The following is a 72,089-nucleotide window of genomic DNA, read 5'->3' on the forward strand; positions in this document are numbered from 1 at the left end:
CGCCTCCTGAATTGCACCTCTTGGCTCTGCTGACTTGACTGCCACATGCTCTGGATGTTATCTGTCCCACGCCTGTGTCTCGGGAGCAGGATGGCAGCAAGCACACGGGCACAGGTTCCGGGGCTGTGCTTCTGCGTCCGAGTCCTGGTTCTGCTGCTAATGAGCTCTGTGCCCTCCGGCAGGTCCTTTAACCATTTTGTGCCTCAGTCTCCTCATCTACAAAATGGGATGATTGCCACCACCGAAGGGTGTGAGGGATGATGAAGGAATGAGTACCTGTACAGCACTGAGAACAGCATCCAGCACACAGGCAATGATTCTACGTTTGGTGAAGTGAATAAAATATTTTTTTTTTTATTAACACATCGACTTTTCATAAATGTTGTGATGTGTGGGGTATTTTCTGGTTTCCAGAATACAAATATTAAATGAAGAGGTCACACGGTCACAAAGCGTTTTTAAAGAACCAAATTATTTACTTAATGACTACAAACACCAGAAGAGTGGCTTGATGTCAAATTCATTATCCACACAGGAAAAAGCATTCTCCAGGCTTTCTTCATTTCATAAATAATGTATTTTATTGTATTGCATATGGCTATTAAGGAGAGCATCCATGATCATTACAGACTAAATACAATGCACTAGTCTAGTTCCATTGAGTCTGGTTTCCAGCAGTGCCATATAGGCCCTTATATACAGCAAGGACAGTGGAAGACAGCAAGAGAAGGTCAGTCTTTTGTCATATCACAATAGCAAGAAATATATTTAACATCTTGATCTCCAGAAACAATACGTACCCCAAAAGAAAACACTGTTTAATAACTGTTAAAGTTTATATAGCAAAAAATATTTTAAATTTAAGGTAAGTCAGGCAAAATGTACAAAGACCCAATATACATTGTGAAGTTTTAACAAACATAACATTTATACATTTTGGTTCCATTCTGTAAACTAAATTAAAAATGTAAATATTGCATATGCCTTTTTTTTTTTGAAATGTACAGGATAGAAGAAAATTTAGTATATTATCAACTTTTTACTTCGCTTGTTTAAAGTTGCAGGAGGAACATGAACCATGGGAAGGGTGGCAGGACCACGCGAAGGATGGGGAGCTACTTAAATACGAGTCAGACACTGCAATCAGCAGCGCCCATGTTCAGTCCTATCTACGGGGGGTGGGGGGTGGTTTCCATAGCAACTCCATCCATCCTGAGTCCCGAAACTAAACCAAAACTTTAGGACATTCTATACATTTCAATAAAGTCTCTCTATATTACACACTGAAAATGACCATCAAACTAACATTGTATAGTTTATGCACTGTTGTGCTGTGTGATTCTCTAGAAAAGTGAAACTTGGAAAATGCTCAGGGCGATCACTTTACATTCAACTTTGTCTTGCGGTACAATCCTCTGTTCTAAAAGGTCAGCATGGCAGGAGAAAGACTTTTGCATTGCGATTAAATATATGTTTAAGACATTGAATTTTTTGGTCTTCCTCTAGAAAAGCCTCATTTTATGAATGCATTATTCTATAGTGATATCTATCTATATATTTATATATATTTTTCTCCCCCCCCCCCAACAACAACAAAAAAAAAACCCAACTCGTATCTCCAATGAATTCGTGTAACATCTACAGGACTCTCAAAGAGGCACTGGGGACCCAGCCACGGGAGGGAGACTCTAGAGCTCCCCCAAGGTGTCAAGGCAGCAGAGAGATGACGTGACATCCTGCAGGTCAAGGGCAGCAGTTTTCCCTGACACCCGCGATAACTGCCACCACACTGATATTTTCAGCACACTGAAAACATGTAAAATAGGGGTAGCCTTGTCGGGAATTTTTTTCACAAGTGACATGTACTGTAAGATTGTTTTTCTTCTTCTTTGTCTATTAATAACACAGGGGCCAGAATGCCTCTTTTATCAGTTCCTTTCCTTTTTTTTTTTTTTTTTTTGTGTCTGTGTGTGTGTGTGGTGTTGTTGTTCAGGCCAGCCTCATTGCCAGACACGATATCATCATAGTAAAGATAATACATTTTAAAAGAAATCTGCCAAACCCTTGACCAGTCTTGAACCGCTAGCATGCCTACGTGAATTTTTGGTTAGAGAAATGCAAGCTCAAGATTAAGGATAGCAGAGACGTTTGAGCTTGTACATAGGATCAAAGGCGTTTGCAATTTGAAGTACCTACATAAACATCTACAGAGAGAAGATTAAACAAGTCTGTTAAAGGTAAAAAGAGATACTCACCCCCTTCCCAGACCCTGCCCCTCCCACCCGCCATCCCCCAATACAGTTGATGGTTTTCCAAAGTAGGTTGCTTCAGTTACATATAATAATTATTATTTATCCATCCATCTTCAAAGTCCAATCTCCAATTTCATCTCCGTTGGGAAACGTCAGTCCCACACTGGGCTCTGTCTGTGAGTAAACACGCAGGTACCTGGGTTGGAATCTGGCAAGCAGCTGTGTACCGGGCCTGTTTGATAAGGCAGGTGACCGCGCTGGGGACCCAGGGCAGAGGTACCCAGGGGTCCTGCCGGCCCCTGACCACGCCGATCTGGCTTCACCTGGAACTGAGGTAGGACGGTGGTAGTTTTGAGAGGATGCCAGTAAATACCAGATTTTACCACTTTAATGCGAATTGGTAGAATCTCCTAGCATGCCGAGGGATATATCTGCTTTGCCAAAATGAAAGTTAAGGAGAAATTAAGACACTGGCCACAACGGAAAAGGCCGATGAAAACGTCCAATTTTCTTGTGAATCACTCCTTCCGCTAATTTTGTCGAAAAACAAAACACAACACAACCAGCACAAGGATGAATGCCCCCCTGTGGGAACGAGGGATAGAGAGGTGGTTCCACGTCTAATCCAGATGCGTCCACACACGGTAATCGCTCAGATTCAAAAGGAAATTGTGAGCAGCTTCAGATTTAAAAAAAATGCGGAGCATCTTCTTTTCGTGTTTTTCTCTGATGTGTGTCGTCACGGGGATAAAGCCAGACAGATCTTCACTCTGAAAGAGGAAGGAAAGAAGTCAGCGGGACTGCTGGGCTCACAGAGCCATCCTATTGCGGGAGACAAGGTCCCTCTTAACCCACCTTTACCATCTGTGTCACTTTCAGGCAATGATCCACTTTGGGAAGCAAACTTTTACTCATTCCGTTTTCCAGAGACAAGTGCAATGGGTAAACTCCCCTTCGGTTTCCCCAGAAGCAGGGCGACTGGGTTTACAGTGAGTTGTGAGATCCGTAAAGTGAGGTTCACATTTTCAATGCAAGAAAACCATTCACGATTCTACCCTTGGGAGAGAGGCTGAGCGACCTGGCAACGGCCCCTTAAATGCCCAGGTCTCAGTTCTGCGTGTGGACAGAGTGGGGAGAAACCACTGCCTTCCTCACAGGGCTGCGGAGAGGATGAAAACCACGCCACGTGTCACCGTGTGTTCTCAGCTACACGGATAATGCAAATGGGGGTCACGGTAAGAAAGTGGGAGAAGGAATACGTTCACACTTCTGCCCTCGGAAAACTCTTCTCACTGGGTGCTCTATCCTGTTGCTGAAACGACCCAAGATTCAAAAATAAGCCCCCGTTACACACCCCCTTCCTCTGCCCTTGGGCAGAGCCAGGAGGACCCTCAACAGCTTCAACTGCTCCCCTCCTTCTGGGCTGGAAGATCAAACCTCCCTAACTTTTTCCCAGTCCCCAGTGTTTTCAGCATATTTTTACTGGATGTGTTTGTCCCTTTAGAGGACACACCAACTGGAGAGCCTGACATTTCACAGCACACTGCCTTTTTTTTCCTTTTAAACCTCTTGGCTTTTAAACAAAAATGCCAAGTTGTTCATCACTCCCCATGCTGGTGACTACTCGGTCACATGCGTGCCCGGTGGGTCACGCCCCACCGTAAACACCACAGTGTCTTCCTTTGCAGCTGTAGTTCCTTAACCTGCACCTCTGAATATTCCTCTAAAATCACTCAGAATTCTGTGCTCGGCTCTCACCACACTCCTGGATTTGCTTTTTTTGCGTGTCTACTTCTTTTCTGTTCATCCTGAGTTCAGAGGACTAATCCCAGCAGGAGAGAAATTTCCAGTATCCCACAGCCAAGCGTGAGCACCTGCCAGGCAGTACCCAAACAAGAGCCTGTGTAGACACGTGCTGTCTACACACAACGTAAACGCTGTAGCTTTTCATGACTTTCTCCAAAGTTCCCTACAATGTGACATTTTGAGGCAGTGCCACTTTATTATTTTTCAAAAAGCTTACGTCCTTTAAGAAATTTAACAATAAACTGTTCAGCACATGAAACTTAATGGAGAACAGGGTCCCAAAGTTCCTCCGAAGGGAAAATGTGTCTACAGCTATTTTATTCACTATTGTGATTTCTGGTCCTAAGAGACTCCGGTGACAGCCTGAAGGTTCGTGTCCCTTAAATACAGGCATTTGCTAAAATCCACCTGCACCTGACTCTCACCCTAAATGAGTCTGCATTTTGTCACTCAGGCCCTGACTGTGAGAAGAATCTGACGGCCCCCCTAGAGGTAGTACTACCCTGTGGGTCCACTTTCAGAAGGTTTCTATTCAGAGTTCACTGTATTTTTACACTAACGATTAGCTAAATGTACCTAATTGTCTCCTGTTAACGCTAAAACCCCATTACCTTGAAAACAGCTAAGCAAGTAAATTCTTTAATCCCTCAAACTCAAACACACAGAGTTAATTATTGCTGAAAAACTTACATTCCTTTACTGCAAACTCACAGGGCCATGGACATTTTTGCTCTGTTTTTAAGGATGCTTTATTGCTATGAAATAACTATCATTAGACCGTCATGAGCTCTAATCAAGTTGAACGTGTAACTACATTTTTTTGAAGTACAAACAACACAATTGTCAAAACCTTAATTTCTAAGCATTAGCATTGTGAAAGGAAAGAGCTGCTAAGAAGCAAGGAAATAATTCATGCATTTTTTCACACAATGACCTTTCAACATTATTTCCAATTCTGCTCCGGTGCAGGGCCTCTGTGAGGCACATGGGAGAATGATGAGGAAGAGAATGGGAGGAGTCACATGACAGCTGTTTTCTGGGCAGGGAAGGAAGCAACTCTTTCAAAGGTGCGCTGCCCTCTGCAAACGCCTGCTTGTGAAGGATGCCCGACTGCAGTTACCAGCAAAGGGAGAAGAAAGCTCTTCCAAGGGCACAAGAGAGAGTCAGGCTGTCGGCCACCCAGTGATGCAACTCGATGTGGGGACAGTAAGGAACGTGGTTTCCTAAGACGCTGAGCCGTGGGCCGGGCAGCCCCAGGCTTCCACGGAAGGGAAGGGCCAGGGATGTGGTCCCACACGTGGCCAGGGAGAGCCACGGATGACTGGGGAGGGAGGCTGACCACACACGCGCGTGCACGCGCACTCACACACACAGGTGCCATCACAGGGAGAGGGATTCGTTCACGGCACGTGGGAAGGACGTGAGCAGCCTTAGGCCAAGGAGACCAGAAAGAGGACGGCCAGCAGCTCAGAGACAGACGTCTGGGCGAGAGCTGTGCGGTGCTTCAAACACATATCTAAGTGTATAGATGTGCCCTGGAGCCAACATATCGACCCAACGTGGATGCAATCTGTCTCCTACTGGGTCAGATAACAGTGGCCTTGCACGGACGCCTCAAGGCAGAGTGCCTCCGCACGGCCCCGGAAACTTCAGTCCATGCCACCCAAGTCACCTGCCACTGAAACCTCTGGCATTCACCCCCAGCTCACGGGGAGATCCTCCCGCACGCACCCCAGCAAGAATCCTGACCTAGCGTCATCAGGAGGGGACCACTCGGGGAAGGTGCCTGGGATACAGGGCTCAAGGGCGCCAAGCAAGCAGGCTCTCTGAGGCCAGGCGAGCAGCCAGCCAGCAAAGCCAGGCCAGCCAGCCATGAACCGCCTCTCACTGCTGTCACTCCATCCTGCATCCCGCATCCCGGGAAGAAGGGGATGGAGGCAGGAGCGGGGGCCTAGGAATGTGAGCCTACTTTTGCCTTTTATTTAGTTACTTTTCAAGTAAGTTAAATTACCCCTCCCCCTGAAAATTAGTCTGGTTCAGCCAACTAGAAAAAAAAAATCTTCCAACACTACTAGCCCATCACCCTCAACTGTTAAATATGTATGCTTCGTAACGACGAGATTCCAGCAAAATTTTATTTATTTTATGACCTGTGGTAATTCTACTAGAGGCAAAGAACCAATGATTAATTTCACAGTTCCTCCACAGTGAATATCATTAAGATGGGAGACATTCTCTGAACTGTGAGGGTACAGGGGCGACACAAAGAAGAAATAAAGGCCAGAAACACGTGTTGCTGGTGAACACAGTTACAGAGTAACATACACCAGTTCTGAATCTGTTCCTAGACGAAATGCTTCAAAAATAATTTAAATTTATTGATACACATTGCATTTGTGGTATAATTACACACTGTACTGTCTGTAGCTTAGACACTGCTTCGTAAAGAAGCTCATTCATGGAAAGCATCAATCTAGAGTTACTTGATTAAAAGAAGAAAAAAACCTTTCAGCACAAAGATCGACGTTGTTCCATATGGCATGTCAATCCTCTTCCTTTTCGCTCTGCGACAAACGACAGATGACGCTCATATGAGGGGTGCAGTCCCTTATGCAGTTATCGTAACTCCCTGGGGACCAGCGCTAATTCCGCCCTTTCCCTTCCATTTAAAAGACCAATCAGAATGCAAACGAGCACAGGTGTTGTCAGCAAAGGCCCCACCTCCAATTTGCTCTATTTTACAAAAAAAAAAAAGGAAAGAAAGAAAAAGAAAACAATCGCTGAAAAACTCTGTCCTTGAGACCAGTGGGGAAGCTCCCTAGCCACGGAAGGCTCGGACGTCAGAACACGGCCACATCACACCACCGCCGAGCTGGCCTCCAAGATTGCAAACACTTCAGTGGAAAATGCAGGGAGCATCGGGTCAAGAAGGTTTTAGAAATAAATCGGGTAAATGTGCTCTGGCAAATAAACTCAAGCAGCATTCTGGGAGCATGTTCTGACTCACGGCTCTTTTTTTTAACGATTTCTTATGATTATTTGGGTTTGGATGTAGACAGAGTCACGTGGGGCTCCATGGCACATCAGGAGGAAACGGGGCCTCGTCTCATGGGCCTTTGGTGAGCAGCAATGGACAAAACAGACAGCAAACCCATGGAGCAGGTGCAGATGACAATATTTTCAGGCAGATCTGAATGAGAAGCAGTGCAGACACTTATTTGCATGACAAAAATGAAACATTATACTTCCTAAGATTAAAATTTATATTGCTAGTAGCAACTATGATTGAAAAAAAAAATAAACCCTCTGGCGAGCCCAAACATGTCCTTCAGGTCCATTGAGACTTTTTATGTTAAAACACAGAATGACGGGAGAAAATAAACTTTTCTGTTACATGAGAAATTCCTAGAAAAGTCAACCTGATAATTCAGTATCTCCTCACTTTACTAGAAGCAAAAACACTCTTAGAATATACAAAAAAAAAAAAGTAAGGTTGGGTGTGATAACAAACAAGCCAGGGATTCTAAGAAAAACGGTTACTTGAACTTTGCAAGTGGAAAAAAAAAATAACTTAAAAGGAAAATATGGAAGCACAGGGTCCCCAGGACAAACGGGCTCAGTAAGTGAGTGACTTCACCAACCCGACTTGTGAAAGATTTAGAAGCTTCTTGGAGTTGAGCTCGTCATTTCCACTGACAATTAAAATCATTTCATCCTGAATGCTTGTTATTAAAGACATTTCCCAGCATCAAGTTGCAACTTGATGTTAATGACACAACGTGAAACAGGATGAGACAACCAAGTTTTCAGGTGAGGCTGGGGTTAATGAAAGGCTTCTCTCCTTCTTTAGCTCTTGTTTAATCCTTCACATAAGACCTTGTCTTAATCACCAAAGACTAGAGCAATCAGGTGTCCTAGACTGTTACCGCACTTCAAATTTCCCCCCATTGTCCAAGTTTCACCCACAGCAACCAGCAGAAACTTTATAGTGAATAGCCTACACCAACTTTATGTCGTAATACTTAAGTATTCATTCCTTTTCTGTTTGTTATTGAAAAGCCTGGTGTGTGGATCCTATAAGCTACCCTTTTACGGCAAGAGTTTTCTAGCATCATCGGAGAAATATTATCATGCCCTAACGCAAACACCCGAGAGGCAAAAATGTCCCTAAATTGCTGGTGAACCCTTCTCTTAAATTATGAAACATTAGACCTTTTCTAAGTAAAAACCAGATGAGGGAGCCTCGGTGACTTGCCCGCTGCTTTGGAGCTGATCAGCAGGAAAAGCGGATCCTTAACTTCTCCCAGAACTTTCCTCACTGCTGCACTGGGGGCCGACAATGCAGCCCCCATTTTTGCAAATAAAAGACGGGAGGACTCGGGAAGGAGTGAGAGGAGGTCTGGAACTTCCATTTGGGTCCTGGAGTTTAAACCTTTACAAGGTACCATCAGCTGTTTATAAACTCCCCAAAGACACCGAACCCTGCAAACTGTGCGTTTCTGCTTCGTGCACCTATCTCTCCTGCTGGTCAAGGGGCTGGACCACCTCGGTCCCCAGCATACAGCACATGCCTGTTAGGTCCTGCACGAAGCTCTGACGAGCTAACCAGAAATAAAAACCCATGTGGTTTATGCCATTTCTCATAGGCAGAAAAGCAGAATAAAATCTTCTAAAGGAGCACAGAACTTTAGGACTGTCTGAGGCCCAGGAGAAAAGAAAACCTTTGTCATCTCACATGAGAGTGGCCTTCTAAGAGAAAGGTCAGCAAAGTACGGCCAAATCGGGTCCTTGCCTGTTTCTGGAAATAAAGTTTTATTGGAACACAGCCACGTTCACTCATTTGGACACGGCTGTGTCTCACTTTAACAGTGGAGCTGAGTGATGGTGGCAGAGACATTGTGTCCCAGGACACGAGGAAGACAAGGAGGGGAAAGAAGGGTAAATTTGTGAAAGTTACAACATATATTTCCATCTGCGTGTTACACCTGGAGACTAATTGATACCCGCTCTGAAAATTATCGGCAGGCTTACGTGCTTCAGAGATGCAATCCCATTGACTTAAAAGCCTGCTATCCTGTTACAGACCCTACTGAGAAGGAGGAAGCAAGTCATAAAATCATTTATGAAGCTAGCACACACTTTAGGAATTAGTTTTCCTTACTCTTCCATTTGATATTCCACGCATAATACCACAGTACCGAATAAAACTGATTATTACTAAATATATCCTATAGTACTACTCCTTCAACTTGAACATAAATAAAGTTATATATGTTAGATCTGCAATTCAGAAAGGGCCCAAATCTCTCCTCTTGCTTGAGTCATTTGAGAATGTGACTATAAGCATTATGTTCCTACCCTCTGAAACAATATTTGGACCAAGTGATGGAACTTGCATTAAAATTGCAAATATCCTATGAACGGTGTAATTCTCCCTCAGGTGTATATTTTTGTACACTATAAAAATGTTTATATTGTGTCTATCTGAGGTTCTCAAGCCTAAATATTATAGTTTTGCTATAAATTTAAGGGAATGTAGAATAACAGTTTGTTCAAAATATATCCATCCCCAAATATCCTGTTATGTATCATTTCAAATGAACCATACTTTCCTTCGAATATTTAAATACTTAAGAGTTGCTACTGGGTTTTCTTCGTTTTATAATTTGATACCTTTTTTGTTTTTATTATTGAAACTGAAATAAGCATTTTCTGGAAGTCTGAAATTATGCCAACTATAACTCAAATCACCTCTAGAATATCACTAATAGGAAACGTACTTATGAGTATAGTTAAAAAGGTTCCTCCAGGAATCTGAAATTTACTCTGGTTTATACATAATGATAATGCAATAATTTGGAAATGTATTGAAAACGGGATTTGTGAAGTGCTTGTCTGTTATTACAGAAAAAAAAAGAAAAAAGAAAGGATTAGAAAAAACGGGGGGAAACATATTGTGACCCACCGCCTGCCCAGCCAGTGACCTGAGCTGCCTTGCTGGGCACAGACCCACAGGGCCTGAGCAGCCTCAACCTCCAGACTGCGAGTAAATTCTCTCCCATGGATGCCACCTCCCTAATACGGATGCCAGAGTCCTGGCTCGGGGGAAAGAACACACCTTGTGCAGACGGGCACCTGGCCTTTACATTGAGATGCAGGATCTCCCAGCAAAGAGGAGGCCGAGGGCCGTGTCCTTTGCCCTGGCACAGGTGGACACCCATTCCTACCACCGGCCACCTCAGGAGCCTTCCTGGGAGCTCAGGAAGGACTCAGGGCAACCGTCCCCACGGCTCAAGGACATGCGAGTGTGGAGAGCCGCTGGCCTCACCAGAGTCGGGGTCCCCAGGCCCAGCAGGCAGCACCCACCAGGATGTTCCCTGTTAGGAAAATGGGGACATTATTCTTCTGCCCTAGATTTCTCCCTGGGCATGGGGAAACTACCAAAAGAGATTTTATGCATACAATATATAACTCAGTAGTACAAACAGAAAATATATATATACATACACACACATTGTTTTTTCTACAAACAGTGAAGCATGTGGTGCTGGCAGGATGTGCACCTTGGGGCCCATCCTTCTGCCTTCTTCCCGCACCTTTCAATGATGTACACGTGTAACCACACGCTGTGCTGTGAATGACAAAGCCCTAGGCCGGGCAGCCCTGCGCACTGGGAATCTCTGAGCACACCCATCTGCCATCACGGCTTCTCCTCCATTCAAAACTGCACCCATGAATGACATCACCAGCAATTGCAACTTCAAGCAGTAAGTAAACAAACCATGAATGCACAAACACGAGGGCGAAGAGCTCTCGGAAAAAAATGAATAAACTTGTTTTCATTGGCTAGAAGCAGAACAGAAGCAGAATTGTTTTTTGGGGGGGGGTAACTCAGAGCCATTTAAAGCTAACAGTTCTCAGACGCTGCCCAGAGCACCCTGCCTGGGGGCTTTCTGCACGCCTCGTGCACGGGCCGCGCGTGTCTCTGCATCACCGAAGAACGCACACACCCCTCTCCGTATGCACGGCCCGCGAGCAAGATGCCGGAAGCCGGCGGGGCCCCAACTAGGCGGGGCCACGGGGCACAGGACCTCTATCCTCTCGGGGGTCACACGCGGCCGTGCCCCAAAATGCAGAGAGACATTTAAATTCCTCTGTAAATTCCTCTGTGGCCGATGAGAGCGATTTACATCCAAATGGAGTGCCCCTGATTGAAATTTCAGGAATGAAAAGTGGAACGTGAGAAGTTACAGACCATCTTTATCAAGTGCATTTGCTAAAAAATAAGGTAAGACAGCAGCAGCCGACAGCCACGCCTTCCCAGGGAAGCGGGGCCAGGGGGACCCAGGCCCCGGTGCCCCAGGCTGCAGACCACCCCCAGCTTCCCCGGCAGGCAGTGCCCGGGCCAGCCAGGTGAAGCCGCCCTGCACACTCGTTCAGCCCAAATGCTGAAACATTTTTAATGTCCTTCACAACTTGAGCCTCAGCTGGGGATGCCTGCTGAAGAGAACTTGTGCAGACTTGTCAGAGCCTAACCTAGACATTGTACTTGCTCATTCGCTGGGAGGGACCCTGCACACCAGGGGCCTCGGACCCGGGACTTTCAAAGTGCCGTCGGGAGATCCGCAGAAGCCTGTGGTTGGAAACTTTGGCCCCCAGCCCCTCCTGGAGGGCCCAGGGCCACCAGCTGTCAGACACGGAGCAGGGAGGTGCCTGTCGCTGCCCCCAGGTGGGAAGCCTTCATGCCCGGGGCTGGAGGGCACCGAGTCCCGTCCAGACGGTGACACACAGGGGGACGCTGCTGGGACACCCCTGATCACAAACCCGTCCCATCCTTCCCTCGTCTCCAGGGAGAAGGCAGAGGGCAGGACCAAAATACCCAGCAACACAAAGACAGCTTCCTAAACTGCTGAAGGCTTGGAAAGGTGGGAAACGATCCACTGGGTGTAAAGACAGCATTTCTTACTGATTGACATGAAAACCTTCCCAGGCTCCAAAAGCTGGGCAGGGTTTCTCTACGACTTTTAAGAATGGATTTAAAGAAGACATGCCTTCCCAACCACATCTTTAGGAATCAAAAACACCAACTCCAGACTGAGCAGACGACCACTTGATAGACCACAATGACGCCCAATACATCACACACACAGGCCCCTCCCCTCCAGAGGAGCACCACACAGACGGGGATGTCCTGTCCGGAGAGATCATTTCCGCCTTTTCACATTTAGCAGCTTTATGATTTTGGGACACTCGGTCTATATGAATTAACATAAAACAACTTATTTTCTCCATTCTCCTTAGAGGGCAGCTGGCCGTTTTGCAAAATCTACTCGTTGTATCAAACTGACCATGAATGGGGCATAGGCTTCAAAGTGACCTAAACAGCGAGTGAAGAAGCAGAGTAAACTAGCCCATTCATTGTAACTTTTACTATATTTACAAATTGGTTGTTTCAGTATGCTCACATAAAGAAATATTAATATTTAGCCATTGTCATTCTTTGGAGATAAGCTTGAATTGGATCCTTATTTGACAGTATTAGTATTTTTTGGATTATGTGGGGGGTTTTTTTGGGCAGGAGAGGGCAAGTGCTATTCACTAGTATTTTTGTCATTGATTTTATTCTCTTTCAACAACCAAAAACTTGAGGGAAACAATTGTAAAACTCAAGTGAAAGAATCAAGTCTAATTCTAAAGTATGAGTGTACAGTATTTCTATGATTTTATTACTTATAATAAAAAGATTTGGAATGTGTAAAAAAAAAATTGGTTGTTTCAATATGCTCACATAAAGAAATACTAATATTTAGCCATTGTCATTCTTTGGAGATAAGCTTGAATTGGATCCTTATTTGACTTGCCCATACTTCACACATTTTGCACAGATCTGACAAGACTACGCGAGAATCAAGTTATTTACAAGTCTACGCTAGCAATCTGCTTGTAGGGCGAGGGTGGCAGACACAGAGGGGGAAGCACAGCGCCCCGGCCATGTGTCCCCGCTGAGACCTTGGGTGTTGGTCACAAACCTCCCCCCAACGCGAACACGCAGCCTCCCGCCATCCGCCCCTTCCTGCCCTGATTCCTTGCACATCAAATTCTGAAGAATGACTTTAAGAGACCCACGAGCATAAGCGTGTTTCCTAAAATATACACTGGACAGAGAAAATGCAAATTTCACACTTCCCGTCTGGACAAAGTAATAGCAACCCCTATGGGAAGGAATAACTACTAATACAGTCGAAATAAATAATTAGGATGAGATCGTCATTTTTCTCTTGTTCGAATGGATGAGCTTCTTTAAGACACTTGACGCAGGCCATCCCTTCTTTACGTATCTCAGAAAAATTAAGTAAAACCGAGCCTACGTTCTAAACGTAGACCTAAACCCATGTCAAGTCCTTAAAGTGACATAAGCTACAAATAGCCACAAAATCCACGTACTAAGGGTGCGGTTTCTCCACAGACAGGCTAGAAGGAGGGGAGGGTCTTTATACCACACGCGGTACTAGCTTTTCTGGACGCCTTACACCCCTTAACTCCAAGCTCACCCCCATCGGTGCTTTCACGTTGAGGCCCAATCTCCATGAAATACATGGAATAATGACTTTTCTATCATTTTAGTTTCCCAATCAGCTGAAGAAGGAAATCAATTTGTTGCAGAGCCTGAATTTTGGGCTCCTTACGGGCAAGCACACAGTGCGGATGGATGCCCTGGGGAGGGGGAGTTGGGAGTAACTGACCCAGGTTTTCAAAGGAAGCCACTGGGGGTGCTGAGACGACACAGCACCAGGCGGCAGCGAGCGGACCAGAGCATCGTTCCCTACAGCCCGGCAGAAGCTCCCCTGAGGTCCACTGCTAGACCCCTTCACCCTCGGGTGGTTCCTTTAAAAAATACGGGTAAGAGCAAGAACGTTCCCTCCTTGGAGGTTCTGAGGATGAAACACCACCTAAACATGTTATAAGGTGCTTTACAAATACGTCTGTGTAACTGAGCATGTAATTCCACGACTAAACACTTGTGCTTTGATGGCACTGTTTATCTTGTGACAATTTCCCTCTGCCTTCCCCAGTGCAATGACATCTCAGCATCTTCCTTCCCCCCAGAAACTTTTAGGTCTTTTCACCTTTTATATAATATTTTTGAGAAAGAAAGTCAGGAGTTGACATATACCACACTAAGTGAAAAAAGATGCTATGGCGAAATGATATGAAAAGTTTTTAAACACTGCACATGCTGTTCCAAAGAAACTGTATTTTCCGTCTTCGCTGTTGAACATGAACAAAGTCTTTACAGTGGTTGACCGGGCTCTACACGTCACGGTTCATTGTTAGCTCCTTCTCATCACCTACTACTCTCTCCCTGCTCCCTCTTGGTCAGCTACACGGGTCTCCTTCTGATCCTGGGACACACCAGCAACTTTCTGCCCCAGGGCCTTTGCACAGTTAGTCATTCCCTTTGCTCATACGGACTCTCCCCCTAAATACCTACAGGACTTGCTTCCTCTCCACCTTCTCCCTCTCTCTTCCCTGCTTTGTTTTCTGGAGCACTTGTTACCACCTACACCACTTCATGCTCCGAACACATGTCAACATTACATTTATTTCCTTGGTTTCAAAGGTAGGCTTGAAGATTCGGTACTTTTGGTTTTGGGTTGTTTGTTTTTTTAGCTTGGAAGCCAAACCTCTTTCTTTCTAGCCTGCACTGTAATATTTTTCAAATGGGTGAAATAGTTTTCAAGTATGCAACATGTCACAATTAGCATCTCTGTAATGAAAAGATAAGAAAATGTAACCATTTGGTTAAGTCTGAAAGCTGAAGGAAGATCTAACCTTTCCCGCCTCTGTGTCTCCTGCCCCACAGGTCACCTTTCTATCCTCCCAAGGAGCCCTTAAGGCAAGTTCCTGTCATTTCTTTGTTGGCTTTTTCGGGGAAAAACAGATAAAACACACACTTTTTAAAAAGGCTCAGAGCTGCCTGCACATGGTTTCAGGGGTGTCTTAAGAAAACAGAGCTCTACTAGGAAATTAGTAGGACGTCTGAAAATTAAGCAATTTTGAAGCCTACACTATAAATAGAACTGTGATCACATGACATGTCTGTGGATCATTTATGAGGGAAAAAACTAACCAAAATCGAAATGCTGACTTCTCACGGACGGGCAGCAGGCCCAGAACACATCTTACGTGTGAGTTTCCTCAGCTTTGCAGCTACGGATGCGCAGGGAAAGGTGAGGAGAGCAGGGCTGAGTTCTCGGGAAGCTTCCCATCGCACAGACCACAGGTGAGCATTCTTCTTCAGCAAGAGCTGAGGGTGAGCGGGGAAGACTCAGAAGGAACGGGAAAGGGAGTCCACTAACCTAGTGAAGCTTCTGGAATCCGAAGCCTAACAGCAAAGACAGCGCACACAGAGAAATACTGGGAGTTCTGAGGCGAGGCTACCCAGAGCTCAGAGAGGCTGACAGCTCGCAGCCGGGGCCCAGCAAGATCAAACCTGTGGTTTCTCAGAGAAGAAAACGGTGTGGAAATTCCACTTCATTGGATGGACCCCAAGTGTCTGTGGGGGGGCTGGGGGCACTGCACGTTTGAGTGGCTCCACCAGACTTTTCCAGCAAGGACACCTGCGGTCCCAGCAGGGACAGCCTATCCTGTGTCTTTGGCCAAGAACGGCTCAAGAATAAATTCAAAGATGAATTCTGAACATTCCAGCCGAACAGCACGGACTCCAGACTCGTGAAGATGCATGCTTATCACCCAGAGTTATTCTAGGAACTGAGTTAAACGCTCCACGCCGGGGAAACTTGGGTATTTTACTGCAGTGCTTATTTCATTGAGAACTAAGTCTACTCATAAACCAGCAGTACTCACAAGCTACACTGCAAATAACAGTAAGAAGTAAAACGGAATTGGGCTTCCCTGGTGGCGCAGTGGTCGAGAGTCTGCCTGCCAATGCAGGGGACACGGGTTCGAGCCCTGGTCTGGGAAGATCCCACATGCTGCGGAGCAACTGGGCCCGTGAGCCACAGCTACTGAGCCTGCGCGTCTGGAGCCTGTGCTCCGCAACAAGAGAGGCCGCAATAGTGAGAGGCCCGCGCACCGCGATGAAGAGTGGCCCCCACTTGCCGCAACTGGAGAAAGCCCTCGCACAGAAACGAAGACCCAACACAGCCATAAATAAATAAATAAATAAATACTTAAAAAAAAAAAAAACGGAATTAAGACCTGTCCGTGCTACCGCATCTTTACAATTTTTATTATGACCCTCAGCACCAAGTTGTCATTCTATCAATATTTGGAAGGTACTGTAAACTTTCAACTTGAAAAGAAAATGTTCATTTCAAAAATTTGTCAAAATAAATAAAATCGAAAGAATGTTTCAAAATCATGAATGTTTGTATTTATAGAAGTGGGTCAATATTTCATATCGATTATTTCCACACCGTTCATTATTAAAAGTTTAAATTTTTTTTGTTTATTCAACCAGTTAAAGTGAGTTTTCTGAAACTGACTGAGATAAATGTCCACTCCTGGCTTTATAATATTCTAGAGAAAGAAGAAATACAGATTTTGCAGTTTTGCAACTAAGATATTTTGCGAAAACGCACCTAAGTATTTTCAGCTGAACTGTGCGTTTCTTAAAAGTCTAATTGGTGAAGTAAGAAGAGTTCTTTGTATTAGTGTCACCAAACTTATTTGATAAAGTATTTGTTTAAAAAATTTGATCTAAATATAACTGGAAGAGCTTATGAGTAGCTCATGCACGTGTTTTCTGTTTCATTTGCATAATTACCAAAAGTATTATTTTAGGTCCCTTTCACGCTGGAAAACACTTTTTAAATTACCTGCATCATATAAGAATAAAACACAAGCAGGACACCACCACAAATCACAGTAGCAAATTCTCTTTTAAAAAACTGCATCCAGGCTGTGGTATAAGAAACTGACCACTTTCCCCTTCTAGACATTCTTGTTGCCGAGTAGTTCAGGAGCTCTGGCTGTACGTGCATCTCTGATTTTCAAACAAAATCAATGTGCACAACAACCTCAAGTCCATGCCCTGTTTAATCCTGCTTACTGCCTGGAGTTTCTAAAGTACTATATGCACAGTTTTTAAACCTAGTAAGAACGTCCTGGCCTGTTTCCAAAACTTCTCCCCCACCTCACAATTCCCTCCATCCATCTGTCCATCCGTCTAGCCATCCATCCATTCACCCACCCACCTCGGGCTCCGGAAGCCCTACAGGAAGAAAGAAGCAGGGGACCACAGGGGGCCTGAGCTGGGCCTGGCAGGGCAGAAAACGGCTGTGTCACTCACATGATGGGTTGGGGCGGCTTCTACGACAGACCTGGGGATCCACGGGCATCAGATGGTCACTGACCTCAGCCTCTATTTTCAGTTGCTTTCCATCACCAGCACGGGGCCGGGCAGCCAGAGGTCCGTCCCCGGTCCTCCGAGGAAGACAAGTTTTCACAGAAGGGATCCAGACCTCATCCAGGGAAAGACTACCGGGTTTATTTACAAACACTCCTCATATAGCATATCAGCATCTTTATTTCCGTCGCTTTCCACCTAACTGGGTAAGTGCTCCACAGAGCCAACGCCCCAAGACAGGGTCCTGTGAACTTTGCTTTCTTCTTATCCTGAGAAGCAGTTTCATCACTCCATTCATTCCTGATAGGGGGACAAGCATTCCCATTTTGTTATCCTGCGCCGCTGGCCGACAGCGATGCCGGGTGGATTACTGGCGCGCGTGGCTTCTCATGGCAGGCGTGTGGCCCTGAGGCCGCCGTCTGCTACGAAGGGAGTGCCCTCTCTGCGGATGCTGGAGAGGCTGGCAGCTCGTGTAAACACAGCCCTGAACCATTCCCCATAGCACAAGGCTATAGATTTCCCGACCACGTTTTTTCAAACATGGATAGCTGTTGTGTGAACTGTTATGTCTGTTTGTCTTCTTTTATGCCTTTCAAAGGGGGGTTAGAATCACATCTTAGGAAGGCAGTGCCTTCTGAAAAACCATTTCTCATCCCATAACAATGAAGTTACAAGTTTTTTCTCGGAAAAAAATAAAAGATCTTAAAAACAAGAAGGGCACTGGTGAGATAATCCACTCCCCAGAAGATCACCACCTAGCAACCACTGATTATTCATGGGTCCTTAGGCAAATTCTAAAATTGTTCGTTTTCAAATAGACTCATGATCAAATAGAGTGATGACTCATCATGAAACAGTTTCTTAGGAAACTGCTAATGACCTTATTCATAATGACGAGTATAGGATATTTCACTTAGAGAAGAAATGCATCTTAAGGACCCCTCAAGGAATGACTGAAAACACAGCCCCATTAGATGTCAGATCAGTGGCCCAGGATGACCCACTGATAAAGAAAAAGGACTTACCTTTTCCCAGATCATAGAGGCCTTTCTATTTGAATTATCCCAAGAATTTTCTTTCTTCCTCTTCTCTTTTGTTTTGTTTTTGTTTTTTAACACAAGTAAGCATATGATCTTTAATGCTTGCCAGGGCTTCACCCTTCCGCCACATCGGAAAACACTGCCCACATGGGCATCAGTAGCCTATTTCTCTAACTTACAGCATTCTTCCTTATTCAAGTGTCTGCTTTTCTCTAGTTCTGTCCACCAGCATACCTTGTAGTATATGCATGAAGCAATTTCCTGCAAGGCTCCAAAATAAAAAGACAAATAGCACTTCTACAAACAATAAATCATTCTAGAGGGAACAGGCCATATCCTAGGAGAAAGGTATTCATCTCCACACAAAGACCCACAGAGACAGAGCAAACCCTATTCTTTCCTGATAATATTTACAAACATCTCTACCCACTAATTAAATCAGTGACCTTGGAAAAGACGCCCGACCTCCCTCAGCCTCTGTTTTCACAACCTTAAAATGAGTTACATTAGAAGGATGGTTCTCAACTCCTCTCCCTCAAAACGACCTTGTATTTTTTTTTCCGTCACCACTCTGTGTGGAGAGAGTTTTCAAGTATTTGGTGTTGCAGGGGGTGGTATCTTATCAAGTACAATATACAGTTTGCTTTACTAAAACAAAGACAGCTGGAGGAATATAAGTTTTCCAACTCTGCAGACCACTGGAAGTCCAGGAAGAGAGCCTGGGAACCCCCAGAAGAGACGACCAACCAACATTTTGATTCAGCTCTAAAATTCACCAACATCACGAGAGCTTTGAAAACAACGTCGAATCCTGAACTCTTCAAACTGGCAGGTGTGGAAACCAGTTTGAAAAATGAGGGGGACTTCCCTGGTGGTCCAGTGGTTGAGATTTTGCCTTCCAATGCAGGGGGTGCGGGTACGATTCCTGGTCAGGGAGCTAAGATCCCACATGCCTCGCGGCGGGGCCAAAAAACCAACACATAAAACAGAAGCAATATAGTAACAAATTCAATGAAGACTTTAAAAATGGTCCATATCAAAAAAAACAGAAACAAAAAAAAGAGGGAGCTTTCTGAAACTAACATAACCTTGTAAATCAACTGTACAATAAAAATTTAAAAATAAAATAAAATAAATTTTTAAAAAATGAGGGAGCTTTCCTTTATTGTCCAGTCTTCCTGCTTAGCTCTCCCCATCTTACTGTGAATGAATAACGCGTGGAAGAAAAGAGAGGGAAATTAAGTAACTGCCACCAAGTGAAATAAAAACCCAACTGTTAACTTGAAAGCTGCCTAAGGCCGATCTACAATAAAATCCCAAGGTCACTATTGTATATGAGCTTCCAAAGTAGACAGTGTGTAGGACTTGGATAAAATGGGATATAAAATAAAGAGCACTGGTAAAACAGCATCTTCGTGTGGTTCAACCCACCACTACCCTTTTCTGTCTCAGGGATTCCCGGGCAAGTCACTGGGACCCTCTAAGCTGCACGTTCCTCGTTCCAAAAATGGAGATCCAGGCGGCCCTCCTATGACACAGGGCTTTTGGAGTATTACGTGAGACTTTATGTATGAAAATGTCTTAACGCTATAAAGTGAAAAAAAAAATACTTTTTGGATTTTAAACACTTCTTTTGATTGAAAGGGGAGAGGGGCATGCAATTATCTTTCAATACTGATCAGAATAATGGTTACGTTTCCATCATCTCATCAACTTTAGTAGCATTCTTTCAAAATCATTCATGTCCACCAAGTTGTGGGGATTGTTAGTTACACTTATAATTTGGAGGCAAAAGATGGGTGGATTTAAGTAACTACTTTTGAATTTGCATAGAGAAAGCACTATGTTGCATTCATAACCATTAAAGATTATGCACTGATTCTATGCAAAAGTGTAAGTCATTCTTGATCTATACATATGGATTTTAAGGTAATCATTAAAATCACTAATATAACGAACTCTATCATAACACCTATTTTTTTCACGTTGGAAAGATTGTAATTTAGTACTATACCCTAATAACTCACTCAAGCAGTTGTACTAAGAATACCATATGGATAGATTAAAGTAACAGTAAAACTATAGTTATACTTAAGGTTATAAAGTTTTAACACGATCAGAGAACACATTATTATTCAGTATTGGAGCTTCAATTATGAACATAATATCCACATCCAGCCTCTTGGAGCACAAGTGGATGAGATATTATGAAACTACACACATGTACACACACACACACATCACCCCAAAATAGTAATTATTTATTTCCCCCAAATTTGGTACTCTTTAAAATTGATACTAAAAAGCCCAGTATTTACAAAATGCTGTACATGTAATCATTCATCTTCAAGGTATATTATGGATCACAATATTTGACCAAATATTCCAAATTTCAGTAAAAGCACCTAAGCAAATCTCGTCTCTGGACATAAATATCACGTATGGCATAAGAAAACTGGGCCAAGTCTGAAGACACTTTTGCCTGATCAACTTTTACAAAGTCTCTGGACAGGTAAAAGCAACTTGATACAAATTTAGTATTTCCTAGTCCAATAGAAAAGACATCCTGGGCTGCCAACTTAACCATTGTATCATTTGTAAAAGTGCAGCCTGTAAGTCTTAACCCAATTCCATCTCAGCAGAATGCAATGAATTCAGTTCTGATGCAATGAATTTCAATTAAATGAGACGGCCAAGCACAGAAGTATCTTGTATTATTCGCACCCACAGAGCAAAATGCTAGTGTCCAACATAGACTCCAGCTCTCTCTATTCACACTTTCTTCTGTGCCCGTTATTTCAGTGCACAGTTAATGTTAAGTCTCTGCAGCCATCTAGAAAGAAATGGAATAATCAGGAGCAATTATCAGCCTCAGCATTTCCTCGGTCTTGAGTGATGACTTCACCAGTTCTCTTCAGAAAAAATCTACCACTGAACTCTGTCTACAACAATCGACCTTGAGTGATTCAGAATAATCTCTGCCACCTTGAAGAATACGTTCAAACTAATGAAATTAACACAGAAAGAATCTTCCCATTGAAATGTGGCTATTCTCATAAAACCTACCACCTCATCGATAACATGTTTATAACCGCTGATCTTGGAGGTTCAGAAAATTCCGTTTGGCGGATGAGAATGCCAGCATTCAAAGGCCTTGCCCAACTTGTACGGAAACATGCATTCTGCTCATGTCTGCAGTAGATAAAGTCTGCAGAGAATTCACCTATTACAGGCGCCCCAAGTGAAGACCGGGTTGTGGGGAAGGGCACGGAGGTCCCCTCCCCTCCAAGCTTCCCCAACTTGGTGTACTTGGCAAAGCAGATAAAGGAGTCAAGGTACATTTTCCCTTAAGTTTCTGAGGTGAAATGGGAACACCTGATTCTGTGCTACCCAAAAAAACAAAACAAAAAACCCTCTCCACTTGCCAAATCTGATACCAAAAGTTAACCGGCTCCTGGGACTCAGCTTCTACAGAAAACGCATTAGTGGGAATTTTAACAGAAAACCCATTATCCCTGTGCTGGTCCTGAAACTTTCGCAAGTTCTTTTCAGAACGAGATTCATTTTAATACTAAGAGTTCTAAAGAAAATAAAGCATTAATTACCTATGAAAATGCCTCTTCTGGGGGTTAGTGGGCCTGTGGAAGAACAAAAGAATCAAACGCTGGAGGTTTTCCTACCCAGTTTGACAACCAGACAAATCCAAACAGGGCAGGAGTGATCACCCTCATTAAATCAACCCTGAAGAGTGAAGCCCCAGGCCAAACAATGGCCAATTCAGCAACTAAAAGTTTAAGGGTTCTGTTTTTCTCATAAGGCATCCCATATTAAAAGCAACACTGTCAATTTTAAAAAGCCTATATTCCGGTTACACGTTTTCATCTTGACACTATCTCTTATAACCACGTGGTAAAAAAGGTCATTAGAAAGTACGGTCCTGATACAGTTTCAGGATCAGAACGCTCTTTTCCTTAATTGTTGTTTTACTATGTAATTTAAAACACTACTTCATGACAATTGATAATTATCTATGAAAAGAAAAATCTCAAGTGAAACAAAGAGGGGAAAAAACAATGGTTCTTGGAGACTGGAGTAAAACCAGCCACCGAAACAGAAAAGGCCTGAATTTCTTAGGAAGGTACCGGCTCCACGTTCAGACAACTATAAGCATCCTGGGTTTTGTTTTTAATTTAAGAAAACCCGTTTACGAAAGTGTCTTTCCTGTACACGCTCATGGTTTCAAGGTAGGAAACATCAGTAGCATGGCTGGATTTATTAACACGTTTCTTTAGAGGAGCTGAACCGCTCCGGATGTTGACAACCTCCTGGGCCTCCCAGGGGCCCTGAGCACAGGAGGAGAGGGTTGTTAAGGACCCCATTCTACAGACAGAGAAAGTGAGAAAGAGAGATTAAATGGCTTTCCTCTCTCGCACATTGACTCACGAAGAACAGCAACTAGACACCTGGTTTCCTGATTCCTGGGTTAATGTTCCACACACCCTGCTTCCTTCTCCGAAGTACTATTTTGGTAAAGGTTTCTCTTTCAATAAAGGAACTAGAACAAGTCATGTGACTTTCATTCAGGAAAGCCTGTGTGTGTTTTCATTAGCACCTTAGTTGTCTGTTCCTGGGAACGGGGTGGGAACAGGGCACGGATTACCTTATTATGACAAGAGCTAGCCAACCAAAGCGGAAAAGCATGCACGACAGGAAAAATAAAGCGTGTGTGGTTTGTCAAGTCATCTCCTTGGAGTTCTAAAAATATTCAAGTCCCTTGCTTTAAGACTTCAACAGACAATACTTTTAAACATAAATTGTGACTGTGTTGTCCCTTCAGAAACAATTGCGTTGCTCTCTCATCCCTTGATTCTTTCACTGTGGGAGGTGAATAAACAGTCCTTTTATGGAACAAATTTAAATACAGATGCTTTTGGGGTAATTCTTATCTAATCTACCTTGTACCTACACATAAACCAATTTTAGAACAAAAACCCCAGCAAAGAGGAATAGTAAAATAACACAGTTTATGGTATACACCGATCTATAACCCTAACAACCAAATATATAAAGTTCACTTTAAAGAGCGGTGTTAAAGCACAGTAAGTTCAGTAGCATACTTTCAGTTCCCAAACAATACTCTAAAGATTGGTTATATTTTTTCCCATACACACCCACAAAACACAGGGTAGGTAACCTTCTCCCTGCTCCCAAGTAAGATGAATAGTTTAGAGCTAAATTTGCATCTGCTCTGCAGGACCTACAAATACATACACACACATCTGTGTCAATCTAAGGCGTACTAACTTTTTAATTGGCTCCACCATTGAAACCCCACCGCCATCCCCAATGCTATTGGAAACAACCATCAAACACTGCTGGAACCTTACCTCTTTGTCACCACTTCTCCCAATACCAAACGCTACCCCCAAGGGACCCCGAATGGTCCCACTTCAGCGTAACTCGTGAAGTTTTTCCACGCGGAACCCAAGGAGCTGGATGTGGAAACACGGCCACTTCCGAGAGTCAGGGCAGCAAACCCAATGACTCAGGAAGTTCATTTTCCATTTTATCTTCAAAGAAATGCTTTGCAAGTCTTCCTTCCATAAATCATGCTCTCAAAGAACACTTATCTCCTGTGAACTTTTTATTTATGGGCATCACAAACAAATGTCTACGCGTAAACGTGAGTTCAGTAAAAGTGGATGTTCATTCTGGGTTTCTCGACGGTCCCTTTCTGGCTCCACAAAACGCAATTTAGTTTCCTCGTTAATTAAGATGAGATGCTCGTCTTCCCTAGCCTAAGGTTCTCTGTGCTCAAATTAGTTTACTAGAAATCCATTTAGCATGTAGTCCTTTTTTCAAAAACAAAATGTGGTTTGGGCACAATGGGTCAATTGTAGTTATCCATTTTGCTTAAAAATAGTCTTTTTTCCTTCTTAAGAGAGTGTTTACGTTAACGCCCACAGAGACTCTGGACAACCAGCAATCCAAAGCCATCTCTCATCTTGTTCAGCCACCGCCGAACATACAAACTGCTGTTTTGATTTCAGAATCCTGAATCCTATAGGTTGTAAGGAATTTTATACTGGTGGGAAATCTGAAACAAAACAGGCCAAATCAGGCCTCTCATAAACTTATCTCTTGCGGTTTAACATTTTCCCTCATCTGAAAAGGGCATTATATTAGACGTGAATCACGTTTCTCAAAGTATCTACTTTATCGGAAAGGCCTTGAATCCTTCCAGGCCTGGAGGTGCACACTCCAGCTCATTCGCCCCGTGACTGCAAGAAACCCCTCCCAGGGCCCTCCTCAATCCAGTCCAGGTTTTTCCCGCCTACTCCACCAGCAGCAGTAAGAGGTGTTGTGTTCTCAGGCTGTTTTTCTGATTAGAATCAGATTTCAGCAAAATGTACTTTCGTGTTCACGATGGCCTATACCCATTCCTGTGCGTACGGATTTCTCCTCCACTCAAGTCTAGTTACGCTGGTGTGTTTATCTGGTCTGCGTCTTGGACGGCAGCTAATCATCCTTCAAGTCCCAGACACACGAGCAATTTTTCAGATGCACCTGTAGGGCTCAAGTTAACTCCAAGCAAAGTGACCTTCCGCTGAGCGCCATCGTTTATGGGACACGTCCTGACAACTTCCAGTGGGCTTCATCAGATGCTGAAGCACCACACTCCTAAGAGTTCTCCGTGACTCTTTTTATCTTGTGTTCCACAATTTTAATAAAAAAGCAGGTAGCGTTTCCTCTGTTACATTGGAATTCCAGGGTATCCACTCTACAGCTATAACTTTAAATCCCACGGATACTAGAAAGCACATGCTGGATTTAGATGGCATTAGAGGGCTCTGTTTACTTTTAGAAAAAAAGGTGTACGGATCCCCAAGCTACCTCCGTCGTCACCCTGTAACCCTTGCAGACCGCTGACCTCAGGCCAGCATCTAAGCCGTGTTCACTGCTCTGTGCTTTGTGGTTCCCACAAAGCCTCTATCTTCCTGACAACCCTGCACAGAAGCGGCTACAAAATTAAAGAAGAAACTCTCCTGAACCCACCGGCCCCCTCACTCCACCTCTCCTCCACCTCATCATTCAAAGTTTGAGACAGTCAGGACCTCTGAGACAGTCAGGACGCCCCTGCAGGTGCAAGGCAAGCACACCTCTCTCCTCTTGGATCTGTGATGAGACTGCAAAGGACAATTCTGGACACCATCCCATCCAATGGTTCCCGAGAAGACCAGCATGGCCATCTTTCACTGTCTCCTCTGAAGCCCAGATTCACATCACCTGGGCGGCCGAAAAATCCTGGGGGCCTGGGCCCCGCCCACTGGTCGCTTCACGTCACTGCGCCTGGGCTGCCCCCATAGGCCATTTCTCAAGCACACTCAGGCGGTCTAACTGGGGCAGGTGCTCCCGGCCACGGTCCCCAAACCGGCAGCACCAGCACAACCTGGGGGCTTCTTAGGAAAGCACACTGGGAGCCACACCCCAGACCCACGGCACTGGAATCTCGGGGATTCACCTAGCCCGGCCGTCCGGGTCTCAGCAAACCCTCCACGTGACTCCCAGGTGGGCCCCAGCTGGAGAACCACTGCTTCTGAGCTGTGTTTAAGCAGCGTTACCATTTCAGCCCGTTGGGAGAAGAGGAACGTCTCTGGTGGAAAAGCTCCTACAGGCTGCGTGTAAACTTTAAATGGTTCGCTGTTCCCTGCAGCAGTCACCAAAATGGATGTTCGTTTCCTAAACAACTTTTGGGCCTGTTTTTTATGAGCTCTGAGGCTCGGCAAGAGCCAGCCAGGCCCGGCTCCAGGAAAACAAAGAGAAAGGTGAGGGCTGCGGCCTGGGAGCTGCTGGAACTTCAGGTCCCCTCCCGGCAGAAGTTTCCCACCTCTCAGATGGAGAAGACCCCCTCTCTGCCGCCTCCCCCCCGGGGGTGGCTGAACTGGGGGCACCCGCCAGGTGTGTTCATGGGAAGACGGGGAGGCTGGGCCCAAGAAAACAAATCAAAAGTCTCCCGAGTCCGAAGATACACATTCAACTCAAAGATGACCTGGGTGCTCTTGGCAAGGTCTCTGGGGTTCGAGAGCTGACATCGGGCCAAAAGTGAAACAGAACAGGAAACCTGCGCCTGTACTCGGGCATTTAGGTCGAGCTACCAAAGAAGGGAAGAGGCTTTAGCCACGGATGCCCTCGCGTGCCCGCCCTTCTTCCACCAGCCGCAGGGGCCTCACCTTTCACGACCGTCGCCTCTTTCAGGTGATGCGTCAAGAAGTCGAGGCTGGCGTAGGTGCTGGCGGAGGGCAGGGCGCCAGGGCCGGGCCCCACACACACGCCGCCGGTGCTGCCGGCCCCTACCGCGCCGATGAGACCCCCGAGGCTCCGGGTCCGGCCCCAGGCGCTCTTGTCTCCCGTCTGAGGATGCTGCGGCGGCTGCGGCAACAGCCCCGGCTCGTCCCTCACGTCGATGGCGATGTAGTTGAGGCCGTTCTGGAAGCCGGCAGAGGTCTCCCGGCGCATCGGCGAGCCACTGCCCCCGGGGCAGCCGACCAAACCCCCGGGCTGGCTCGGCGTCCAGGGCCGCGCCTGCGGGGGGAGCGGCGGCGGCAACTGGCGGGGGGACGTGGGGGGCTCGTCGCCGCCACCCAGGACGCTGCCGCCGCCCCCTTCGCCGCTTTTCCTGAGAGACACGTTCTCCACCGAGGCCGAGTTGTGGCGCTTGGGGTTGTGGGCGAAGGACGGGGACACGGGGGTCACAGTGGTGGTCGAGGAGAAGGTCTCCGAGCTGTGGCGGCGGCGGCCCCCTTGCGGGTCCGCGCGGATGACCTTGGCGCCGCGGTGCGGGTCTGGGGGCTGGCTGGCCTGCAGGAAGGCCTCGACCCCCGACACCTGGTCCATGAGGCTCAGCCTCTTCAGGCCGGACACGAGGCTGCTCACGCGGGCCCCGTCGGGCTTCGGGGGCGCGGCGATCGGTTGCGGCGGCGTGGCAGCCACGCCGAAGGCCATCTCGGTGTAGTCGCCGCTGTCGCCCGCCCCCGAGGACGGAGAGGAGGCCGCGCCAGGGCCCTGGGAGGGCGGTGCCGGAGGCAGGCGGTACAGCTCTCCGGGCGGGGGCGGCGGCGGCGGCGGCGGCTGCAGGGCCGAGGAGGGGGCGGCAGGGCGCGGGGGCAGCGGCGGGTACGCGGAGGCCTCGGGGGACAGGAGGGCGTCCAGGGAGCCCACGGGGTCCCCGGCCTGGCCGCCCGGCTGGGGTGACTTGGGCGAGCTGAAGTCGAGGTTCATGTAGTCGGAGAGCGGGGAGCGCTGCCGGCTGTCGCCGCTGGTGCCCGGGGTGCCCGAGCCCAGCGACGAGGCCGGGCTGCCGGCGGACAGCAGCGACGACGACGAGGCGGCCGAGGCCAGCAGCGGGGGCGCGGGCGGCGACAGGCGCGCGCCCGCCTCGCCGAAGTCGATGTTGATGTACTCGCCCGGGCTCTTGGGCTCGGGCGGCAGCGGGTACTCGTGCATGCGGGGCAGGGTCTGCAGCCCTTCCAGGGACAGGCGCGTGGGCCGCGCGGCCCGGCAGCGCTGGCCCAGGAAGCCCTCCGGGCGGCCGCTGCCACCGCCACCGGGCCGCGCGGGCGAAGGCACCGCCGCGTGGGGTGGCTGCGGGTGGCCGCCGCCGCCCCCGGCCCCGGCCGCGTAGGCGCCGGCTGGCTGCGTGGACCCCGGGCCGGCCGTCGACTCCAGCCGCTCCTCCTCCAGGATGCGCCCCACGGGGGAGCTCATGAGCACGTACTGGTCGCCGTCCCCGTTGCAGGCGTAGGGGGCCTTGTAGGAGCGGGGCAGGGAGCTGTAGCAGTAGCCGGGGACGCCCCGGAGCATCTCCCCGCCGCCGCCGCCGCCGCCGCCGCCGTGCAGGGCGGCCGAGAAGAAGTCGGGCGGGGTGCCCGAGGCGCCCGCGTCGCCGGGGGACATGTTGAGGTAGTCCCCGTTTGGAAGCAGCCTGCCGTCGGCGGCGCTCTCCACCGCCAGCTTGGAGCCGCCGCACCACATGCGCATGTACCCGCTGTCCTCGGGGGAGCTCTCGGCCGGGGAGCTGGTCTTGTAGCCGCCCCCGCTCCCCGGGAAGGCCCTGCTGGCGGCCGACGCGGGCGTGGGCCCCGCGGCTCCCGCGGGGGGCAAGGCCGCGACGGCGGCGCGCGGCTGCAGGATCTGCTTCGGGGCGGACACGCTGGTGGGGCTCATGGGCATGTAGTCGTCGCTCTTGCAGCTCCCGCCGCCGCCGCCCGTGAGGGCCACGCCGGGGGTCATGGGCATGTAGCCGTCGTCCGTGCCCAGGTTACTGCTGGAGCTCCTGTGCGACCCGATCTCGATGTCGCCGTAGTCCTCGGGGTAGGGGTGGTAGGCCACTTTGGGGGAGGACGCGGGGCACGACGGGCAGAGGCGGCCTGAGCTGCCGGAGAAGGTGGCCCGCATCAGGGTGTACTCATCCAGGGACGCGGAGGAGGGCTGGGGTACCGGCCGCTGCCGGGCAGGCGTGGTCAGGGAGTAGGTCCTCTTCCTCAGGCCCCTGTCCAAGTCCTGGGCCCCGTCCCCGGAGACTCTGCGGTAGGGTCGGCCGCAGTGGCTCAGGGGCCGGTCCATGGTCATGTACCCGTACAGCTCGCCCGCGCTGCCGTCCCTGGCCGGGGGCGTCTCGGCGATGGACTCGGGCGTGTTGCTCCTGAGACTGCAGAAGGCTCTCAGGTCCCCAGGGCTCGAGCCGTACTCGTCCAGGGACATGAAACCAGGGTCGCTGGGGGAGCCCGAGGCCGAGGCGCTGCCGCTGGAGGGTCGCTGGGGGTGCAGGGGGTGCTGCATGTGCGGGTGCGGGCCCGGGGGCGGCGGGTAGGAGCCCGAGCCGTGCCCGCTGCTGGACGACAGGCTGCCGGGGCTGGTGGCGGCCGCCGGGGGCGAGTGCGCCACAGGCATGGACATGGAGCGGCTGTGCTGCAGGGCGCCCCCTGCCGGCGCCAGCGTCACCTTGCTCGCGCGGCCGCCGCAGCCGCCGCTCAGGGTGTGCGAGCGGCTCAGGGGCGCGCGCACCGGCCCCGGGCTCAGGGGGCTCCCCGCCACCGACACCGGCCTGCCGCCCGCCGCCCCGGCCCCCGCCGCCACGCCGCCGTCGCCCTCGCTGGCCGTGCGCACCCGGCACGAGCTGCACTTGGCGGCCGGCGGTGTGGCGGCCAAGCTGTCGGTGCGCGAGCGGCGCACCAGGCCCGTCTGGCTGGGGGGCAGATTGACCAGGTGGTGGTGGCGACGCGCGCCGGGGACGCTGATGGGGTGCGTGGCCGACGAGCCGGACGACTGGCTCTTGCTGCGCGGCCGGAACTCGAAGAGCTCCTTGAGCGCCTTCATGGCCTCCAGGATGGTCTCGTGGATGTTCTGCGCCACCACCGAGTCGTCTGCCTGCATCCACAGCTCACCGGGGCCCGTGACGGCCGAGCGGCCCACCTCGATGAAGAAGAAGCTGTCCGAGTGGCCGCAGCGGCGGATGTTCATGAGCTGCAGCGTCACCGACGGCTGCTCGCAGTTGAGCTTCACGAAGCCGATGGTGCGCGCCGACAGGCACAGGCGGTACACGCCCGTCAGGTTCTTGCTCTGGCCCAGGCCCTTGGGCTTCAGGTTCACCTGCCACACCTCACGGTAGGCGGCCGTGGCAGGCGCCACCAGCCCGTAGCTGTCATCGGCCGCGGCGGCGGCGGCGGCGCCGGCCGAGCCGCCCAGGGCGCCGGGCAGGGAGGCGCTGCAGGACGCGGAGGGGGCGGCGGCGGCGGCGGGGGGCGCGTCGCCGGCGCTCGCTCGGCCCTCGCTGACCAGGTCGGTGAGCGCGCGGTACCAGCCCTCCTGCTCCTGCTCGTTCTCGGCCGCCACTGCAAAGTACTCGTCCTTGGTGTAGAGGGCGATCAGGTACTTGTGCTTGGCGTCGGCGCGCTTGTTGATGTTCAGGCAGCAGTCGAGCGCGATGACCCGCTTCGGGGCGCCCGCTTTGCTCCGCCACTTCTTCTCGCTCTCGTAGTACTCGAGCCGCGGCGGCTGCGGCGCCGGCCCCCCGCCCGCTGTCGCCGCCGCCGCCGCCTCGTCGCCGCCCGCGCCGGGTCCGCGCAGCACGAAGAAGCGCTTGTGGCCGTGCTTCTGCTTGCGCAGGTAGCCGCACTTGCGCACGCCGCTGTTGTTGTTGTTGTTATTGTGGTTGAGGTTGAGGTTGGGGCCGTCGCCGCCCGCCGGCCCGGGGCGCCCGTGCATCGGCGGGCTCGCCATCACCGGCGCTTCAGGCCGCGCCGCTCGGCCCGGCGTGGAGGGGCCGGGGGGAGCGGAGGGGGCGCGGGCGGCTCCCTCCCCCCCTGCTCGCCCGCCGGAGCCCGCGTCCCTCGGGCCCAGGAGGTGGGGAAGGTTCGGGGAGGCCCGCCGCGGGGAGGGCGGGGGGCCGGCACCGCGCGGTGGCGCAGCGCCCTCCGCGATCCGGGGCCCCAGAGGATGCCCGGCGCGGGCGGCGGCGGCAGCCGCTGCCTCCCGGGCTCTCGGGCGGCGCCTGGGGGCTCGCGGGCTGGGCCGAGAGTCGGGGGTCCCCGAGCCGCGGGGCCGAGCCTAAGGCGCGCCCGGCCGCAAGGGTCCCGCCGCCGCGCCGCGCTCCGGGGTGCCGGGGTGTGCCCCGGTACTCGGGGTCCGCGCCGCCGCCGCCGCCGCCGGGGCTGCTGCTGCTGGTGCTGCCAACGGCGACCCGGGCTCGTCGCGGTCCCCGCCGCACAGTGAGTAACACATCGCGCACCGAGTGACTGAACTAAGAAGAGCAAAACAACATGTGACTCGGCGTTACGCAGGCACACACGGCGCGGCCCGCCCCGCCCCGCCGCCCGCATTGGCGCCGCGCTCCCCGACAGACGGCTGGCGCGGCCAATAGGCTCGGGGCGCGGGGGGGGCGGGGCGGGCCGCGCGGCCCGCCCCGCCCCCCTTTCTCCCGGGGCCGCGTTTCCCGCCGTCCCCTCCCCCTCCCGCGGAGGCCAGGGCCCGGGTCGGGTGGGGGCCGGCCCGGGCCTCATTAATCAGAGGCTCGTTGTGGATGCCGGCGGAGGAGATGCCACCCAGGGCGGGAAAAGGGGCGCGCGGGAGGGGCGGGGGCCGGCGGCCGCCGCGCGGAGGGCCCTGCCCTCCCGCCTTTGACTCAATTAATTGGGCTGGGAGCTTCCGCCGGGGAGGGGACTGGGGTGGGCGGGGTGGTGGGGGGAGGAATTGGGACTGCAGGGGGCGGGGGCCGGCGGAGATCAAGGGCCGACACCGCCCGCCGGTGTTCGGTGCGTGGGAGGGGACGGTGGCACCGCACTCGGGCCCCGCATCGCCTCGCCGCCGCCCCACTAGCGGGGGCCAAGATAGGGGCAGTGAACTTGGCCGCCCTCTCGGAACCCCCCTCCCCCCAGCACACACTTTGGCTTGCGGATCCGGCGCCCCGGCTTGGGGTGGACGCGCGCCCGCCCGGCTGGGCGGGTTTGCGCCTGGGTGGTTCCCGGGTGCCCGGCCCGCGGCTTGTTTACGAGCATCACGTTAGGCACCAGTGAGCTCTGGATCCGTAGCAGTTTCGTGCCCCTTCCTGGAAGGAGAACCGGGGTGCTCCCGGGGTCCCACCCGCTCAGGGGCGCCCTTCCCTCGCACCGGGTCGTGGGCTCTTTCCGGGGCGTCATCAGCGCCATTCACTTGTCAGGATCTCGGGAAGTTGAAATCGTCTGTTGGATGTAATAGGAGAAAGAGAAGGAGGACGAGCAGGCGTAGAGAACTGCAGTTTCCTGAGTGCCGGGAAGAGGGCGCGCTCCAGCGAGCACACAGCCCTGGGAGCCGGGTCCCCGCGGCGGGTGCCCTCCTCCTGCCAGACCCTCCGCCCGACGCGCGGAGGCGCGGGAGTGGGCGGTTCCAGACCCGCGCGCCCTTAGCCGGCAGCGGCCGGCGCGTGGAAGGCGCCCATGGATGCCTCGAATTTTTACATCTGTGTGCCTTCTGTGACTTTCCAAGTCGATCACAAATAAGGACCCACCATACAATCGCGTCTCCTAAATGACAGTGAGGGCTACTGGTGAGGGTGGGAGTCCCCGAGTTCAGATCAGAGCAGGCTCCGGATCCTGCAGAAACCAAGAAGGCTAAAAGCAAGCCCTTGTCTTTGTTTTTTCGTTTTTTTGGTTTTTTCAATTGTGTGTCTTCACGAAATGATTTGGAACAATAATGTTGGTTATTTTTTTATTAAGTCCTGGAAGTTTGCCTTTGAATGTCCTCTGTACTTTATAAAAGTCTTTATTTTAAATGTAATAAAGTCTTAAATTTAAGAAAAATAACAAGATTGTAATATTTGAAAGGGTGATATATTTTTTAACATGTTTGTAAAACTGTGACCTAAAAATTCTGCTAGTTAATTTTATGGGCCAAGAGATCCCTACTTACAGAAAGATCTTAGTAGTTTTGTTTGTTGTGTATACACTTTATGATTATTGATGAGTAACAAACATAAGAATAATCAATGACACAAAAATCATCATAGAATTTGCCTCAAAGAGCTGTATGTAAAGTTGATCCGTCATTTTAAACCATGCTTTAAAAAGTAATACCTCTGGGAGTGCCCTTTTAAGTGTGCATGTGTATTTCTATGTGTGGGCATGGGTGTGTAGATACATTTGTGTGTGTGTGTGTGTGTGTGTGTGTGTGTGTATGATTGTGTATGTGTTGGGGGCACCACCCTTATGGACATTATGCTTCGGTTTTTTATTCTTTTTAGATCTTGCTGCCCCTTTTATGGTAACATGTTGCCTAGCGATCAGTTAAGTAGTAATATCCATTCATGTTTTCTTCTTCCTTGACCCTTTGAAAAATAAAACTCTTAGGAACTCAAAAAAAAAAAACAAAAAGAGAGAGAGATGAAGGGGTTCTTATCTGGGAGCTTGAAGAAAATGTGGCCCAATTTTATTGGCTTTGTGATGATTTACAGCAAGCAGCACCGCCTGTATGTTCAGTAACCCTAACGGGCATAGTATGATTGTGGGGCAACCTGTTTTCAGCATCATGCCATAATAATTTCTTCTGAGAAAGTACCTTTTCTTTTTGATTTTGACTTTTCATACAAAATTAAGTTTTCAAATATTCATTGAATACTTCTTTGCTGTGCCCTTCAGATGTTAACAAGTCCATCTTGGATTTGTTTGTTTTTTCCCCTTAGAGCGATTCCGATGTTCAATGCCAGTTTCAAGTAAAGGTGTCAGAAGCTCTCCTTTGGCAGTTGACACTTTCCCCATGTAGTACTGCCTCAGTCACTGATTAAGGGCAGACAAGGCAGGGTGAAGAATGACCTCCTCTCTCAGTGGCGTTCTCATACTGTAAGATCACAAAGCTACAGCAAAACTACTTGTCATTCTGAAGTCCTAGAACCTCTCACTACAAGTGTGGGAGCACAGTTTCCATTCTCATTAAGAAGTCAGTCCATGAAACCAGCAGAAAGGAACTCTGTAATTAGAAGAATCCCAGTCTTCTTCCTCAACGAAGGAACTGGTTGTGTTTCTCCCTTTCCATTGCCAAATAAGCTATTTATTTATTTAAAGCTTGTGTGACACCTTGTGATTTTCCAACTGCTCTCCCATACTTTTCCAGCAAAAGTCAGCTAATAACATCTGCCAACCTGCTCTCCACGCAGGGCTGGGTGCTGCTGTGTGGCCTGTTGCCAGCAAGAGCCTGGATGAAATTTTTTCTCATGGTCCGAAAGCTTTCATCGGAAATTCTCTTTCCTTTCATGGATAACAAAATGGCCATATCTTTAAACAAGGAGGGATTTTTGTTTGGTTGGTTTTGTTGTTTTGTTTTGTTTTTTAACATAGAATCTTACACAAGGATTCTTTTACTAAAACCAAAAGTCCTTTCTGGAATAATTTAATTACCTTTCATAAAGTAGTCAATTTCACAAAAGTGTAGACGTTAAAAACGTATCGTAAATCCGTAACACAAATAACAGTAACAATAATACTGACCATCATTAATTTTCTTCTCTGTTTCATATAAGGAAGCATCTGTAGCAGGAGAAAAGTAGATAACATGAGAGGGTTTTTTTTGTTTTTTTGGTTTTTTAAATTCTTAACCCTGTAGCTGTTTGACAGTATTTTCGGTCTGGATGAACTCTTATCTAACTGAGTAAGCAGATCACTAAGTGGAATATTATATGACCAGTTTTAAAATGTATTTTAACCACATAGCACAGGGAGATCAGCTCGGTGCTATGTGACCACCTAGAGGGGTGGGATAGGGAGGGTGGGAGGGAGACGCAAGAGGGAGGAGATATGGGGATATATGTATATGTACAGCCGATTGTTATAAAGCAGGAACTAACATACCATTGTAAAGCAATTATACTCCAATAAAGATGTTAAAAAGAAAAAATTAAGATATACAGTGTAAAAATAAATTAATTAATTAATTAAAAAATGTATTTTAGGAATGGAGATTTTAACATCAGAGGTTTACATTGTAGCCTTTAAAAAGAGTGGCAACATTTCATCAGTTTTGCTGTGTTAAATAATGTATGACAGTTGCTCATTTAATACATTTCCCTTTCTGTGATGAATGAACCCTGAGGGCAGACTTTTCCTCATCTAGGATTCATATGGGGACTTCCTGCACTTTAGCAGCTAGTTTTTTTCTCTCACAAATATATTTGCTAATATGTTTCAACTGAAATTTCACAAGGATTTTGTAACATTCCAGTGCTGTGCAACAGAATGATTTACATGAAGTAATGTAACTGCTGTTTGGATCATTCACTGTCAACGGGTGGCTTTGCAAATGTTTGAAAAAGCAGGATTTGTTCATAGACTGTATCGGTTTCTCGGAAGTTGTAAAGGCTTTCCACTTCAGTATCTCTTTCGCTCATTAAAAATCCTGATATATTTTAAATAGTCCTTTCCTTAAATATTCATTTGGGGAAGAGGGATTTTCTAAAATAAATGATTTCTCATGCACATATATGCTAGAGCAAACTAACACTTAAGAATTATTCTGAAAAGTGTATGAATTGAATTAATACTGTTTAGAAAAATGCTCATTTATGTTGTAGGCACCAGGATAGCTAATCTAATATTAAAAACATTTTCTTTTTAAATAGAATTGTGTTGAAGAAATATTAACACATAAACAACCAATTACGTAGTGACTGCTGTCAGTGACTTAAAATTCTTATTCATTAACCCCTGAATTTTGTTGTGTTTAAATTTCGAGAATGTATTTCTAAATTAAAAACAAAACCAAACAGAACTTTTTTTTTCCCTAAAGACTTTCCGTGATTGAAATAAAAATTTCACATTAATGGCTATATAAAATTACTGAATCATTAAAAAAACAAACAAAAAACCTGTTCCTTCTTAAAACATCCCTCTCCCTTGGAATTCTTGGCCCTGAAATACAATATACTCACATTTTGCTTGACTAAATTGATGCTTTGCAATGTTCTGGCTGCAGAGTTAAAATGTTGTTTATTGTGTTTGTTTGTTTTTTCCTGTCAGAGCAGAACAAAAGTGTCTGCTTCTCAATGTGTAGTTCATGAGCAGATGACATTAAAAAAAAAGGGGGGGGGCTTTAAAATGACACAGCTATATTTTCTGGGAAGGGAGGGGGGATGAGCAGTGAGGCCCGCTGGGAGTGCCCTTGAACAGAGCGCAAATGTTAAGGAAGGGGAAAGATCAACCCAAGTTCATTGATCCCACTGTTAGTTCTGGGAACAAGCTTTCGCCCTGTTTTTGCAAACTGCTCAGGACACAAATAGGACACGGCTGCCCCGCTTTTCGCCAAATGCTCTGGTGTTTTGGGCTGTAGTCGGAAACCTTCCACTTTTCTGCAGTCGTTCACGTGCTGTTTCTAGCCTTGCCTTTCAGTCTGTTTTCTAGAGTTGTTTTGAAATCCAACCTAAAGATAAGAGAGGAAATGTGACCCGCTCTTGTGAATGCTGCCACCAACTGGCAACGCTTCTTCCCAAGGCAGGACCAGCTCCCAAGCGAGTTGTCACAGCCAGAGTGGTGCCTGCTTTTGTAGAAAGCTGGTTGCAACCTCACCTACACTTGCTCTGCACAAATCTTTAAATAAATCAATAGAAACTATTTGAGATAAAACAAAGAAACATCAACAAGTGAACTAAGGGCAAGGTCAGATGACAAATGAGGGATGAGCATATTAGTAAGTTTAAGAATTTTTTTTTTTTTGGATTGGGTATCAAGCTAACATGGTCACATTTTCTAATATTCTTTAAATCTCAATTTGCATCTTTAGTTACCAAGAACAGCTATTGTATAAAAAATGTATACCAATGTCCATTTAAGATTTTAGAAAACTACTTAGCCAACAATTTAAAAACAAGAATCTAAACAAGATTATTTTGGAACATTTCCTGGAGCAAACCTAAGGGTTACAATAGGGATACAAACTTTTGGTTGTTTTTCTCCACTAAACTGACCTATCAGTCTCAATTTTTTTTTTTTTTTTTTTTTTTTTTAGAATAAGCCAAAGTCATCTTGAGAGATAGTGAAAAGTAAAATTTGAAAAAGTATGGAGGAAAGAAAATATATTTTAAAAACTATAAATAACAACATTTTAAAAGCTATAAATGACAAATGGCAGTGAAGTATCAACCGTGGCTATCTTTTTGATTAATTTGAACTTATGAACTCATGGCTTATTTATCAAAGCTAAATGTATAAATTATACCATCTTTCATAATTGCTCTAGTCTCAGTTTTTAGGCAATGCCAATGACAGAGATAGTCAAGTTAGTGATGGTATTTGAGCTAAGTTACCCAAATAAGGTGAAGGGATCAGAAGATGGGATTTATTTGCTACCAAATTTGTTCTTTTTTTTTTTGTCTACGTTGGGTCTTCATTGCTGTGTGCGGGCTTTCTCTAGTTGCGGTGAGCAGGGGCTACTCTTCGTTGCTGTGCGCGGGCGTCTCATTGCGGTGGCTTCTCTTGTTGCGGAGCATGGGCTCTAGGTGCACTGGCTTCGGTAGTTCTGGCACACGGGCTCAGTAGTTGTGGCACGTGGGCTCTAGAGCACAGGCTCAGTAGTGGTGGCGCACGGGCTTAGTTGCTCGGCGGCATGTGGGATCTTCCTGGACCGGGGATCGAACCCGTGTCCCCTGAAGTGGCAAGTGGATTCTTAACCACTGCGCCACCAGGGAAGTCCCCAAATTTGTTCTTCAGGTACCTTTATCCTGGATGAAAGGGGAAAAAAAAAACCCAATAGCAATAATAATAATAATAACAACTAATTAGAGTGGTTTATCAGTGTATTTACATGTTACAGCATTTGATTCCCACCACTCTGTGAGTATCAAATCAAATAATGTAATATATATTATTATATTATTAATATATTATTATAATTATTATAGTTATAGCTATATTATAATAATTAATAACATATTAATATATTATTATAATAGGTATCAATGTAATATAATAAAAAACATCATTCTCCCATAATGCCAATATTATAAACATATGATTCTGACACAAGTGAGCATCAAGCTAGGTCTTTAATTCCCGTTCTGGGTTACCTTTAGTAACCTGAACTATGAGCCCACATACAATGTTTAAGAATGATGTGCTATTTATATGTGTATGATACTTTTTGCCTTGTTTAACACACTTAGAACACAAATGATATTAACTAAACTGAAGTAACTTGAGGCAAGAGGGATTCCTGAGGTTCACAAGAAAATAATTAGAGCAACAACTTGTGAAATTAAAGCAGATGCCACTATCGCCATTCCCCGCTGACTGTTAAATGTTAAATGGAGATTTCAGTTCAGATAAACACATTCTAAGAATCCCTGCTGGGAGTGCACACATCAGCCTGCATTTTCACGTTTGCTAGTTCTTCGTTAAAAAGTCAGCCTATCGTCTTGCTAGAAGAGAGAAAAAAATTAGAATTACATATTGAAAATTTCTTGAAATGACATTTGATACTATAAGAATGTCTTTTTAGGTAGTTAGTAGTAAGGATTAAAAAGCCATATTTTTCACTGCTGTTAAACAGCACACAGAAAATGAAATATATTGGTATTTTGAGACTTTGTTATTCTGTTTTTATTTTGGCAAGTGTGTCCCTGATTTTAAAACTTCTACACACTAAAAGTGGATTCCAGTTTCAAAATGGTAACTGTATCCCTCATGGTATCAGTTTAAAAGGAAATTAATATGCAGATTGTCAATGAGCAACATTGTTTAAAGTTACATTATTTTTCAGTTATAGAATGATAGAAAAGTAGGATTATCCTTTATTATGCAGGTGAATTTATATCTTTCTCAATTTAAAATATGAAAATCAGGAAATATCAAATTATTAAACATATGTTAAGTATTCGTTAAAGCATCAAACATTTTAGGAATTATCTAGAACATAGGTTTTTGCCCCTTTGGTTTTCTATCTAAATAATAAATGATTTATGTTTGAGAAATTTCTTTCGTTACAATATTGTCACATATAATTCGGAAACAAAAATTGTTATATGTTATTACAACCGTCATCTGGCATTTTTCTTAATTTTCTTAATGCTGTATTTTGGTTCCTAATGTTGCTATTTTAACCTCTTCTAATTAATAATATATGGTAGAGAAAGTGATTTTCATCTTTAAGCCCAGGAAGTTTCACGAAGTATCTCATATCACATTAGATAACATTTAGGAAAATTCCAGGGAAAGGTGATATGAAGATATAATAAGAAAACAAAAACTGAACTTCATCTTGGTTACATGGAACTATCTTCTGGTTAAAATTCTGTTTGCAATTAGAAGAAAGAAAGAGGATACATGAGAACAAGTAAAAGGTAAATTGAGGCAACTTTAACATTAATCTCTGTTTTAAATGGCTTTTTATTTTATTTTATTTTCTTGATGTGAGGTGTTGAGCAGTTCACATTTAAATCGATTTGCAGGTGATCCTGAGCCATCAAAGACCTTCCACCTGGTCTCACAGGAGCATGTCCGTGGCTCATTTGTCCTCATTCCATGTTCAGTTAGAGTAACAACCCCATTTTTAATGGTATTGAAGTTCCTGTCATTCATTTCAAAATGCTTCCTAACTGTAATTAAGCTGTTTGCTACTGTGTCTCACTGCTGTTTCCCACTGGTTCTTTTTCTTTTTGTTTTTTTTCCCCTTTAGATTCTTAAGCAAGTTCACTTTACTCTCTTCTCAGTGCTGTTTGCAATCTCCAGCTAATTTCTATAGGAGGGGAAAACCCGTGTTGTCTTCCCAAGTTTGCTTTCTGGATGCTGTTCCCAGTCGTGATTGGACTACAATTTCCAACATAACCATGCATAATTAAAACATTTTAGTGATAATAACAAAGTGCCCATTTTACAAACAAGGCACATCCATTTAAAAGAGATTAAGTGTGCTTAAACCCTGTGCTTGCTTCCCAAGCTGAAAACTCTGCAGGGAATGAAAATTGTTTAAAAAAAAAAAAAAAAAGTCTCTGACTTTCATTTCATGGAAATTAGTTTTAACTAGCCAAACATTAGTAATTGTATTTAGACTATTTTTAGGTTAAATTTTTTTAAAGCTAATATTTTAGACAACCAATCCTGAAGGTCTACAGTAGGAGGAACTCTCTGCTTCGTGGGGAATACTAATAGATGGTTCGCAGTTACGTTATCTGATGATAAGCTCATACTAACCCAATAAAATATTTGATTCTATCAAATGTATCAATGTCTTAAGCATCTACTTTGAGCTGAAGTCTGTGTGGTCCTGTTGGCACCAAAATGCAAACCCACAGCAGCCCCCCAGCTGTGCCTGTCGGGAGGGACAGCCTTCCACAGGTGTCTCTGGTCCCCATACCTCTTGCTGGGTAAGTGAGATGTGCAGGTCCCTGGCTCCCCTTTACTCAAGCCATTTCCAGGGACTGCATTTGCAGCAGTCACCCTAAGAGATAAGGTGATAGATGGCTTCCTCCAGGACAAAGAGCAGGCTTGCTTATTTCCTGCTACAAAAGAGGTGGATTTCCCAAGCCCGGTGAACCAGCTGTGACAGCCTAGCCCCCGCTGCAGGGACATCCACTGGGACTCTCCATATCACCCCCATGATGCTTGGGGGGGTGTGAGGGACAGAAGCAGGTCTCGCTCTTTTCTGTGGCACAAGTCTCTGACCCCAGAAGCCCACGTCCTCTGCCAGTGAGCATGTCACAGTGACAGGCTAAGTGCTCAGCTCACAAGGAAAGCACAATGAAATCTCAGCCTGAGATCCTGCCTTTCGGGGGGCTCCGTCTGGGGGGACAGAGAGCCTGTATGTACATAGCCAAAGCCAAGGGCCAGAGGCATTCAGTACAGAAATGCATCCAGCTTCACAGGGGAAGTTGGTGTATTCTCAAGTTGGCATTTTATTTCGTTTCTGGAGAAGATAGACTATTTGATAAACGATGTTGGCATAACCGGAAAATATATCTGAAGACACGTTACAGTTGCATCCCTGTCTCCTTCCACTAAAATGTCGGGTGAGTCAAAGATCTGCATCTTAAAACATGAAACCATAAAACTTAGGAGAAAAGGAAAGAAATATTGATAAATTTAACTTTCTGAAACAGAATTCTGAGGAGAAAAATACAGTAAAAACAAAATCAAAGTACAGACAGCAAACTGGGAAGAAATCACAACCAATATCACAGATGAAGTGCTAATTTTGTGTTTATTTCATACCTTCAAGTCTCCTGTAAGGCAATAATAAAGAGACCACAAACACAATATAAATATGGATGAAAGATCTGAACACAAAGCTCACAATGATGAAAATAAATGCAAGAAAGTCTTAATCCAATAAAAGCTGGCTTAACCTTTCTCATAATAAGATAAATGCAAATTAAAACCACAGAGTGGTACAATCGTTCACCTATCAGATTGGCACCAATCGAGAAGTTTGATAACACAGTGTGTTTGCCAGAATGCCAGGAAAGGTTCCCATACAAGGCTGCTGGCGGTATAGACTGAAGCAGCATCCATGCAAGGCAATTTGACTGAATCTATCAAAGCGACAAATGCCCACACTCCTTGAATGACAATTTCACTTCTGAGAATCACTTGTACATTTTGGAAATGATTGCTTTACAAGAGTATTTATTGCATTATTGCTGAGAATAGAACCTGATATGCATGTGTGAGATAATATGTATTGGAAGACCTTCATTCCAGTCTTGTCTGGAATAGCAAAAATTTGGAAGCAAGTTGAATGCCAACAATTTGGAACTGGTCAAATCATGTATGGATGCAATACTCTGCAACTGAGGCATAAATGAGGCAGCTTTATTCGTACGGACCATAATATCTGAAGATGCAGTATAAGGAGAGAAAATATAACACAAGAATCTGTTAAATATTCAAAGGTGTAAAAGTAGTGTATTTTAATGGTTAGTGGCTCGGTAGACCTTGCTGATGGTATGTCTGTGAGGGAGGAAGGGAAGGAGCAAGAATAGCTCCTGAGAGAAGGGACCTCCTGCACTGCTGGCGAGAATGCACACTGGTGCAGCCGCTATGGAGAATAGCATGGAGGGTCCTCAAAAAGCTAACGGTAGAGCTACCGTATAATCCGGCAATCCCACTCCTGGGCATATATTCAGAGAAAACTCTAATTCGAAAGGATACATGTGCCCCAATGTTCACTGTAGCACTATTTACAATAGTCAGGACATGGCAGCAACCTAAGTGTCCATCAACAGAGGAGTGGATAAAGAAGATGCAGCACATATATACAATGGAATATTACGCAGTGATAAAAAAGAATGAAGTAGTGCCATTTGCAGCAACATGGATGAACCTGGAGATGATCATACAAAGTGAAGTAAGACAGACAAAGACAGACAAATATCATATGATATCACTTATATGTAGAATCTAAAAAAAAAAAAAAGATACAAATGAACTTACTTACAAAACAGAAACAGACTTCGAAAACAAACTTAATGGTTACCAAATGGGAAAGGTGGGGGGAGGGATATATCAGAGGTTTGAGATTAACAAATACACTCTACTCTATATAAAATAGATAATCAACAAGGACCTACTGTATAGCACAGAGAGCTCTACTCAATATTCTGCAATAACCTATATGGGAAAAGAATCTGAAGAAGAATGGATATACGTACTTGTATAGCTGAATCACTTTGCTGTACCCCTGAAACTAACACAACTTTGTAAATCAGCTGTACTCTAATATAAAATAAAAATCAAATTAAAACAACAACAACAACAAAGAATGGCTCCTGGAACATCTTGTATGGGAACTTGGTGTTTGGTAGCGTCCTTTCCTGCGGTGGGGAGACTGGCCATGGAGAGAGGGCTGGGGACGGAGGTTGACTTGAGATGCCGGGGGGTTTGGACCTCCCGTCAGGATCCAAGGGAAGATGCTGGGTAGACCGTCACAGAAGTTTGGACCGGAGCTATCTGTTTGGGAGTCACAGGCATAGAGTGGCATTTAAATCTGTGGGACGGGCTAAAATCGTCGTGAGAGAGATGAGAGCAGGAAGAGCACCCAGGACACTGTCACATTTCAAAGTCAATGACAGGAAGAGGGGCCCTCAGAGCACGCTCAGAAGAAGCAGCCTTTGAAGCAGGAGAAAACAGCAGGCGAGGAACCACAAGTGTGAGCGGAGGAGAGCCTTGCAGGATAAGGATGCTGGGTGACCCAGGGAGGTGGGTCTGCTGACTCGGAAGCCGCTGTGGATCTGGACAGGAGCAGTTTCCTCATGGGGGGTGTTTGTGGAGATGAGGAGGTTGGAAGGAAGCCCAGAGAAGGCATGAAAGATGAGCAGGGTCCCTGAGGATGAAATTGAACAAGGGAAGTACTTCCATTATGGGTTGAAAGTACTGTCCTGGCAGGAGCAGTGGGGACCAAGCAGGACACAGCACTCCGAGGGAAGCTGAGGTGGAGAAAAAGCAGCATCCTCGGGGAGCACAGGGCAGCGGGCGTCCTCAGGATGGAAGGAGGGTTCAGATAAGACAGACTCAGGTTTAGAGCCAAACGGAAACTTGAAAGCACCTACGGAGGAGTTTGGGAGATGAGGGAGGAAAACCGGGCTGGTTGGAAGGTGGTTTGGCAACGTCTTACAAAACGAAACATAATCTTACCATGCAATCCAGGAATTATGCTTCCTGGTATTTTTTCAAAGCAGTTGAAAACTCATGTCCATATAAAATGTGAACACAAATGGCTACAGCAGCTTTAGTCCTAACTGCCAAAACTGGAAGCAACCAAGATTCACAGTCATAGGTAAATGGATAAACAAACTGTGGTATACTCACCAGTTCTTTTAAAAACTGAGCTATCAAGTCATGAAAGATATAAAAGCACATTAGATGCATGTTACTGAGTGAAGAAAGGCAATCTGAAAAAGCTATTTACTGTATGATTCCAACTCTATGACATCCTGGAAAAGGCAAAACTATGGAGACAATAAAAATAAATAAATCAGTGGTTTCTGGGGGAAGGGGAGAGATGAGTAAGCAGAGGAGAGAGGGTTTTTAGGTCAGTGAAAATAAACACTCTGTATGATGTAATGATTGTTCTGTGTCATTACATCTTTATCCAAGCCCATAGAATAGAGAGCACCCAGAGTTAACCTAAGGTAATCTATGGACTTTGGGTGATTATGATCTGTCAATATATGTTCATTGGTGGTGAAAAATGCCTCATTCTGGTGAGTGAGGTGATAATGAGGAAGGCTGTGAATGGGTGGAGGGGGGCAGGAGAAAATCTCTAAACCTTCCTCTCAATTTTGTCGTAAACCTAAAACTGCTCTAAATAATAAAGTCTTTAATTTTGTTTCAAAAAAATCTCCCTTGAGAAAGTACTAAATGTCACTGAATTATGTATTTTAACATAGTTATTTTTTGTTATGTGAATTTCACCTAAAAGAATCCTACGTGATTAAAGAAAAGCATTTCACCTCTACTGAGAGGGTTCAAGTAACGCCATGGTTATCCTACTGCAATAAACAAACAAACCAAAGCATAATCTTTCTTCCAAAAGATGTTCTTATTTCAAAAACAAGAAACAGAAGGAGAGCAGAAATGGATAGAGAAAATTAAGAAAAAAGGGAAGGCAAGGCTAAAATGCAAAATGCTGACATTCCCAAATTAAGGAGAAGAGAACCAGGTAGTGCCCTAATCCAACCAGATCAAAAGAAAAAAAGTTTCTGATAAACTGACAAGCTTCTCTTAGGGGTTTGTGCTGGAGGTGCTGGGCCCTGACCTTGAATCACCTGGGATGTACTCGAACAGAAGGCATTACCATCCACGATCCTGCATTAACAGTGTCTGAGGGAATGCTCTAATTTGATTGCCCAAAGAGACTTTTAACCTTCAACCACATAATTATTGCATAACAAACATACATCCCTCTTCCCCGTTGATTTCCCACAGCACACGCACGGTTTCACGTGCCACCCATCTACCCTCAGTGTTGTAACATGGGTTTGAAGAGGTTGGCAACGATTTCAGTTGCCATGTAAAATGCTACATCTATATTCTGATTATTGAAGGAATAATTGCTTAGCATAGAAAAATTTTTGACTATAGAGAAGTGAATAGAGGAGAATTAAAATGAGCCATAAGCGTGCACCCGGAGACAGCCATTGTTAACACTTTAAGGACATTCTGGCCGTCTTTTTATATGCAGATACGTTATTATGCACAATGGAAACCACACTGCTTTAAAATGTTTAAATGCCACCAATTTCTTAAAACATGATTTTTTTTTATGGCTACGTACCATTCCATTTCCTCACTGCAATTACCTGGTCCCTTCAGCCACTTGCACTCCTTGCCCACGGGCTGCCAAGCTCAGAGCGTTTGGAAGAGCCAGATACGGCCTGTGAGTATCGCCACCACTGTCTGATGGTCACTATCCCCGAGGGGCTGCAGACGCAGCAGATGCTGACAGCGGACGCAGACCGCGGTCCGTTCGGTTCACTGAGCATTTGTTATGTTTCTGCACGCAGGAGCCCTGGCTACTGAGGACCCAAAGAGAAAGGACACAAAACGGAGTCAGGGAAATAGAAGATACAGCAAGAATGGTCCTAAATACTGCAGGTGTCATTATTCCCATTTTATAGATGATGAAACTGAGGCACAGAGTGGTGCTTAACCTAAAATCACGTGGCTAGTGAGGGGCAGAGCCGAGATTCAGGGCTGGCAGCCGAGCTCTGCGGGCCACGCCACCCTCCCCCCCCCCCCCCCGAAGCTGTGTGATGCCTGAGGCCACAGTTGGGCTCAGCACCCACACGGCCAGCTGGTGAGGAGCGAGGAGCGTTACCAGTAACTTACTTTTTCGCATTCCCACCATTAGCTAAGCAGAAAGGTCACTGGGGACCTGCTGTGCGCGGTGCACTGAGCTGTGTGTCAGGAGGGACGGTGAAGCAGCCCCATGGGTCCTGCCCTCAGGATAGGAAACAGCCGTAATAGTAACGGTACAGCGATTGAGCGATTGAGCTTTGCTTATGTACCACGAACCCAGGTTAGGGTCCCGGGTTCCCCCCCTCCTCCTTCCTGGTGGAGAAGCTTTGGGTGAGGAAGATCAGGAGGGAGACGGTAAGGAAAGGAACCGTGGCCGGCCAGCCTGAGACCACCTCTAGCCCTCAGATTCTTTAAGGAACTGAGTTTGGTTTGAAGAATGCTCCGAGTTGCAGAGAGTGACCTGTACACCATTCAGCCAGCAGAGTGACACGCAGAAGCCCCAGGGGACCCCGGAACTTAGCCAGCCTCTCAGAACCTCCGATCCACAGGCCGTTTGCTGTTTGGATATGTCCAAGCAGCCCCTGGCGAGAGGCGCTCCAGGGAAGCCTGTCTGGTGTCTTGAGTCCAAATGCAAACCTGGACGTGAACAATCCCACAATGCATCCCCGAATGTGCCCTGGCCCCGAGCCCTGGGCTCAGCGTGGTGCTTCCAGCGTGACGCTAAGAGGGTTCCTGGAAGTAACTGGCTGCAAATTTATGAAAACTTGGCCCAGGTATAAATGTTTGTAAGCTATTGTTCTTTGTCTGTAAATCTTTGGAACTGTTGTTATGTATTTTTCCTCCGACAATTTGGCAGAATTGGAAAAAGTTACCATGAGATCCAGGTAGAGCCCCAAAGGAGTACTGGCCAAGAGGGGAGGAGGGGACTCAACCAGACAGAAAGTTGGGCTGAACGGAGAAAAGCAAGGACACCAGCTCCTTTGCACTGAAACCACATCAGCTAAAGAAAAGAAAGGGAACCCAGCAGCGCTGACACCTTGGCCCTCCCGTGGGTGGTCCCTGCCTTAGCATGACTGTTCCGGCTGCCCTTCCCAAGCCCTCCACGAGGCGTCTCTGCCGGCTGCTGGGTTGCTCCTGTTTGCTGCCATCGTTCCTTCCCAGACTTCCTTCCAGAGTAGGTCCTGACATCTGCGTCGGGATGTGCGTTCTCCCGTTCTGCTTCCTTTCATGGAGAGCTTGGGGAAGCACAAGACCACCAGCTGAGCACGCTAAGAGCTTCCCCCTCTCCTCTGGAGCCCAACGTGCGTGACTCACGGAGTTCCAGCTGCTGGGACATGATGGGTGATATATTCTGGATGTGTCCTCCCAGGGAGTGGGCATGTGCTTCTTAGCTTCTGCACTTCCGGAACCACTTTGGACCCAGAGGTAAAAGACGTGTGTTGACGATGGCAGAGCTGCCTCACCAATTCTGCACCACCTACTTCTGGATTGATGCTGAGCCCAGGCCAGGCCCCTGTTTCGGATGCATGTGTGCAAAGCCTCCCATCCTTCCAGGCTCCTCTCTGATTCTGGCCACAGTGTTGGCTGGCAGTTCAGTGAGGCTGCAGCTTGCCTCATGCTGACGGCACCTCAACTCAAATGCATGCCGCTCCTCTCTTGCTCTTTCCTTGGGCTTTTGTGATACTAAAGACACAAGGAAATGTCTTCTCAGCACTCAGGCTTACGCTCCATGAAAGTCCCGGGACATTAGCATCCCACGCGGCAACCCTCAGACAATGGAGAGTGAGAGCAGATGAACATGTGTATCTCCCTTTTATAACACAGCCTAGGTGATGGTGGAATAGGTGGGCTAATCCAATAGGCCTTGTGTCCTTAGAGAAGAGAAGAGAAGAGACACAGAGACGGACACATGCAGAGGGAGGATGATGTGAAGACACACAGGGAGAAACCACCTGACGACAGAGGCAGAGACTGGAGTGTCAGGTCTGCTACAAGCCAGAAGAGCAAGGATCGCCAGCAACAGAAACCAAGAGGAAGGTGTGGAACAGATTTCCCCTAGTGCTTTCGTTAAGAGCACGTCCCTACTAATACCTCGATTTCAGACTTCTGGTCTCCAGAACTGGAAGAATACCTTTCTGTTGCTTTATACAATCAGTTTATGGTACTTTGCTACGGAGCCCTAAGAAACTACTACAATTAGCCTAAAACACGTTGTAATTCCAGATAATTACTAAGCAATAAAAGACTACTAGGCTTATTTCAAAAGAACTTGGGAGCCAGCTTGACAAATTTCCCCCTGGTCAAAAGGGTACAATTTGAGTTTTAATAAGGGTAGAAATGGCAAAGATTGACATATATCACACTGGCTTAAATCCTTGTGATTATAATGATATTTTACAAAACCAAATTGGTCACTTCTTGAGAGGCATGAATAATGAGCCCATTATTTTGAAACCCCAGTAAATAAAAAGAAAGGATTAAGCACTTTTTATGCTTGTCCTCCATCAACTATAGACGTTTAACTAAAGATTAGATGAGGGGAAAGCTCTTCTTATAAACTTATTCTAGCTAATAAATGAAAACAAAATGATAAAATTTGAATGCAACTATTTACCAATCTCCAGTGAATCTATGGATAGAGGCATTGAAAAGGGCAAAGAAACAGACATAAAGTACCTTCTGAGGATACATCCCAGTGTGGTCTTGCCAAAGGAATTGAACCCAGATCTGAACGAACCTCTGAATCCAGCCACACACGGCGGGTACAGGATAACTGGCCCTAGGGAGTAGGGGACCTTTCTTTTGTCAAAAGGATGAAAGAGTCTTCTAAGCAAAGAGGCAAGCTCTAAGCTAAGGAAACATGGAAGTGTCCTTTGTCCCGAAATGCCTTAATATCTCAACAATGCACTTCTGTACTTTACAGGTAAGTATGGAAAACTCATATTCTGATTTTTAATGTTATCAATTACATCTTTGCAAAAGCTATTCCTGAAATAAATGCATTTTTAACATCTTTATTGGAGTATAATTGCTTTACAATGGTGTGTTAGTTTCTGCTTTATAACAAAGTGAATCAGCTATACATATACATATATCCCCATATCTCCTCCCTCTTGTATATCATGATCTCCCAAGAGGATTTAATATTTAATTGTAAAAGTAGGCAGTACATCTAAATTGTGGCATCATTATGATTTTTAGAACAAAAATACACAAAGAATCATTTTTGGTGGCAAATATAATACTTTTAGATCAGTAAAGCTTTATGTAATTATTGCTGTGTGGTTTGTTCATGACATATGGCAATCAGCAAGATCTAGTCCTTGGGAAACACAACAGGACAAATGGTCCACATTCTTCAACAGATGAACAGTAAGAAAAAGAATTGGTTGGTGGGAGTTGATGTGTGGACTTAAAACTTAATCAAGTTTAAGTACAGCAATAAAGAAGTGTAAAGGAGCGATTAGTGTCAAAACCAGGAGAGTGGTGATTTGGAAGGGGTGAGAGCCCATGATGGGAATGAGGACACAGCCAGGGCTTCTGGGGAGGCTGGCATCGTTCAGCCTATTGACCTGGTTGCTGTAACAAATTCACTGGCTTTTAGCAGTTGACTAAGCCCCGCCTTCGTTTCGTGCATCATGGTACCCATGTTCCACGGGCTTGCCCAGGCGGTACACCTGTTGCCTTCTCGTTGTTTGCAAGCTATGGCAACTCACTGCCCTTTCTTTGAGAGTCTTCATTGTCTTTTATAGCAATTGGTAGGGTTTACCTCTCTAGGTTGAACATGTCTCTACAGAGACAGATGCACATTGTTCGGTGTAGGGGTGGAAAATGGTCTGACTATTGGCAGTAGCGAACATTGGTCATGAACTTTCACATGGAAAGTTACTGACCTGACACATCAGGATGATGGCAGTGCATCGATCTCTATACTGACTTGTCTATTTATGCCTTCATCCAACACTTGTTGCCAAGGAGTGAGAAAGAGAATATTTGGGACCTCTATATAAGCAGAGGGGATTTCCTAGGGGATGCCAGCTGGATGACAGGGAATTGAAACAGCAGTAATAAACCTGACATTTATAGGGGCCTTCCAGGGGAGAAGCGAGTTTCTATAAACAGGAGACCCCAAGGCCTCAAGAATGAATGAGAAATAGGAGGTGTGCAGGTCAGGACTCCTTTGCTTGCAATAAAGTCAACCTAAGTTGAAATCGCTGTTGTGGGATACTACATTAAACTCTCCTCGTGCCTCAGAGGTTCAGGACAGTGGGACAGGATTGTCCTCATTATTAATGGGAAAAGCCACAGCACCTGCAGAAGGTCCTTCTGAGATCCTTCGCCCATCACCCACTGCCAGCCAAGGTGAAAGAAGAGGAGAGAGTCAAGGAGACTGATGGCCGAGCTTGCTCTCCTTGACGGGACTTGTTGGTCTAGTTTGGATTTTATGGCATTGGTGCTCCCGAGTCAACTGAGGGAAGCCCAGGAGAATCTTTGAGCAACAAGGATGTACTTTCAAGAAGAGGAGACAGCCTCTAGAACCTCACAAGACCTGCACTGGATCAAGAAGGGATCAAGAAGTGCATCTCCAGGAGCCCCCAGGGGGCTGACAGGCACCCCTGGAATTGGTGGGCATATTTGAAGGAAGAGACTGTTGACCTAATCTTACTTGGAGAAGCAGGAAGGCTGAAGTAGCCCCCAGTGACAAGACAAAAAGCCAGGCAGCAGGGGGAGAAACAAGCTCTTCCCGAATTGGGGAGTGGAGAGGGGCAAGAGTGCCAGGTTTTCCCAGGGACCCGCTGGGGACCAGGAAATGTCACCGAGCTGGATGGAGCCCAGCTCAAAGACTTCTCCCAAGAAGATGGCGGGGAAAAGATAGGGTCAGGGTGGGGCTCCTGACTCCAGAATATAGAAACGCCCAACATCTAGACATTTGCAAATGAGGATTAAACACTCAGACCATGACACTGTTCAAGCAGGACGCTCTCCCTTCCCTTCTGCAGAAGTCATCGTACCAAGGGGAAAGTCATGACACCAAGAATTGAAGGACAAATGCCAGCTTTCCTCTCTCATGGCTGGTCCCTGCATTTCAGGGAATCCCTGAGCTGGAAAGAAGAGCTCTTTGACCAGGAAGAAAGAGTACGGTTTTGATTTGTATAGGAGTGGCATTTGTAATGTCTGAGAAAATGAGGGTGCCGATGACTGAGGGTGACAGAAAAGTCATGGGACCGGCTTGAGTATTTTTGGAGGCAGAAAGAGGAAAAGATGTAGAAGATGTTTGAAGTTCCTGGTGTCCACTGGTTGCACTGACTTAATTAGAAAAGGCTTCCTGACCTACAGCACGCAATCTGGATGGAATGCACATTTGGACCTGGAGCTTAAAGCTTAGATGGTATAATATAACCTGACCTTTCTCTCTCTGTCTCTCCCTCCCCTCTCCCTTCTCGACTTATTTCTAGTATTTAATTTTCCTTGTTGACTCCGTTGTCCCCACCAGCAAGCAGACTCTCTCCCCATGGTTGGAGAGATGGCCATTTCTTTACAGCTAGTGCTCCGAAGGCAGAAAGAACCCCTCTCTCCCAGCATCTAGTATCAGTTGTCACAGAAGGACTCAGACTTGTCCTACCTGGGAGTTGCCTCTATGCCTTGAACCCATCACTGCGAAGGGCAAATGGGACACCAGGGTCACCAGGCTCAGCCAGGTGCCAATTTTGTGGTCGGAGACGGGAGTCTCAGAGTTAACCTTCTAGCTGGAGTCACGTGGGATGGGCGAGGGAATGTTCTCAGTGGAAAGAGAAGTGTTGGGGCCGATAGAATAAGGAACTGGAGAGGTCAGGAACAGCAGAGGTAGCCCAGGAGCAATCGTGGGAGAACAGACCACAGGGCTCTTGACTCTCCTTCAGAAGTGATGGAAGGACTTCTACGTTTCAGCCTCCACTTGGCTGGCATCCTTAGTGGAGCAGAAATGAGGTTCCACCTCCTCTCTAGTCTTTGTTCCTTGGTGTCTGTAGCTTTGAGATGCTGAGTGGAAGGAAAAGAAACTACTGAGGTTGCATGAACATTTTCAAAACACATAAATTGCTGAGAAAGCAGTGGACTGAAGGCCAATAACAGACACAGTCAGTCATGATGGAAATTACACCCCACTCCATCCAAGGAGCTTTACTGAAACACAAAAGCGTGCATTTGAGTGGCCAGTAGTGCCGATTTTCCCACATATGACTAATATTTTCTTTCAATGTATGACAACCAAGGGAATACGAGGGAATGCATCGTCTGTAAATTCTCACCCAGCATCTAGCATACATTTTAATGCAAATTGCTACCCAGGCTACAGTTCCTTTTCCCGATACCCATCGCCCCTCCGAGTAATCGCCAGGTGACTGCATTTGCTTAGGTTGCTAAAAGACACAAAAATAATTGTAGGGTTTTTTTAAAAATAGTGTAATTTAGTGGGAAAAGCAAGTAAGTTAAAATAGAACAGATATAATAATACAGTTACTTTTTATTCTAATATTGTTTGATTCTTAAAATGTGTTCCGTAAAGCAAACTGTTCTAAATAACCATTAATAGACACATTAACAGACGCATTAAAAAAATGTATTTCAAAGTCATTTCCAGCATGCCAGAGTTGATGGACATTTATGTCAAGTAAGTTGTAGTTGCGGTCGCAGCACTAAGACCAACCAACCACCTCAATTCTGCTCCTGCTTCTACGATTTAATAGCTATGTAATTACGGGCAGAGCACTTACCCTAAGTATTTCCCATCTAAAAACATGTGGGTGTCTGGTTAGATGCTTGCTGAGGCTCCTTCCTGTTCTAAAAAATTACGTTCTTCAACCATGTTTAAACCCAGAGCCCTGATTTTGTAAGCAATACAACCTTAGGGCTGTATTATTTCAGTTTGTCAATTCATTGGACAGGAATTATATATGAATTAACTACTCCAGCAATTGGAAAATGAAAACCAACTTTAGTGGGAGCCAGAATTCAGTGCTTTCCCCACTTCTGCATGATTTCTCAGCTGGCCCTCAAGCCCTCGTTTCCCTCGATAGATACCCAACTTCAATTCCAAGGTCAACTTATTTATGTCACTCCCTGGCAAATACCCTCTGCTGCCATGCCTCTCACCCGCTGTAACAAGCCCACCTGTACCTAATGCAATTCTCTCTCTGTGAGAGAAAACGGAACCCACTGACGGGTCGTCCGGGAAACTCACAAACACGAGCATCAAATGAACCCAGGACGGTGAGCAGCCCCTGCATCTCCAGATCCAGCGCCCTTTCCACTCTCCCTGCCCCTGGTCCTCCCTCCTCAGACTCCGCCCCCTCCTGCCCCATCCGCACTCTCAGCTGATGTGTGAGTTTCCCAGAGCTGTTGTGACAAGATACTACGCACTGGGGGACTTAAAACAACAGAAATGTAACCTCTCTCGCACTTCGAAGGCTGGAAGTCTGAAATCAAGGTGTTGGCAGGACCAAGCCCCCTCCGAAGGCTCAAGGGGAGGACCTTCCTTGCCTCTTCCAGCTGCTGGGGGTGGCCTTTGATCCTGGGGTGAAGATGCAGTGGTCCAATCTCTGCCTCTGCTTCCCATGGCCTTCTCCCTGCAGGTGTGTCTCTTCTCGAACGGTCACTGATCACACCCTGATGACTTCATCTTCACCTGATCACATCTGCAAAGATTCTATTTCCAACTAAGGTCCCATTCATAGGTACTGGGGGTTAGGGCTTTGACATCTCTTTGGGGGACACAATTTAACCCACCATGTAAAGGCTGTGCCTTTCTGTTCCCTCTGCACAGAGGGCTTTCTCTCAGTTGATACTTGGCTCCCTGTTTCACTCTGGGAGGAAAAAGTCAAGTTCTTTCCAACGGAAGGCGAGGACCTCCAGCACGTGGTGCCTTGAGTTGGCCCTGGATGTCCTCCCATCCCCCGTCTCCTTCAAGGCTTTGCCCACGTGTCACCTTAAGTCTCTCTCCCCTCTTCTACTTTATTTTTCATAACAAAGGTCCATTTGTAACATGCAAAGACCATGTTTATTTATTATTTCTACTGATTGTACTGCATTTCCCACTATTAGAGTATAAAGTCCACATCTGGGGTGCTCACTGATGTACTAATTGTCTGGAATCTGGTGAGTCTTCCTTAACTGTGTAATTTATCAGCGTGCATGACGATTCCTCCCAAACATTTTTTTTAGAGTCTGTCAAATATTTTGGAGCATACACCCCCTTGGAAAAAAAAATGACTGGTTTCGATTTTTGTTCAAAATGATGTAATGAGCCACAAATTAGGCATAGCAACTAAATATGCCAGTAAAAAAATTAATATAAAACAAATGTTGAGAGGCCAAGCTGGAATATATTATTTTGGTCAAAAGCAAAAGAGTTGATAGATTTTGTTAAGAAGATTTGTACGAAAACTGGGGGGCTATTGAAAAGTTTCCAAAGTACTCTTTTTGTAGGGAAAGGGGAGGGGCAAACAGGGGTAGGCGAGTAAGAGGTACAAACTATTATGTATAAAATAAGCTACAAAGACATATTGTACAACTCACGGACTATTTTATAATAACTATAAATGGAGTAGAACCTTTAAAAATTGTGAATCACTATATTATATACCTGTACCTTATATAATATTGTACAGCAACTATAAGTCAATAAACAAATTTTTTTTAAAGTATGCTTTTTTGTGACTAGAAACAACACATAAGGTGGAGGGTTTATTGTTGTAGTTGTCACTTCAGTTAGTGAAGTCAACACAGCGTGTCCTGTTGTTGGTACTTACTGAAAATGCATCAAATATTCCTGCATCTCAAAATACTTTCTTGAAGCGTTTATTTATTTTTCAGTCTAAGTATCATTGGGACAATATTCCTATTTATTCAAAACATTGTTAAGAAAATTTCTGCAGCTCATTTAATAATACAAATATAATATAAATATTGTTGGTCAAACTTCAAATAGCGAATAGAATTTGGAAAAAGGAGAACAGTTGGCATCTGCAAAATGGTTTCACATGAAAATAGCTCCAGCATCAGTGGATTCCTGTTGGGAATGTTGTCTCTTGCGGACTATTTGAAGTAAAGATTCAAGTTAATAAATAAAGGATGTGGTTAAAAAATAATTAGGAATGACAATTTCTTTTAAATAACGTTCCATATGCAAATAACTTTCATAACGAGATTTATATAAATACATTAAGATATTCTAATTTGGAACGATTTAGCATTATTCACCGTGATGATAATGTGTGTGAATGTACATTTCAATCTAGAACACCCTATGAATACACCCTATGGAGTGCAGCCTTAGAAAGAACCTGCTTGATTAGAAAAACTGCCAACCTAACATAACAACGAAATCAAATATGTGTACTTGATTCACTTGTGTGTGAAATTGTGGGGATGCCCTCACCCTGAGCCCCAAGTGAGTCCTATAGTTAAAACAGTCTTCCTGAATCACACGTGGGATTAATCAAGCACCAAGCTGCTTAAGAGGTTTGATTTGGATGGAGGGAACAGAGCTGGATCTATGACACAAACATTATCAGAGGTCAGTTGGTGTCCCTTTGGTATAAGTTCAAAATCAGGGTCTTATATCTGCCCAATGTTTACAGTGGAAAATAAGGTTCTTCTAGCAGAGACATTCAAAATTATTTCAGAGGTGCTGAATTATGTAAGAGTGAGTATCCTCACAGACAATAGGGCCATACCTGAAAATCTAGGCAGGGAATTTCTTGTTAAATATTAGGGCACTTAACAAGACTCACACGTTGTTTGCCTTGGAAACCTCCTTAAAGGTAGGCGTTTACACCATTTGATAAATAATACAGTAGCGTCCATGAAAAGACATTTCAAGTCATCATTTTGTTTATTCATCTGAAGTCAGCTTCTCCAAAAAAAAGTACGTTGCCTCCTATATTTCTTACCTGGGATGTCCTACAGTCATAGGGAATCAAGTACGAGCCCATTATTAGCCAATGACAGGGTCGCCAACACAGCTAATTATTTATTCACTGCTTTGTGTGTAGATCCAGATCCATCATTGCTTCTAACAGAGTAAATCAACGCTTGTGAAATAAACAAGCAGGTGTGGTCTTCTCAACTGACGCTCTGGGGACTGGTGAGGAAGAATTTCCTTAGACTCGAGCATCGTAATAGAACGACGAAACCTATCGTCATTCCCCCCCCCCCCCCCGCGGTACCCAACACGAGGTCTGGAACGTGGGCGTTTAGGGTCTGGGGTAATTTGAGAGGGTTCGATATTCCACATCTTTCCGGCTCTGTGACCTTGAGCAAGTTAATTAATCTCTCAAGGCCTCAGTGCCTCACTTGTAAAATCAGTATACTAATAATGTTCACTTATAATGTCAAGTACATAATTAGCACAATGCTTACTAGCTAAGAGTAATAGCTCTTATGATTTTATAGACTGAGGAAATTAAATAAATATATATACATATATTTTCTTCTTTTCATCGGTGGAGAATGAAGGTAAACCTACTATTTGTATGGTGGTCTGTATAGTTGTTAATGTTACACAAATGGTCCTCATGTGCACAAAGCTTGAAAATCACAATTCTACGTGACAGTCTAGAATCATGAACTGGGACCCGCAGTCCAGACAGGCTGAATGCTATACTCAAGGCCATGGAGCTCATCAAAAGAGAAGTCAGAATCCGTCTTTTCTGGTATTTTGTTCAACCTCTTGAAACAGAGAAGCTGGTGGGAATCTATCCAGTGTCCTTACCATGGAGAGCCCACCAGTGGGACCAGGGTTATGTCCGTTTTCAGATCAAAACTTGAAAAAATGGTTTTGATCATATTTCTTGGTTATAAGCATATCATAGGGCTAATGTGAGAGTAATACTTTTTCAAGCCTGAAAATTAATTGCTAAATTGATATTTTGACAGTTGGGTCCCTATGGATCAAATGAGATTTGTCAGAAGAGCTATGCAATTTTACAAATTGATTTTGTTTGGATATAAGGCGGTATTATTGTTTTAGTCTGGTTAAACACTGGAGATGTTTATGTTTATCAGCATTACTTATTTTTTTCAAAAAATTTCCCCCCCCGTGACTTCATTCATTGCAGCCTGAGCTTCTAAGGCAGGAGATGAGCTACAATCACGGCCCAAGTCAAACAAATCTCACACATACTTGTCAACAGTTTCATTATTGTCAGAAGTCAATTGCTATAACACTACTAAAAAGCTCATAAATTACTTAAAACTGTGTGCTCTGCACTTTCCCCAAGAAATCTCCACGGAAAGCAATGTAAATGGTGTGTAGCTTTTGATAAATTGCTCTGCTCTCATTCCTAATGTAAGGCTGAGTCCCTCTTTATTGAATGGTGGTCTGCCAAGATAGTTGGTGGCCTAATGGTCAATTAAGTTCCAAACGGACTTCAAAGACCGGGATTAGCTATTTCCCTTTGCTTTCACTTCTTTAATAATAATTCACTCAAAGCCCTGAGAAAATTTTACATATGCTTCATTTGCAGTCAGTGTTTGCGAATTATTAAATACTGTTTTCCGAAAAAATTTTTAACAACTGAACCTTTTTAAGAGCAGATCTGACGATCATTACAACAATGACACAGTTAGAAATTAGCAGTGGCACAATATAGCACAAGTGAATTTATCTACGAAACAGAAACAGACTCACAGACATAGAGAATAGATTTGTGGTGGCCAAGGGGTTGCCCCACCCGGGTTGGGGAAGAAACTCCCAATCCATTCTTCCCGGGTAGAGGAAGAATGCATTGGGAGTTTGGGATTAGTAGATGCAAACTATTACGTATAGGATGGATAAACAACAAGGTGCTACTGCAGAGCACAGGGAACTATATTCAATACCCTGTGATAAAACATAATGGAAAAGAATATGAAAAAAGGTATAAATATATATATATATACACACAATATATATATGTATAACAATTTGCTGTACAGTAGAAATTAACACAACATTGTATATCAACTATACTTTAATAAAATAAATTTTTTTAAAAAAGAACGGTGGCTATGCCACCATGTCAAAAATGCAACATCTTCACTGCACAATTGAAGATGCTTTAATCCTGTTCCATTGCTCAGATTTATGATTTGTGTATCTCAGAGGGAAAAGCTCCGTGTATACATTTTATGCCACAGGCGTATGTCTTATAATAAATGTGACAATGGTGCATAAAAGGTTTTCAAAGGAATATTTGGGAAAATACTTGAAAATTTCTTGTTGGGTTTTCCCGGTATCCTGTGATATTACTCATTTTACACAGGACTTTAGTGCCAGTGGGGAAAAGTACCTAGATTTCCTACACCTCCAATCAAAGGGACAGAGGAGGAGTCCCAGACTTCCGCCCTCAGCCCCGCAGGAGCCCCGAGAGCGTCCTCTCATTAGCTCTGTTATCGCAACAGGGATTTGCGTGAGACACTGAAAAGTACCTAGAAAGCCATGTACTTTAATAAAAGTCGAAAAACTGTGAGTTTGTTCTCGAAAGTAATCTTGGTTAAAAAAGAAAAATATCCATCTCAAGAGATCTGTCACACAGAGCTGTGGATGCCGTTACTGAATGCAAAGCAGCAAAAGATGCCTTAAAATTATAGGCATCCTGGTCCTAGGGCTGATGTGCATGGATCTGGGACCCAGCAGAGGGGGAGAAGGAGTGGGGACCTCTCAGCTTTTCCAGGCTCCGTGCTCTTCCCTCATCTCGTTCCCCCAGAGCTTGGGCGACTGCTGCCAGCCAGCCGGGGTCGTGGAGGTGGGATACCCAGAAAGATGGGGAGGGGGGCAAATACCAACTAGGAAAGAGATTCTGGGGCTCCTTCTTTGTACAGGAAGTCCCCTACATATGAACGGGTTCCGTTCCAAGAGCGCATTCGTAAGTCCAGTAAAGTTAGCCTAGGTACCTAACACAATCAGCTCTAGAGTACTGTACTGTAATAGGTTTATAATACTCTTCACACAAGCAATACATTAAAAAAAACACTAAAAATAAAGAAACCATTTTTCATCTTACAGTACAGTACCTTGAAAAGTACAGTAGTACAGTCCAAGAGCTGGCATCCAGGGGCTGGTAGCAGTACCAGCTACATCACCACTACTTTTACGCTTGCTTCCGGACAGCCTCGGCTAGAAATAAAGATATTGTACCACTGTACTCTCTACAGTACTGTACAGTACAGTACACAAAAGCACAACCACTTGTAGAGGATGCACGCACGTAACAACGTACGCCAGACACGTGAACTAACTTACGTGATTGGACATGCGAACGCAAGTTCGCATCTTTGAAAGTTCACAACTTGAAGGTTTGTGTGTAGGGGACTTACTGTACTTTAATTGTAGGTTAACAAGGGGTTACAAAAATTATGCCGAGAGGCCTCTGATACCCACAGGCCAGTTTCCTCTATGGTTAGATATCACATAACCACACTGCAATATCCAAACCAGGAAATGTACGTTGCCGCAATGTGCTAGGTGCCATGTCATCACCTGTGTAGATCTCTGTATAGGACTATTCCCTCACTAGACAGATCTCCCACTGCTGCTCCTTTCTGTCACACAAAGGACTGTGGCAGGAACAGAGGTGGAGGGTAGAGGCAAGAAGGGGGCCCAGAAACTGCTCGTCTTCGTGGATACAATAGTTTTCATACGGCACGGCACCTGCTTCTGATAAGCCACAGCCCCATGACTAAACACGTCCTGCATACTTACCCTATAAGAGAAAGAGAAGAGCCTACAACAGGGTCTTTTTGATCGACACAGTCAGACAGTGTTACCCTGAGAGAAATGGTTGGAAGAGTGTTGACGTGGATAATAGTATCTTGATTAAGAGAAGATTCCAGGGTACCACCAGGAGAGGCAGGTGACGGTGCTGGAGGGGAGGAGATTGGTTAATGATGCATGTTGTTGTTTTAGGTCCCCAGGCCCCGAAAGGTGTGCGTACTAACGTAAAACACAAGACCAAATTACTTGTATTGTTATCTGCATATGTACCAAACCACCTGTTTGTCCAGCACCACTAAATGAAGTTGCCCCTCATGAGAATAAGTTGCCTAGACAAGTAAAGGTGAATACACCTTTAACACCTGGTGTATTCATTAGACCACTTAATGGAAATTTTTCTAAACTGAAATGTAAATCTCTCTGCTTCTTAAACAATATACCTCTTACTGAAATACACATTTCTTGTTGGCACACTCTGTGCTGGAAAGAACATCACCCCACTGTGTTTTTCCAAGGAACTAAGTTCTGGTAGCACTTCTGCGTCCATTGAGCTGAGTTGCTAACAGCCACATAGGCTCATCAGTTCCCTTGCTCTTGAGAGTTCCTGTTTTGATCTAGAACCACCTAGAACCATCTAGAACAAACGACTCTGCGCTCCCCCCCCCCGACCCCTGCCTTCACTAGAGCAGCTTCTCCTTTATCTTACTATTTATTTTGTGGTATTAGAGACCTGCCTATGACTTTGTTTGAGAATAGGACATGTTGATGAGAAATATTTTGAAAACCAACAGATCAGACGATCTCTTTATGATCCTATGAATCTACTTTGCCCTCAGCTAGGGCTCACAGCTGGAATATTGAGGTTCTCTAGGATCTTAAAGATTTTCCCAGTAGATATTGCAGCTGCTCATCACTCGGTCTCTCCCACGTGCTGTTTGTGATTTCTGGAGGGAACAGGATTCCAGCCAAAGACAACGGTCTGGCCCTGCCCCCTCCCCCCAGACCACAGACTCTGCTCTGAGCAGCATTCCAGCTCCCTCTCACAAGGAAGGTAAAGCTCCCTCCATAAACATTGAGCTTCAAACCACTGGAGACAAAATATGAACTGCTTGAACAAACAGTCAGGAAGTATCCAAGACTTGATTTTTTGGAAAAATCCCCCCCGTTGGCCCAGAGTGGAATGAGGAGACACCATGGTTGATGGATAAGGAGACATAGCTGTCTTTCTGTAAAATGAACAGATTCTCGGGTGACGTCACGCGCCCTCCACGGCTCCCCTCCTCCAGGACGGAGCTCTCGCTCTGTTCTGTCTGTGCCTGTTCACCCAACAGCACTGTACACATCGTCGTCTGTCTCTTTATTTTAAAAAAAAACTCAGGTGAAGCAACTAGCAACTCCTCTTGCAGCTTCATTTCCTCATTTGTTGATGCAACAGAAACAAGCCTCTGAATGTTATAGTTTAACAGAATCCCAGGCATCCATAATATTAAAAATTATATCTTTGATGTTATGAGATTAAAACTCTGGCCCACTCCCTGGATAATGGATCATATAATTATATTTCCCTTGAAACTCTTGTGTAATATTTCAGATTCTAAATAACACCCTCACCCATGGCCTAAATCAATGGGGAAGTATTAATAGCCAGGAAAATCAGTAAAGGAACCATCCTTAAAAAGTATATATAGGAAAGCTTTATTTTTGCCGGGTAAGCCTTTAATTCGGACATGGTCTTTCACTGAAAGTAAAATTATGGTCCAAATGGTCAGGAAAACAAATTGTCTATGTGTGCTTTTGCTGGTCCACAGAAAGAAATAGGTTAAGGGTGACAGCTTTGGATGCTCTAAAATAATTAACTTTTTAAACTCATAAATTCTTATTTTATGGCTGCCTACAGATTAATGAACATCTGTTTAAAAGTGGAATTTTGCAAACCTGCCTCATTAACATTGTAAGATTGTACATCTTTACCAAAATTCTTTCCATCCACTTTCTAAGCCGCTGACAAAACTCTTCTACGGATGGTGGGCCTTGCACTCTGTTCCACTCTGAGGCTATTAAAGAATATTTTTAAAAGTTATATTTATCTTTTTTCCTCCCCAAAATGATAAAGAGCATCTTTGGTATTCTATGGTGTTATTTCGTATTTATAAATGACAAGATTATTCAGAGTTGCTTGCTGTCTATCAAAGGTTAACCATCCAATCAGGGAAGACTGTGACCGAATTTGGGAGAAAAGCGATGACATTGCAATTCGGTGACAGTGGCCGTGACACTCACCAGGCCCCCTAGCTTGTCATCGGAGCACGCCGCTCCCCGAGGTCTACCCCCTGCCCTGTTCTCCTGCCTGGCTTTCTGGTCAACCAGCTTCTCAGCTCCCTCAGGTCACAAGGTCTGCACTAACCACAGCGCCAGGCCACTCTCGCTGTCCAGCTTTGCCAGCCCACACGCGACCCCTGTGCAGACCAACGCAGAGATGGCACCTGGGACCAGCGGCAGATGGAGATACATGTCCATGAATCTGGGGTTCCTGCAAACACAAGAACCAAGAACAGCCCCCAAGAGAAAATGCAAGTGAGAGTTACTTTCGAGGTGAGGTTGGCAAGAGCCGTCCAAGGACTGATGCTTGAAAAAGAGAGAGAAAAGGTCATGTTGTTAGCCAATCCCAGGAGGGAAGAAGCGCCGTGGTGGCTGATGCCCACCCCAGGTCTCCCGCTGAGCAGCATGGCCTTCCGCGTAAGGCGGCCCTCCCCAGCCCCTCCTCGACTACCCGGGAGAGGGAACCCCATCCACGCTCCTCTTCCTCCTCATGGATGCCGGCTTTCAATGGATACCCGGCCTGTACCCGGCCCTGAGTTGGCCCGTCACCTGGGCTGCCACCTGCACAGTCTCCTGCCATCCTCACCACCATCTCACAAAGAAGCAGAGCTCCTCATCCGCCTTCGCAGAGGCAGAGACTCAGAATGTAAGTAACATGTCTGTGGTCACATGACTCCAAATCCGTGTCAGAACCAGTAAAAACCCAATGGCTGCCTGACAGCAGAACCGCCTGCCCCCTTCTGAGCTCAGACGCTGAGGCCTCCTTGGTCCTCTGGCCGAATCATCTGGTCACCAGCTGCCATCAGAGACTTCAGCCACCAGGGACGCCGTGCACACCTTTGAACGCAAAGGAAGTCTAAATACCCGTCTTCATAGTCTTTATCCAGATAACCTCTTTGTCTCAACAATTCTCAGCCATTAGTTAAGTTGTACGCCTTCACGGACATAAAAGCATTCATAAAAAATTATGGACTTAATTTCCCACTTTGACCATTGGATAAAAAACACGTGAAATTCTAACATTTTTTGCATTCAAATGTACTTTTCTTAGGGGCAGGACAGGAATAAAGATGCAGACGTAGAGAATGGGCTTGAGGACACAGGGAGGGGGAAGGGTAAGCTGGGCCGAAGTGAGAGAGTGGCATGGACATATATACACTACCAAATGTAAAATAGCTAGCTAGTGGGAAGCAGCTGCATAGCACAGGGAGATCAGCTCAGTGCTTTGTGACCACCTAGAGGGGTGGGAGGGAGACACAAGAGGGAGGGGATATGGGGATAGATGTATACGTATAGCTGATTCACTTTGTTATAAAGCAGAAACTAACACACCATTGTAAAGCAATTATACTCCAATAAAGATGTTTAAAAAAAAAAAAGTACTCTTCTTTCTAGATGTTAATGATTACAAGCAGACAAACCTGAGTCCAAGTGTAACCTGAACAATAAAAGACCCGCCACAGCTCCCTTGGCTCATTGTCTGAAGTGCTGCGTTTGTTAACCGGCTTTGATTTGCAGTCACCTTACAAACTCAGACACTTACAAGGTACTGAAAATATTTGTTCTTATGTGCTTGGACACGTTTCTTTCTTTCTTTTTTTTTTTTTTGTTGTTGCGCAATGGTATGACTATATTTATTGTGCCTGGGAGGCAAGGTGAGGGAGAAATCTCAACAGACAGAAGGTGGGAAAAGTCTGGAGTCCCCTGTAAAATCAGGAAGGTCTCTGCTGGACCCATCACAGAATATGAGAGGAGGCCAATAGATCATTCCCTTTGTTTCTCCCCTGGGCTTCTTGAGCTTCTCGAAGTTCTTCAGGATGATGTCGTAGAACACAGTATAAGCCTTGCGGATCTCCATAACCATCAGCCGGATATCCCAGTACTCTGCGTCATCCAGCTGGTGCACCCGTCACCGATAATCACCCACGTGGGGCTGCTTTGGTCATGGCATCAGAGCGCTCAGAGAAATATTTGGAGATTTGAGTGTGGAAGCCTTCCGCCTTGCTGTGAAGGGTGGTCGTCAGCTCAAACACCTTCTCCTGGACAGCCACTCCAAAACTGTTCCCATCCTCAATCCGAGGTATCTGCAGCTGCAGCCAGGTGGTGACCAGGCTGAGCTTCTCAGCGACATCCTTGATCTCAGGCTTCAGGCGCTGCAGGAGGACCACGATCTTCTCATTGCAGTTCACTGGGCCACAAAGAGGACCTCTGCCCCGGCGCCCCGCCTCCCCCGGCGCCCCGCCTCCCCCGGCGCCGCCCGTCTTTCCACTCGGACACGTTTATTTCAATCATAGTTTAGTATTGAAGTAAAGATGGAAGGAATTCCATTTGCCATTTTGGAATCTTGTTTCAAAGACTTTGAGGAAATTAGAATTCCAACATGATGAAAAGTTAACGTGTGTATCCCAAACTGTGTGAAACTTGGAAGGGGAGAGAGAGCGCGCTATAAATGCATAATTAAATGTACTCCTCAGAAACTCATTTTCAAACTACAGGCAGTGTTTCAATTTCACCAACATTTTGGTCTTGTTCAGGGAGGGGAGCACAGGCCTCTGGAAATGCAATTCTAATCCTGGCCTTTCCGGAATCCTCTATCATCTGAACCTATAACCGGTCTTTACTTTGCTGTGCTTTGCTCATGGGACCATGTGAAGTTAATGCCAAAAGGAATGTAGCGTTTCATTAAAAACTGTGTTAAGCTGTCACTCTAGTGTATGAGTAAAATCATTCAAGAAGCATAAAATGCAAGGGCTAAAGAGACCTCAAAATCCACTTAACTCAGTCACCTCATGTTATAGGCAGAAACTGAAGCTGGGAGACACGGGCTCGTTCAAGGGGGTGCGGCCGACTTATCTCATTGCTGTCGGGGCGACAGATGGTGGGGAAGCGTGGGGTTGGATGGGATCTGGAGACCCAGGTGTGGGTTGTAACTCTTGCCGCTTCCTGGCTCTTGGGCTATTACCTCCCTGGGTCTCAGTGTTCTCATCTGTATAATGAAGATGTGATTTATTTTACAGACATTAAACAGAAAGCTGTATGTAAAATGCCCGGTTTATGGAGTAGACACATGGAAATATTCTTTTTTCCTTTTAGAAAATGTTATTTCTAAAAGCATCTCGAGCTGGCAGATGTGATGGGACAAGTCTGTCTGACTTCAGTCTTGCGTCATCCTATTCCACTGATCAGTTGTATCGTTTGGTGCTGGCCTTCCTTGGGCAACCCTAGGTGCTGTTACATAGAGTCACCACAGAAGGCATGCTATTCCATGATAAGACCCAGTGATTGTTCCTGGAGGGCTGATCTCCTAGATGTACCCGAATATATGAGTTCCCCAAATGACACCCCTTCTGGGCCCATGGGTTGACGATGTATATGGCTTCTCCTGCTTGTTGAAGATTTATTAGTTTAGAATGCTCTTGTCTTTCCCAAATCCAGCTTCGCAACCTTTAATACTGATGACCTCCCACCTGCCATAAACACAGAGTTGCAGTGGAGATTTCCAATACCCCTGGAGAGTAGCAGGAATCTTCTGGTCTTTCTGTGAATTAAGGGCTTCTCATTCTCTAGATAGTCAAGGAAATGAAGGGCTTAAGTTTCCAAAATGCCAAAGAGTTTTAAAACTTTTCTCCCCCTTGTTACAAGGAAATTTCTGTCCATCACAGAAAACTCCCCAATCCAGAGAAACATACAGAAGAAAATGAAAATCATCCATATGCCTACCAACCAGAGATGATTACCAATTTTTTTCACATTTGGGATCATAATGTAATAGAGATTCTAACACACTTTCTTATTTAATATTTGATGTAAGGCCAGCTTTTTCTATTGCCATTAAATATTCTTCTATAATATCTTCCTTTAGTGGCTGTAGCATAACATATCTGTGTTTGGCAGGGCAGACACTAAAAGACATTTGCATGAAACCATGAACAATCAAAGGAAAAATTAGTGCCCTTGTCTTGAATGAATTAACTATACTGTGGATCAATTAACCTGAGGAACCAGTTTTTGATATATCATGAAATTTGGGGCAGGGATGACATGTAATGTTTCTGTTAAGTTTCAAATAATATCTGTTACATAACTTGATAGTACAATAGGCTAATACATAACTCAATCTAAAAAAGGCAGCCTCTTTTTATAATTAAGCAAACCAATAGAACAAAGGCACAGGAAGTACTTTAAAATATATATAATTATGGAAGACAAGAGCCATTTCAGAGAAAACAGGAAGAGTGTGCAGGCATGATTAGCCTAAGCGTGGAGACAAGAAAGCCACCATGATGTGGGAGGTCTACTTCCTGTGGTCCAGGAATTGGTGCTTAGCTGGGGCGGGGGGTGGTGAGAGCAGGGATGGGGGCCACAAGCTGGCGGTCAGCATTCCCATCCTGCTGAATGACTCCCGGGCTCTTGTTCATCTCAAATACTTTTTTTTTTAATTGAAGTATAGTTGATTTACAATGTAGTGTTCACAGAGCACCGAGCTGAGCTCCCTGTGCTATACAGCAGGTCTCCATTAGCTTTCTATTTTACATGGTAGTGTATTTATGTCAAACCTAATCTCCCAATTTGTCCCACCCTCCCCTTCCCCGCCGTGTCCACACATCCATTCTCTACGTCTATGTCTCTATTCCTGCCCTACAAATAGGTTCATCTGTACCATTTTTCTAGACCTAGATGGGGGGGAGGGTGGTAGGGAGGTCCAAGAGGGAGGGGATATAGGTATACATATAGCTGATTCACTTCATTGTATAGCAGAAACTAACACAACGTTGTAAAGCAATTTTACTCCAATAAAAAAAAAAAATAGAAAAAAACAATGTTGTGTTAATTTCTGCTGTACAGCAAAGTGATTTTTTGTACATATATATACATTCTTTTTTAAATATTATCCATTATCACAGGATATTGAATATAGTTTTCTGTGCTACACCGCAGGACCTTGTGGTTTATCCATGCTTGATGAATAGCTGGGGTGTGGCAGGCACCTTGCCGGGCTTGGGGACACAGAGCTGCAGGGCTGACTTCTGCTCTCCAGGACTCAGGTGTGGTGGGACAGGCAGGAGACAGACCCCGGGTGACATCGCCATCCTGGATGAAGGGTTTGGGGCTCGCAGGGGGCTTTCGGGGTAGGGGTGTTCTCCCAGAGGCATGATCTGAACCGACGCACAGAATGAGCTGCACAGCTGAACAAGCAGAAGGATGGCCAGCGCCCATCTGAGTCCCAGAGGAGGACGGAGGACAGCACCAACCCTGAGTCGTGGTCAGGATCCCCTTGCCACCTGCCCTGCGGCTCAGCCATCCTCTTGGCCCCCGGCCTCCCCCAAAACGTTCACAGTCACCATTCAGGAAGGGCTCACGGAGGCGGAGAATGGGACTCAGCTGACACCTGAGGGCCGATCTGGGTTGCACACACACCTGTTTGCAAATCTGGTCTAAACCCTTCTCACTTGGAACAATTGCATGTTCCATTCGCTTCACTCTTTACTCTGAGAAAAGTCCCTGCTGATCTGGGTGGTGACGTCAGAGCTACAGCCACTCTGCAGCTGTAACTTGAGAGGCGAGACTGGCTGGGGCCCCTGCGGGCCCCGGGAGTCACAGGCGTGTGAGACGCCAGCCCTGCAGCTCCCCACGCTGTGGGATTTCTTTCTGAATGTTGCTATAGAACCAGCACAGGTAAAACACCTTCAGCAACAAAAGCCCGCGCAGTTTACAGACAGAATATTACCTCAGTGATACCAAGACCGGCACACGCAGACACACAGCAAAATAGAGCTTCTCTTCTTCACAATTTTGAAACTGATTGAAATTGGAAAGCTTGTATTTTAATATGACAGGGTATTTTTTTTGTTGGTGTTGGTGGTGGTTTTTTTGTCTTGGAGACGCTGTTTAGACCTGCCATCTACAGACACTTTTGCTTGGAGATGTTGTCAACCATCAGCTCACCCCCAGCATCGATGACACGTGTTCTTTCTCAGCTTTGTTTCCACTCCGGCCACGTGGCAAAGCCACTGACTACATATCTAGGGCTGCACTGGGGACCACTGATCTGGAGGCTCTCTTCTGGGAAATGGGGGGATGTCACGCACCCCGCAAAGTCTCCGCACCTGTGCTCCTTGCCAGGTAACTCAGGAATGCAGGAATGGGGGCGGATCCTGAGAACCGTCGGGGTCGTGTATGTACATGGCAATCTGCGGGTTTATCTCAGAACAGAGGATTTGTGCCCTTGATGTGATAAATACAACATTGCTTAGGTCGGAGGCACCCAAATGAGGTGATAGCTCCCCAAGATTCCTCTGTTCTTCTCGCCTTGCTTCCAAGAAATAGCTCTGTGGTGAAGGGAAAGCCCTAACCAGACTTAGCCCCCAGGGCTTCCGTTCCTCAGCTTTAGAAAGGATGAAGGTTTTCAGAGATCCTTCCTGGCTGTGATACTATGTGATGAGATGAGTTAGAACTGTTAGATGTTATTATGAATAGTTATACTGGTCCACAGGCCTACTCTGCAACGTAACTGCCCCAAAGGGCTTTGGAAATGGTCCCTTGAAGAATAATCCATGGAAGATCCCTGGAGTGACATAAGTACTACCAGAGTGTGAAGCAGGGTCCTTGCCCGCTGCGCCCCCGGGCGCTGCTGGGACGTCCAAGCTGAGCTGGGGAGCGGGTGCAGTGGGAGAGAGCCACCTGGCATCTTGAGGGCTGCAGGAGGGCGTCTGCGGGCCGGCCGGGCATTGTCTGGGGCGGGGAGAGCTTCCCTTCCCTCCCCCTCCCCTGGGTCTGGCTAGTTCCTGCCGATCCTTCAGGCATGGCCCTAGACACCTCTCTGGCAGAACGCTTTTTCTGCGTAGCACTTGCCATGTTGCTGGACTCATCCTTTCTGCCAAGTCTCTTGGGGGTAGGTCTGTTCCCCACTACGTCTGTCCCCTGCCTGGCACAGAGTTTGGCCCCTAGAGGACGGCCCGTGGCCTAGGGACCGGTCAGTGTCAGCCCTAGGCTCCGCCCGCTGGGGCGCTGGCTGAGGGGCACAGCCCAGGCACCCCTCGGCAGGACCCCACGGCCACGGAGAACGCGGGAAACACTGTTACCAAACGCCTGTGATTCGCTCTCATCCTGGGACGAGTCATCTCGAGGAAAAGATAAACAGCCCCTGCTCCACTCGACACTGGGAATTGGGCAGAAACTGTTGGTTTTTCACTCCAGTCACTGAACTCCTAGTGGAGTCGGGGCTTGAAGCTTCCAAAGTGTGCTTGGGTGCCAGCCTGGCACTCAGATTCCTTGTGGACAGAGGGCCAAGAGAGGAGTCATGGGAACAGAATTGGCATCCACGTCTCTACACTCCTGTCTCCCTGGAGAGGATTTTTAGGGCAGCGAGGCAGGGACACGCCGAGAAAGTGAAGGGGAAGAAGCACGTGGCCTCAAGCTTCCCTGTAGAACACACTGCAGAGATGCTAAGAAATTCCAGTGTATGTCTTCACTTTAAGAAAAAACATAAATAGACTGTATTTTTAGTACAGTTTTAGATTTATAGAAAAATTGACTGGAAAATACAGAGTTCCCATAACTAACCACTCACACCCGGGGCAGTTTCCCCTGTTAATAACATCTTGCCTTGATGTGGTCCATTTGTGACAATGAACGAGCCAATGTTGATACTTTATTATTAACTAAAGTCCATGGTTTACCTTAGGGTTCACTCATTGTGTTGTACATCCTATGGGTTTAGACAAATGTACAGTGATATGTGTCCACCGTATAGTATCATGCAGGACAGTTTCACTGCCCTAAAAGTCTGTGCTCCACACGTTCATGCCTCCTCCAACCAAACCCCTGGGGGCCACTCATCTTTTACTGTCTCCATAGTTTTGCCTCTTCCAGGATGTCATGTAGTTGGAATCATACAGTGTGTAGCCTTTTCAGACTGGCTTCTTTCACTTAGTACCATGCATTTAAGATTCCTCCACGGAATTAACATGTACACACTACTATATATGAAATAGATAACCAACAGGGACCTACTGTATAGCACAGGGAACTATACTCAATATTATGTAATAACTTATAAGAGAAAAGAATCTGAAAAAGAATATATATATATATATATATATATTCATATATATATGAAACTGAATTGCTGTGCTGTACACCTGAAACTTACATGATGTTGTAAATCAACTATACTTCAATAAAATTTTTTTTTTAAAAAAAAAGAAGTAAACGTGAGAACTCTGGGCAAAATAAGAAAAAAAAAAAAAAAATCCCTCCATGCCAGCACGCCAGTTTGTGGATTGATAGTTCATTTCTCTTAATCAATCACCAAATAATATTCCCTTGACTGAATGGACAAAGTCTGTTGATCTGTCTTCTCTTTTGAAATGAAGAAAATGACAATTTGGAGGGAGGTAAAAAGAAAATGCTTTCTTCATCCATTAGGTTTTTTTCTTTTGTTTCTGTTCTCTACTGCCTTGTACCAAAGTAATAAAATGCTTAAATGTAATGAAACTGGAAGTTGGTGAACAGCGGGGTCACTAAAGTGTAAGCTTGTACGTCCCTGTTTTGGTGGTAGGGCTGCCCCAAGGGTACATATAAATACTCCGTGACCTCACTTATTAAAAATAGAGCCGTAGGCCAGGTCCCCACTGCCCTCTCACAGGACGGCCTGGAACACGGCCTCCAACTGCTGCATTGCATTCTGCAAAAATGCTCCAGGGTACAAGTCATTCGATGTGCTTCATTCACCACTCATCTCCCCAACTCTGCCAGACCTAAAGTTAGGCAGACACACTGAGTCCTTGACGGGATCTCCAGCACCGAGGTGTCCGGCCTGAGTCCTGGGCAAGGCACACCGGCCAGACGCCTGCTGGATTATACCAAGCTTCCCTGCCTGACCTGCCAACACTGAGCCACTGGCCGTCTCCTGTCAGGTTTTCATTTCAAACTATGCAATACTTTTTCTGTAAAAGCCGTTTGAATGCAAGGCTTTTAGTGAGTGTTACTCAGATAACTCACAGGAAAACAAAACAGATCTCAAAACACGTGCAAATTCTAGCCTGAGTGTGGTCCCCCATCCCGTGCTTTGGAAAGAATCCAGCCTTTCCCACATTTGGGAAGGATGTGAATTATGTGTGGTGCCCGAGAGAAAGCATTGGTGGCTGGGTGCCCACCCCGGGTCACTGATGGCCGTGAAACCCAAGACAGGGCAAGGGAAGCCCAGGGTGGAGAGCAGGCTGGCAGGTGGGGCTCAGGACACCCCGTGGGAACCGTAGGAAGAGGCAGGCCCTCCGATCACCTTGGATCCGCTGGGCAAGCTCACCTGCCCTGTCCCTGCCTCCGGTTCACCCTCTGTCCACCCATCTTCCCCGGGCAGCTGCACATTCCTGAGCAGGGAGATCCTGGGTCAGCTGATATTTGACCAAAGGTTTATGCACGTATGCAACTTTAGTGTAGCACATTTTATTATTTCTGAAGAAACTACTATGTTCTGTGGAGTTCCAAGGCATGGGAGTGCTTTACACACCATCTGCCCCAAATATTTGCTCATTTGGTTTCTTCGTAACACCCTCTCTGGAAATCCTCTTATTATTATAATACCCTTTCTGGAAAATCACCCATAGGACTTTAAACTTTGCTTACTTACTAGGTAATAAAATAAATAACTCTTGTTTATTTCTTCCCCTTTTTATTTCCAGGATAAGAAAACATTTATTTCCTTTGTTAAGTCCCTTTCTTGGGGAATTCCATACTTAAAACCTTCATCAAATAGTTCAAACTTGTCTATTTTCTGATCTAAAAGATGGAAAACTATTTTTTCTATCAACTTTCATTGCTTTTAAGAGAATCTATCAAGTTGTCCTTACCAATACATTTATTGTTTAGTTTTACACAGAAAGAGCTGACTAAGTGACCAGCTTTGGTGCCAGAGCATTTAGCTGTTTTTAGAGATGCCTAGAATGAACTTTTCAGACATCCTCTTTCTTTGTTTTTCATGTCTGAAGACAATTTGCAATTCTTCATCCTATTGGGTCCCATAGTCCTATTAACTTCTTATTTTTAAAGGTTAAGGGAACATCACAAGTGCCAGAGTGAATGTGGCCGTGGCCATGAAATGATAAGAGTTCATTACGAGAATATCAAAATAGCTGTCCCAGGAAAGGAAGGCAGGTGTGAACGTTATTGATTCCCTGAATCCAATGACATTTCCAAACAGGAAGTACATGTCAATTGTATAAGTCAAGGCTTCAGCCCACACAGTTTTGTTTTCTTTTAATTAAGGGGGAAAATGACCTTACCCCTCCGCAGGGGTTGCCCTCGGAGCGTCTTAATTTACAG

General features: G+C 46.0%; 1 protein-coding gene and 1 pseudogene across 2 annotated transcripts; both read right to left on the reverse strand.

The window, feature by feature from the left end:
• Window positions 1–554: 554 nt before the first annotated feature.
• Window positions 555–30,886, reverse strand: IRS2 (insulin receptor substrate 2). Its single transcript, XM_082366218.1, has 2 exons — window positions 26,702–30,886; window positions 555–3,022 (listed from the first exon to the last, which is right to left on the reverse strand). Exons 1-2 carry the CDS (start codon window positions 30,747–30,749, stop codon window positions 3,018–3,020), a joined length of 4,053 nt encoding a protein of 1,350 aa, XP_082222344.1. The 5' UTR covers window positions 30,750–30,886; the 3' UTR covers window positions 555–3,017.
• Window positions 30,887–63,385: 32,499 nt separating this feature from the next.
• LOC309615881 (proteasome activator complex subunit 1 pseudogene) lies at window positions 63,386–66,856 on the reverse strand (annotated as a pseudogene). Its single transcript has 2 exons — window positions 66,755–66,856; window positions 63,386–64,027 (listed from the first exon to the last, which is right to left on the reverse strand). The product of its transcript is annotated as a proteasome activator complex subunit 1 pseudogene (transcript).
• Between the last annotated feature and the right edge of the window lie 5,233 nt (window positions 66,857–72,089).

This window comes from Balaenoptera borealis, assembly GCF_965194805.1.
Source record: "Balaenoptera borealis genome assembly, chromosome: 18".
Lineage (NCBI taxonomy): Eukaryota > Metazoa > Chordata > Mammalia > Artiodactyla > Balaenopteridae > Balaenoptera > Balaenoptera borealis.

What these genes read in the sequence shown, in the direction of transcription:
- IRS2 (XM_082366218.1), bottom strand. Translation starts at nt 30,749, where the DNA reads ATGGCGAGCCCGCCGATGCACGGGCGCCCCGGGCCGGCGGGCGGCGAC.